The sequence below is a fragment of the Vipera berus genome (genome assembly GCF_964194415.1).
Source record: "Vipera berus genome assembly, chromosome: 2".
In the NCBI taxonomy this organism is placed as follows: Eukaryota; Metazoa; Chordata; class Lepidosauria; order Squamata; family Viperidae; genus Vipera; species Vipera berus.
Genome location: NC_138203.1, coordinates 124,823,819 through 124,895,907, shown reverse-complemented (window position 1 = coordinate 124,895,907; position 72,089 = coordinate 124,823,819). Strand labels below are relative to the sequence as shown.

General features: G+C 43.0%; 1 protein-coding gene and 1 pseudogene across 3 annotated transcripts; both read right to left on the bottom strand.

Moving 5' to 3' along the window:
- Positions 1-15,502: 15,502 nt before the first annotated feature.
- Positions 15,503-37,809, bottom strand: TBC1D25 (TBC1 domain family member 25). 2 transcript variants are annotated; one of them, XM_081320622.1, is made up of 6 exons: positions 37,627-37,809; positions 34,750-34,859; positions 31,035-31,189; positions 30,179-30,303; positions 23,286-23,474; positions 15,503-22,668 (listed from the first exon to the last, which is right to left on the bottom strand). In XM_081320622.1, the coding sequence occupies exons 1-6, from the start codon at positions 37,768-37,770 to the stop codon at positions 21,310-21,312; spliced, it is 2,082 nt and encodes a 693-aa protein (XP_081176748.1). In that variant the 5' UTR covers positions 37,771-37,809; the 3' UTR covers positions 15,503-21,309. The 2 variants fall into 2 exon arrangements, with proteins under 2 accessions (XP_081176748.1, XP_081176749.1); XM_081320623.1 differs by lacking the exon at positions 37,627-37,809 and adding an exon at positions 37,334-37,415.
- A 3,663-nt stretch (positions 37,810-41,472) lies between these two features.
- LOC308661368 (3-beta-hydroxysteroid-Delta(8),Delta(7)-isomerase-like) lies at positions 41,473-52,081 on the bottom strand (annotated as a pseudogene). Its single transcript has 4 exons — positions 51,766-52,081; positions 43,390-43,426; positions 42,055-42,183; positions 41,473-41,861 (listed from the first exon to the last, which is right to left on the bottom strand). The product of its transcript is annotated as a 3-beta-hydroxysteroid-Delta(8),Delta(7)-isomerase-like (transcript).
- Between the last annotated feature and the right edge of the window lie 20,008 nt (positions 52,082-72,089).

Genomic DNA, 72,089 nt, shown 5'->3' with positions numbered 1-72,089 from the left:
CAGCCTTTTACGTTATAAATTTTTATTTTTATTTTTTAAATTTTAATTCCATTTATATCCCGCCCTTCTCCGAAGACTCAGGGCAGCTTACAAGCTTAGCAGTAGCTGTCTTGCTGTCAATGCTGTCTTGCTCTTTTCCGTCTTCCATTCAAGCAACACTTCTGCAATTATAGTTAATTTGATTTCTTGCTTTTGTGTTGCTTATTAGATTTGGCAGTCAGCTGGTAAAACTGTTAACTGTTACTCGTTTCCCTTCAAAGGACAATCTCTTTGTCCCAGAAATAACTTCCCCACATTGATAAGACCTGTCAGACAGAAGCTTATTAAATAGGCAAGCCTATGCCCTTTCAGAAGCGACTGAACTACAACTCCCAACAGTACTAAGAGTTGTAGCTTGACAAATTTGGGGGAAGGCCTCAGGCTCTGTCATAAATACAAAGGATCAATATCCACAAACGATACTATGTTCTACTTTGAGCTACCTAATGATGAATTTTATCCTGTTGGTTTCTCTGGTCTATAATACTCTGGAATGCAAAAATATTATAAGGATATTGAACTTTGATATTGCCTGGAAGTTATTATTCCCTAATCCTAGGGGTGTTGAGGGTGAGCTGTGATGATGCAAAGTATTCTCTACATCATCTGGGACACTGTGTACAATGCTCTTTTCTAAGACTGAAGCCTCATTCTGTTTCTCTAGGCTCAACTCCTCTTTTGCCCCACCTGGTAGACAGTTAAAATTTGGCAAACCAAGACTCCATTCTTGTTGCAGCTGCTGCCCACAGGGCCTTTCCCATGAAACAAGAGTATGGAGATAACAAAATCGACCAACCACAGGCATGTTCTTACCCTGCAGGAGCTCCACTCCTACTTCCTCTCTTGCTGCTGCCACATATACAACCATTTCCTCACTTCAAATTCCAGGAGCTCCTGCCATCCACAGGAGATCTGGTCTCTCATTGTTCTGCTAAGGGCCTGGCGGGACACAGACCCTTTGGCTCTGCATGCATCAATGGCCTGATGCTGCTTCATCTTTCCTCACTGCCCTTACAGGAAATCCTGGTCTTGGAAGACACCGTGTGAGGAGCTTCCTTGAACAGATTAGGCCCAAGTGTGGTGTATGCAAAGCCATGGTCAAAATGGAGTTAGACTTACTTACCAAAGCTTTCCCTATGGCATATGGAAAGAGAGAAGAACTTTAGAATTCCTCTGAGCATAGGCAGAGTATATTTAATCCATTCAGGTAATGCAGACCACCCTTACATTCTGCTCCAAAGCTTTCAGGCCAACAGAAGATCCAGTACCTTTTCTTTGGCAAATGAAGCAAAAATTACATTCAAGAGGATAATTTGAAAGAGGGAAACTGGCCAAGCACATGAAAAAGATCCTGAGGTCTCCCCCCACCCCACCTTCCCAAATCATCCTGATTTACCAGCCCCAGGTGAACTGGAAAAGTGAGGCAGTTTGCTGTACTTAACACTCTTGAAAAGGCCACCACAGCCCCTTGAGAGACTAACATTGACTTTAATTAGCCCAAGCTCTCCTCACTTGCTCTCTTGGAATGATTAAGCTGCCAGTTGCCTATGAATTGGAACATTTCCAGGGAAAGCCTTTTAGAGCGACCAGAGACACAGCAGTAGGATTTCTGACTGATCCTTTCTCAAGCTGTTAGTTGAGTGCAGGTTCAGATCCACAAGGTTAGAGAGTACAGTTCCTTGTTGTGCTAATATCTGGCCAAACAAGGCTCGCTTCCCAAGCCACAGAAATCCTCTGTACACATCACACCAAGCCATGGTTCATTTCATCAAGATTTCTTGAATAAATCACCATTGCTTTGGTATATGGAACATATGAAACCATCATCCTGCCCTTAGTAGATAGGTGTGAATCCAGCAAAGCTCATAAAGTGAGTATATTCAGAACAGGTGTTAGAATAACAAATCTGGGAATTCCAGGAGCAACAGACCTATCCCAACACATCTGAAAACTGCCATGTTGAGGAAAACCAATATGCTTTGAGCTTTTCTTCCTGGGATGGATACAGTATGAAAGCATGGGCCAATGGGGGAGAATCTGTGCAGACAGTCAGCTGCTGTTGCCTCCAAAGCAGAAAAGATAGGCCTCAAATAAGCAGCTCTCTTCCGAAGTGGAAAATGCTAAAGTTGACGCTTGTGTCTGGAGCCCAGCCCTTCTCCTTTTTTGGAAGATGCCAGATGCTTGAGGACAAGGCCTGTGGCTGTTCATTGACGTGAGCAAAGAACTGCATATGGCACAGGCTTTGAGGCCCCCCTTTTTTCTCTGTGAAGTCAATCATACAATCTTCTGTACAAGGATGTGGCCTAAAAGCCTTGTCTTTAAACTGAAGTGGGGGGCTGAATTTAGGTGAAAGTCTGGAGTCAGTTAAAGCTCAAATAAAACTGAACAATGAGAATTGGGAGCTGAAGGAGGCAGGCCTGATTTTCTATATCCCAGTCTTTAGAAATAAATTAATAGTTTAGGATTGCTTGTCCAATTTTTTCTTTGGAAGTGCTGTTTAAGGTGAATTTTAAAGAAGAACTCTGAACTTCTCTTAAAAACATATAACAGACTCTGAAGGCTCCTAGTATGAAAAAGTATCTCCCTTTGGGGAAGAAACAAAAGGAGGGTTAGATATTGTAAGTTAATTCAGGGATCTTCATGCTCTGGAGAATTAAAGGAGAAATCTGAGATCCCAGTTGTGAAAGACAAATGGGATGGCTCTGGACCTTGTTTTATCCAATTATCTTGAATATTAAAATGAAAAGCAACTACATTTTTATGGACAGGTTATTTATTTATTTATTTATTTAATTGGATTTATATACCGCCCTTTTCCGAAGGACTCAGGGCGGTTTACAGGGTATTTAAAACAAAAATCAATACAAAAGTTAAAAAACAATTAAAAAGATTAAATCAAATCCCTAAAAAATAAAAACCCCAATTAAAATTCTCAGCCTAGGCCGGAAAGCTCAAAGAGCCAGGTCTTCAGGTTCCGGCGAAATGAACAAAGGTCGGGGGCAGTCCTAAGCTCCGCGGGCAGCTGGTTTCAGAGGGCAGGTGCACCCACAGAGAAGGCCCTCCCCCTGGGTGTTATCCGCCGGCAATCTTACTGGCGGTACCCTGAGAAGACCCTCCCTGTGGGAGCGCACTGGACGAAGGGAACTTGATGCTGGCAACAGGTGTTCCCTCAGATATCCCGGACCCAGGCCATTTAGGGCTTTATAGGTCATCACCAGCACCTTGAATCTCACCCGGAGGGCAACCGGAAGCCAATGCAGCTCGCGGAGTAGAGGTGTTACTTGGGAGTATCGGGAAACCCCCATCACAACTCGTGCGGCCGCATTCTGCACCAGCTGAAGCCTTCGAGTGGTCCTCAAGGGCAGCCCCATGTAGAGAGCGTTGCAGTAGTCTAAACGGGAGGTCACAAGCGCATGAGTGACTGTGCGTAGGGCATCTCGGTCCAGGTAGGGTCGCAACTGGCGCACCAGGCGAACCTGGGGAAAAGCCCCCCTGGTCACGGCTCCTATATGGTCTTCAAAATTGAGCCGTGAATCCAGGAAGACGCCCAAGTTGCGAGCCCTATCAACGGAGGGTAACACCTCATCCCCCATTGTTAAAGGTGGAATAGTCTGGTTAACCCGAGATGCCGATATGCACAGCCACTCAGTCTTGGCAGGATTGAGACGAAGCCTGTTTCTCCCCATCCAGACCTGGACCGCCTCCAGGCAACCGGACATCACGGCAAGGGCATCGCTGGGTTGGTTCAGGGTGGAGAAAAAGAGTTGGGTATCATCAGCGTACTGATGATACCCCACCCCGAAACCACGAATGATCTCACCCAGCGGCTTCATATAGATGTTGAATAGGAGGGGAGAGAGAACCGACCCCTGAGGGACTCCACAAACGAGAGGCCTCGGGGTGGATCTCTGCCCTCCCGTCAACACCGACTGCGAGCGGCCCAGGAGATAGGAGAACCACCGTAAAACGGTGCCTCCCACTCCCAACCCCCTGAGACATCACAGTAGGATACCATGGTCAATGGTATCAAAAGCCGGTGAGAGATCTAATAGGACTAGGACAGAGGAACAACCCCTGTCCTGAGCCCGCCAGAGATCATTCACTAGCGCAACCAATGCCGTCTCCGTGCTGTATCCGGGCCTGAAACCCGATTGGTACGGGTCCAGATAACCAGTTTCCTCCAGGAACAGAGGAAGCTGATGCGTCACCACACTCTCAACAACCTTCGCCAAAAAGCGAAGGTTGGAGACTGGACGATAGTTATTTAAAACAGCCGGGTGCAGGACAGGCTTTTTGAGGAGGGGTCTCACCACCACCTCCTTCAAGGCGGCGGGGAAGACACCCTCCTTCAAAGAAGCAGTTATTACTGCCTGGAACCAGCCTCGTGTCTCCTCCCGGGCTGCATAAACCAGCCAGGAGGGGCACGGGTCCAACAAACAGGTGGTGGAGCTCAGCCTCCCCATGATCCTGTCCACATCATCAGGGGAAACAGGATCGAACTCAGTCCAGATAACATGCTCAAGACTGTCCGATTCCTCCACGTCAGACTCCGCCCAGTCAGAGTCTAAGCCGGCCCGGATCTGAGCGATTTTGTCCGTCAGATGATGACTAAACTCCTCGGCCCGTCCCTGTAAGGGATCCTCCCTCACCTCCTGGTTAAGAAGGGAGCGAGTCACCCTAAACAGGGCGGCCGGGCGATTATCTGCGGACGCGATGAGGGCAGCGAAGTAATTAGCCTTCGCCATCCTCATCACCGCAAGATGAGACCTTATAAAGGCTCTTAGCTGCAATCGGTCAGATTCGGATCGGCTGGACTTCCAACCGCTCTCTAGACCCCGTCTCCGACGCTTCATCTCCCGGAGCTCCACAGAAAACCATGGAGCCCAGCGGGATCTGTGCCGGGTCAGGGGTCACAAGGGTACAACACAGTCAAGTGCCTTGGCGGCCGCCCTTTCCCAGGCATCGACTGGGCTGTGAGTAAGGGTGATGTGTATAGAACCAAGCGCCATCTGGAACCGTTCCGGGTCCATAACGCGCCTGGGGCGGAACCACCCCAGTAAGCTGCTTAGAATCATTTGGGCTGAAACAGTATAAACACATTTTACAAGCATTTGCAAACAAACCTGGCTATTTTGCTTGAAAACCTACATATATTTATGCTTACCTGAGAGAACATCCCATTGAACATAATAGTAATAGGGTTTCCTTTTACTTTTTCTTGTCTTTAAATGGCCTTTACTTCGAGAGGCAGGCAGGCAGGCAGACAGGGAAAAGGATAGGCCATCCTTGTACTAAAATGTGATTGTACCAAACCTTAATCTCCAGGGATTCTGAAAGCTGAGGTTGAAGAGGGAGCTGCAAGCAGCATTCAGGTGCCATGTCTCATGCATGTCATGAGGTTACTCTAGCTACAGAAAGAATCATGCCAATTCAATTAAACTTGCTTCCTGACCTATCCCCAGTCATATAGTTCCACTTAGAATGGTGGCTCAATGCCATTCAGCCAAGGGAAGATATCATTAGCTGAGGCATAAGGATCCTTGGCTCTGGGGGCAAAGCCCTCTCTGGACAGCTGGTTATCTTGCAAGGCACAAAGATCTCCTGCCCCATCTTCAGAGCTCCTTGCGTGCTCTGTACTGACTGAGACATCTAAGCTCTTTGGGCAATGCTAAAAGGGCAGGTTTGCAAAACAAAAACACCACTGGCTTTGTGTCATGTGCTTTTATACTGAGCAGTACTGACAAATCTTTATTAACACTCAAGCCCAAATGAACCCTAACCTGGCAATCCTAACAACTCAACAATATTCATAAGAAATAGATACAGTTGTAATGCAGTGTTGTATTAAGTCGCCCAAAGGAGGATTGGGTGATATAGAAATGCAAGAAATACATGAATCTCCACATTTGTAACTAGTTTCCCTGAAATGTCAATACATGACCCTTTGGCTCTGCATGGTATCAGGAAAAGTTAATTGGTGGTTCTTCTGCCTAATTCTAGTCTTCAGGGATTTGCTCTCTCCTTGGGGATGCCTGTTGGCTTCCCATATACCACTTGTCAGGGAGACACACGATTCATTTGCTTGTTGCTTTCTAAGTGGAGTAAAACCAATTCCTGCCTTTGTACTTTCTGTTATTTATTTATTTATTTATTTATTTATTTATTTATTTATTTATTTATTTATTTATTTATTTATTTATTTATTGGATTTATATACCGCCCCTCTCCCGAAGGACTCGGGGCGGTGTACAGGGAAATTAAAACACTATATACAACACATAATATACAAAAATTAAAATAAATTAAACCAAGTAGCCCTAAACAATAAAACACGTTCTAAAATTTAAAATCTAAAATCTAAAATCCCAGTCCCTCAGTCCAGGCCGGCAAGTTCAAATTGGATATGGAGGGAGTGTTCGATGATATCAAATCAGAAAATGTTTGAATTAGACACAGGCAGGATCCTATTCTATCTCAAGCAGTTACGTTTATCCTCACTCTTCCAGGAACTATTATTTTTAATTGCTGAGCATTCTTGACCATAAGTTCTCAGTACACAGCAAAAAAAGTCAAGGATAGGGAGGGAGATTAATTCTACTTCGACTTCTACTTTGCAGCTTCTATGTCCAGTGAGGCTTCAGGTACTTTTAGCTCTGTTGAACTTCTTATTGGTGTCTGGCAAATATTCAATTTACCAGCTGGGTCGGTTTTGTCTGCTTGGAACTTGACAAGCAACAGCATCAAAATTAGAAATAAAATGTAGGAAGGAGAAAACTCATCCCAATAGCTCAAGGGATCAACAAGAAAAAATGCGATAACCGTTTGATTTATTGATGGAAATTTCAGTTCTGTAGCTTCTTGTGTTTAACTGTCCTTTGAATTCTTTGCTTATTTGCTTTAAGTATTACAACATTAAGGTCAGAAATAGAAGAGTTCTATGCCCTTCTATATTTGGCAATACCTCTATTGGGATTGTGTTTTGTTTTTTTTTCAGTTTTAATGGTTGATTTGTGAAAAAGAAGGCACCAGTGTTTCTGTCTGTTTAGAAGTTTCATCTTCTTCAATTAAAAGCCTTAATCTGTAGCATACACTCTGCTTCAAGTTATTGTACTTAGTACTTGCTGAGAAGTGACTTTGCACATGTTCTGTTTTCAGTATATTATATGATTAACACATGGTTTTCATCATGAAGCTGAATCCTGGTTCAAATTCTGACTTTCTCCTTACAGTCAACATAAATTAGAGAATCAAGCTAAAAGTCAGAAATTTGAATTTTTGTACAATACTCAAGATAATATTGTCTTAATATAAAAAGAGAAAAGAAGGCATTCACAACTCCAGAGTACTGTATGTAGCATGCCTATATTTGCAATCTTAGATTGTTCTTTTCTCCTGAGAGTTTTACTCCATCTTGTGTTGAGTAAGGAAATAACAAATAATCAGAGAATGAAGTGCTCCAAGATATCCCTGTTAAATTTATGGCCATTGGAGTTGCAATGTCAGTACAACTTTTGAACTTGCTTATAATTCGTTGTAAAAGAAAATAATCCAAAGAAATCAAACTGAAGGTGAATTACTAAACAGTAAGGATCAGGGCTGTTGTATGTAGTCTTTTCATTTGAATAATGAGCCCTACAGATGACATGAAGAATGGTGTTGTGGATGAGGTGCTGGACTAGAAATTGTTGGACTGTGAGTTCTAATCCCACCTTAAATATGAAAGCCAGCTGAGAGACTTTGGGCCAGTCACTCTCTCTTAGTCCAAACATGGCTGTTGATGTTGGGAAAATGAGAAGTGAGCTCATACACTGAGTTGAATCATGCAAAATAAAGGAGGGATGTAAATCAATAAATATCAAAATTGTTGTTGCACTAATCCTGAGGAACTCTTTAAGCCTACCTTTTCTGACCTTCTAACTCCAGGTATGGATTGCGACACCCAGTATTCCCATATAATGCAGTATGTCATTGGGAAAACACTAACTGAAGGAGATTGTCTTTTCTTCTGTACATTTGCTATGAAATTCTGTCATACTCTCAGTTCTGAATCTTGTTTTGTCCTACTTCATTCTAGGATTTTTTAACTTTTTTCTTTAGAATGTTAAGCACCAAACATACTATACAGATTTTGTACAGGCTTGAATTGTGCCAAATGTTATCCAGGGCCTAAATACTTTTTCCTATCGTCTTCATTTAGGACTATACAGACTGATTAGTAGAAAGCCATTTGGGCTACACTGGCAAAAAAAAAATCAGGAGTTTGGGCCCACCTTTTCTGACTAACCCATTCTGTTAAAAGGCAGAAGCTTTCATGAATCTTTTAATAAAAGGTGTTAGTTGGAAAAGGTGCTACCAGACTCATCTTTTGTCACCAAAGACTGACAAAGTTCTCCAAGAAGAACACCAAATTCAGCCATCTGGGTATACTAAAAAATTACTTCATCATTATGGGAACATATATTTGCAATATGGACTTTCTGATGCTATTTGAAAAGGCCCCTTAATGGGAATGAATATTTGCTTCAAAAGGATCAGTAATAAATTGTAGTAATTACTACAATTATATTTTCCCTTTTGAATGCCTCACAAAAATCACCTCAAAATTCTGCACTAGAAGATTACAGGTATTGGAGTTCCTTAGCTTTAAATTAATGTGGAGGCTTGGTAATCTTCTCCATAACACACACACACACACACACACACACACACACACACAGAGAGAGAGAGAGAGAGAGAGAGAGAGAGAGAGAGAGAGAGAGAGAGAGAGAGAGAGAGAGAGACTCTGATCCAGAAATGTCTCTCCTTATTGTTGCAATACATTTTGTATTCAGATATAGCCCCTTAATTATCTTGTGACTACAGATTTATGTCCTCCTTTAAAATGAAGTGTTCCACCTCATTACTGGACTCAGAAGCATTCAGTATTTAGCAGAAATCGTCCTGATAATTGCTGAAGCTCGATTTGGTTAACACACACATTCATATGCTCTGACCAAAACAGTCACACAGCATAAGATGCAATGAGAAACTGTTAATTCTGCATCATCTGTCATTGGGATACAAATTGATAGTTTGTTGTATCATTTTAGGACTTTGCTACTCAAAATTTGCTGTTCCACAAGAATAAAGCTTGCTGGGTCAGAGCAGCCTTTATACAATTGTTGAGACAGAATCCAATGGTATATTTACATAAACAAAAATCGTTTTCATGCATCATGTAGAAAAGTCCCCTGCCCAAGAAACCTTTGAAAACAGACTGTTAAATATTCATAGAGTGATAACATACAGTTTTGAAGATAGAGGTCCATAATGTTGAATTTCACTGTTTCCCAGTGTATTTTGACAATAGCTAAAAATGTCAAGCAGAATATAAAACACTGTCACTTTCAAATATTCCAATCTCAAAACAGGTCTTTTTTTTAGTGTTCTGAGTTCAGTTTAAAAAGAAATTACTTTTAGTAATTTTGTCCAGAGATCAAAACAACACCTATATGTGACAAAACAAATTGCATTATTTGCAATGGCTGCAAGGAAGAAAGGAAAGCAGATGCTGGCAGATAGTGCAGTTAATATGAGAGGGAATGAACTGAACTGAAAAATAAAACCTGGCCCTTAGCACCGTATTATGTTTAGGTGGCTTTAAGTTTTTGTTTTAGCTTGTAATAAGATTGCTTTCTTCTAAACTTTTTCTAGACTTAGCCACTACCAAGCAACAACCTGAGATACGCTTACCAGGTAAATGCTGCTGTTTAAAAAAAATGATTTGTGAAAGTTCGTGCAGATAAGGTAAACTGATTGTGTTGTGATTTTGTATACAAATAGGCAAGCCCAGCTAATTCCCCCAATACCTACATATAATCAAACCTAGTTAGTGCTTAGGTGCAAGACCATCAAGAAATCTAAGGATAGTAAGCTAGACTTGGAAATTAAAACAATACAGGTGAAACTCGAAAAATTAGAATATCGTGCAAAAGTTCATTTATTTCAGTAATGCAACTTTAAAACTATATGAGATAGACTCATTACATGCAAAGCAAGATAGTTCAAGCCATGATTTGTCATAATTGTGATGATTATGGTGTACAGCTCATGAAAACCCCAAATCCACAATCTCAGAAAATTAGAATATTACATGCAATCAATAAAACAAGGAGTGTACATAGAACAATATTGGACCTCTGAAAAGTATAAGCATGCATATGTACTCAGTACTTGGTTTGGGCCCCTTTTGCAGCAATTACTGCCTCAATGTGGCGTGGCATGGAAGCTATCAGCCTGTGGCACTGCTGAGGTGTTATGGAAGACCAGGATGCTTCAATAGCAGCCTTCAGTTCTTCTGCATTGTTCGGTCTCATGTCTCTCATCTTTCTCTTGGCAATGCCCCATAGATTCTCTATGGGGTTCAGGTCAGGAGAGTTTGCTGGCCAATCGAGCACAGTAATCCCACGGTCATTGAACCAGGTTTTGGTACTTTTGGCAGTGTGGGCAGGTGCCAAGTCTTGCTGGAAAATGAAGTCAGCATCTCCATAAAGCTCGTCTGCGGAAGGAAGCATGAAGTGCTCCAAAATCTCCTGGTAGACGGCTGCATTGACCCTGGACTTAATGAAGCACAGTGGACCAACACCAGCAGATGACATGGCTCCCCAAATCAACCCAGACTGTGGAAACTTCATACTGGACTTCAAGCATCTTGCAGTGTGTGCCTCTCCATTCTTCCTCCAGACTCTGGATCCTTGGTTTCCAAATGAGATGCAAAAGTTGCTCTCATCAGAAAAGAGGACTTTGTGTTCTGAACCAGCCAACTACCGGCCTTGTAATAAGGCAAACCCCTGTTCAAGCAGTAGAGACTGGAGAGCGTCTGAGGTTGCAAAGCGTCTGCCAAGTTTAATTCACAAGCAAAACAACAGAACAAGAAACACAGGAACTTGAATCCTCAAGCGGAAGGGTTGCTTTCAGCAACCAGCCCCTCCCCAAACACTCCTTTTATTTAGAGTTCAGGGCGTGGTCTCCCTGTGCCTCCTCCCGAGGAGTCCCACAGCCTTTCTTTGTTTGTTCCTGCTCGACTGCCTCCTGCGTCGGGCGTCCTTGAACAGGGCCAGCTGTGGGTCATCATCCTCCGCACTATCGGGCTCACGCAGCTGAGAAGAGGGCCCCGGCTGAGGGCTCTGCGAAGCCTCCAAGCCATCATCAGCCGGTTCGTCTTCCACACCCTCCTCCTCCCCCTCATCTGAGTCATCCGATACATCTGAACCGGCTGCCGGACCCACCGGCTGGCCCTGAGTCATAACACTTTGGACCACTGAGCAACAGACCAGGTCTGTTTTTCTTTAGCCCAGGTAAGACGCTTCTGACGTTCTTTGTTGTTCAGGAGCGGCTTGACAAGAGGAATACGACATTTGAAGCCCATGTCCAGGATCCGTCTGTGTGTGGTGGCTCTTGATGCACTGACTCCAGCCTCAGTCCACTCCTTGTGAGTCCCCAATACTTTTGAATGGCCTTTTCCTTTCAAATCCTCTCCAGGCTGCGGTCATCCCTGCTGCTTGTGCACCTTTTGCTTCCACACTTTTCCCTTCCGCATAACTTTCTATTAATGCGCTTTGATACAGCACTTTGGGAACATCCAACTTCTTTTGCAATTATCTTTTAAGGCTTTCCCTCTTTATGGAGGGTGTCAATGATGGTTTTCTGCACAACTGTCAGGTCAGCAGTCTTCCCCATGATTGTAATTCCTACTGAGCCAGACTGAGAGACCATTTAAAGGCTCAGGAACCCTTTGCAGGTGTTATGGCTTAATTAGCTGATTAGAGTGGGACACTTTGAGCCTAGAATATTGCACCTTTTCACAATATTCTGATTTTCTGAGATTGTGGATTTGGGTTTTTCATGAGCTGTATGCCATAATCATCACAATTATGACAAATCACGGCTTGAACTATCTTGCTTTGCATGTAATGAGTCTATCTCATATATTAGTTTTCCCCTTTTAAGTTGCATTACTGAAATAAATGAACTTTTGCACGATATTCCAATTTTTTGAGTTTCACCTGTATATCAACAGGAAGCAATAGCAAAATCACTTGACATTATTGCTAAGAAAACTGCTGTTTCAGTAGTCAAAAGTTGAGTCTTGAGTCTTTACTTAAAGACCTGCACATGTAGGTGTAGTACTGTGCTTTACATACAAATGTTGCTAGTATGTTCAGGTAATGAAAACACAAATGACTTTGACATATCTGATTTGTAGAGATTTGATGTATATGAAAGCCTTTGTGTCCATATACAGTACACTTGTCCTTTGCATTTGAGGGGTTTTTCTTTCTTTGTTTTTTGAGCTTTTGAAGATGTTATCTGTAAAGGTTCTTCAGTCCTGTTAAGTTTACAGAGATCATTTTAAAATGCCCCAACTGCAAAAATGATATTGCTTTGGGACAGCCAGATCTAATCTTTTTCTTCTGTGCTACGTGGAGTTTAATTTATCATGACCGAACTCTCAGCCTGTGCAATTGTTTCTTTTGTCCTTGTGAGCTCCAGCATGTTTTGCTTCCCAACTGCGGCAATACTCTATACAGGTGGCCCTCGACTTACAACCACAAGTGCGCCCAAAATTTCTGTTGCTAAGCAATTGTTGAGTTTTGCCTCTGTTACAACTTTTCTTGATACAGTTGTTATGTGAATCACGGCAATTGTTAACTTAGTAGTAACATGGCTGTTAAGTGATTCTGGTTGACCTTGCTTGTCAGGAGGTTTTAAAAAGTGATCACATAAGCCCAGGACACTACAACTGTCATAAATATGAACCAGTTGCCAAGAGTCCAAATTTTCATTAAATAATCATGGAATGCTGCAACAGTTATATGAAAAACAGTCACTTTTTTCAGTGCCATTGTAACTTCAAACAGTCACTAAATGAATGGTGTAAGTCAAGGACTACATGTATGTTATTTCCATAGCTCTACGATGCCATCAAGATATATTCATTAATACAAAAATTAAAAATCAGGTTGAAGGCTAAATTGATTTTCTACTTTTTGAGAACAAAAAAATAGCAAAGAATAAAGCTGTAATGGTTGTTGTTAGTTGCTAAGTCATGTCCGACCCATCGTGACCCCATGGACGTTCCTCCAGGCCTTCCTGTCATCTACCATCTTCTGAAGTCCATTTAAGTTCACGCCTACTGCTTCAGTGCCTCCATCCAGCCATCTCATTCTCTGTTGTCCCTTTCTTCTCTTGCCCTCAACCTTTCCCAACATTAGGCTATTCTCCAGTGAGTCCTTCCTTCTCATTAGGTGGCCAAAGGATTTGAGTTTTAGCTTCAGGATCTGGCCTTCTAAAAGAGCAGTCAGGGTTGATCTCCTCTAGGACTGACCAGTTTGATCGCCTTGCAGTCCAAGGGCCTCACAGGAGTCTTCTCCAGCACCATAGTTCAAAGGCCTCAATTCTTTGGCGCTCAGCCTTTTTTATGGTCCAGCTTTCACTGCCATACATTGCAACTGGGAAGACCATAGCCTCGACTATACGCACTTTTGTTGACAGGGTGATGTCTCTGCTTTTTAGTGTGCTGTCTAGATTTGCCATGGCTTTCCTCCCCAGGAGCGTCTTTTAATTTCTTGGCTGCAGTCCCCATCTGCGGTGATCTTGGAGCCCAGGAAAATAAAATCTGTCACTACCTCCATTTCTTCCCCATGCTTTAATGGTACAGCATTCTTAAAAATGTTCAGTTACTGTTCCATTCTTTAACAGATTTTTGTTGTTTTTTTTTTAAATCATCCACTGATAATTCCCCCCCCTGTAAGTTGTATGTCTGGCATCTTGATTACCATCCCATCTACCCTTCTTGTGCTGATATTGTTACATTTCTTTCAAATTGGTTTGCTAGAATTTTCTACTGGCATCTTTTTCAGTGCTATCCCAAAATACTGTGGGCAACATTCTAGAGCAGGGGTAGGCAACCTTGGCTCTTTAATGACTCGTGGACTTCAACTCCCAGAATTCCTGAGTTGAAGTCCACGAGCCATAAAAGAGCTAAGGTTGCCTACCCGTTCTAGAGGTTTTGGGCACCATTTTCTTTCTTCTTACCTAACCTGTACAGAGATGTTTTCTATATTGCTTTAAAGCAGAGCGTATCATATGCAGGATCAGGTTTCTTAAAACTCTGTATGACAAATGTTCATCTATGTCAACCAATAACTCTTCAATTGCTAAAATCAATGAATTGGGATTGCCATAGGATTCTACCGTATTTTCCGACGTATAAGACGACTGGGCGTATAAGACGACCCCCTACATTTCCTGTTAAATTATAGGGTTTGGGCTATATTCGCCGTATAAGACTACCCCTCTTCTAACGCACACCAAATAAAAATTAAAAAACATCAGATTTGATTTTAATATGGTAATTTTAATTCAAATGCTTATGACATGCAGGTACTTAGTAGGAAAACTGTCACTTATAAACATAAGGCTGTTTGTCATCAAACATGTAAACATAAAACAGTGCAAGTGGATTAAACTTTTCCTAATTCACTCTAAAGCTTTCCCTGCGCAGACCAAATGGAAGATCCGCTCCAGGTTTTCCAGCCAGCCCGCCCAGTTCCTGAGTCAAATGTGTCCTTAGAGCTAAGCAGCTGCTCTGGCTGCTGCATTCCCCACCTGCCTTTCAAGTTGGGATAGACTGCAGCTGCTCTTCAACTTTAGAAGGAAAGACGCCCAGACCCCAGCCTGTAAAAAATCACAGACTGCAGTTTCTTCTCCAATTGGTCCCGCTTTCCCTGCGCAGACCAAATGGGAGATCCGCTCCAGGTTTTCCAGCCAGCCCTGTCCCTAAAGTTTCAGCACCCGGCGTATAAGACGACCCCTGACTTTTGAGAAGATTTTCATGGGTTAAAAAGTTGTCTTATATGCCAGAAAATACGGTATTTTAAAGACTAAAGTATTCTCCATTAAAATATTAAGTATTTGTTTTGGCCATATTTTGCTTTTGTTAGCTACTCTTCCTCCTTTGTCTTGAAGCCACTATATTAATGCAAGATAAGGATTCTTTGTCTCATGCTGGAAAAATGAACGAGTACCATCAGAAGAAGAACTAATAAAGAAGATACTGGAATGTGCAGAAATGGAGAGATTAACTATGAGATTAAAAGATAAAGAAGAATCAGAATATTATGAAAGCTGGAACTTATTTTATAAATGGTTAGAAAAGCAAACCAAAAAATGAAATTTGTATAAGTATTAATGTATTATGAACTCAGCTCACACGTTGTTTGGAAAATTAACATATGTATGTAAAGAATAAGAAAATAAAATAAAATATGAAAAAAAGGATTCTTTGTCTCTCCTCCAGTTCTCAACAACTTAATCAATAGACACTAAGCTGACATTAGAATCTGATAACAAAGGAAATGTAAATTACCTTAACAAAGCACAAAGCTGGGCTGGTCCACTCCTATAATTCACAAACCAAGGCAACAAGGAACAGTTTTTTATTCAGTCTTTCAAACCTTTATCATATTGGTTTTAAGCAAGAGAGACAAAAATGTCTTGAGGCCCAGCAGGAAAAATGGCCATCTGAATTTAATGGTAATACATTAAGAGGAGATAAAATTGGAAAATAGTTACATAAGTACATGAGCCAAAAAGAAAAAGTTTATATGAGAAAGATACTGTCAAGCATGCAACAGTATAAATTCCTTGTCCTGAGGAGGCGGAATGAGGGCTGAAACAGAAAATTAATTCTAAATATCATACAGCCTTTGTCTGGTCACTTCTTTTTTTGATTTCTTCTTCAGACCTGCTGGTGATGACCAATCAATTCCTGATCCACTGAAGCTTAGAAATTATCCCAGTGGAATGAACCTAAACGACTAGGTTATCAAGAATATAGGTTAAAGGTTTCCAATTTCTCGGCCCATCACAACAAATTTAAACCTTAATATGACTAACAATCCAGAACTATAGGCAGCCAAAATATCTTGATGCTGAGGTAGGAACTCCACGTACCACCTTTCTATGCATTTATAGAGGATATTGGGAATGTTCTTGTGCAAACCTCAAACAAATGAACTGAAGAGTTCCTTTTGTATTACAGTTCATTTCACAGGTGTCTTAGGGGAACTTCCCAAAACTGTAGGTACAATGGGTCTCGATGGCACTGAAGCACCTCTGAGCGGGCAACTTTATATACTTTTAGTTACACAGGTTATTCAGCCCTCTTCTATCTTTTTACTGGAAACCTAATTTTCAAAAGGGTTTTCTTCAGTTTTAAACAAGCTCACCATCTTTTTAAGACTCTGTGTAACACTACAAAGATACGAGACCAAATATACGAGCACCAGGATTCTGGCACCACAACTTTCCTTTAAAGCCTTAGTGCTCTTCACAAGTCCGTTACAAAATGTAAAGCATCACAACAAAAAGAAATGAAAAACCCTTTTATAAATAAATAGCACAAAAAAAAGAATACAATGGCAAGATAAAAATATATAAATATAGCACAGAATAATAACAAGCTTTAATAAATTAAAAGTCTTCTCTCAGGTCTGGGAATAGAAACGGAGGAAGGAAATCCAACAGAATTTGGCCAGCAGCTTTCAAGTACCATAGGAGGCTCCAAAGATGGAGTCATATAAATATTATAGCATTTGTACACAGAGATTGGTTGATAAATAATATCAATTGTAACATAGTTCTCAAAGTTATCAAGGGGGGAGTATTTGGACCCCTGTAATAAATCCCCAGCAGGACTAACCTTTTGGTGTACATCAAAGAAGCAGAAATAAGGCATACAAGTATTATCACCACTATTTCTGCTATTAAAGAATCATGACAAAACCTTATGCAAACCTCACCAAAACCAGAGCACAAAAGAATTTATGTTCATTTCACTCAAACCACCAGGCTGTTTCAATGAATTTTAATGACTAGATCAGATCCATCTCCATGTGGTAGCTGCCCGATAGTCAGATTCTCTGTCTGAGAAAGACAGGAGAATCTGAATTAAAACATTATTGTTGGTGATAACAGTAGAGAGGGAAGAAAATCCAGAGCAGCAGGCAAGGGATTATAAGGCAAGGATAGTTCAGGGACACCTCAACAATACAGAGAGAGTCTGTTAAGATATCTTCTCCTCCCACTGATAAAACCAATTATTTTTGCAATATAGTATTAGTCAATTCCATTATCCAACGCATAAACTTTGGGTGGTCACTCAAGTCAAGCAATTAATTAAAAGGGGCTGAAAATTATACAATTACAGCATCACTGCCAACTGCATGGAGATGTGTTCGGTTCCCAACCTTTCATGAACATGAAGGATTTGCATGTTTTTGAAATACAGGAAAGATTTCTTTAGTCAGAGCAGTATGGTGAATTCTCATTTCATAGACTCCCATTTAAAGACTTAGGATGCAAGAGACTAAATTTCAGTTGAATATCTCTCTGAAGATATGTCTGTTGCATCTGAAGTAATCTGAAGAAGGAACTTAAATTCAGGTTAGTTTTACTTATCTTACAGAGTTCGCCTCATAAGAGATGAATCACAATTTAGTATGTAATTTGTGATTTGACATCTGAGATAAAATGGACACCTTTACCTCCCAATCAGTCAGTCCATTATACCAAGGTTCAAAACAAGTGTACACATACAGACTATTATTATGATTGAGTCTTACCTCTGTATTCAAACTTGGTGGCAGGTCCAAATTTAATCCTAAAATAAGTTTTCTGAGCATAGGAAAAGGCAGAGGTCAGGCCCGTCCTGTCCTCATAAGAAAGGGAAACATTTTAAAAGCTATCCAGATTGTATACCAGTTGTCCGGAAGTTAAACAAATAACCAAGAGAACCTGGCTGAGACACAGTGACTCCAATAGCACCACGGAGGAAGCAAATCACCAAGGGGAGTCTGTGATCCACCCTCCACAAGTCAGAATAAAATATGTTGCGTGCAATCTACTTACTGTTGAAAATTAGACACTTAAAACTAATGCAACAGATACGGTTCCATTAGTAACTATTTTGTACTGACAGCTCTGTTAGAAATTTCAGCTGATTAAAAAGGGATAAGCTAGAAAGAAAAGGGGTTGCCTCCTGAAAAAAATGCCACAGCTTAAACACAGCAATGTTAGCCCTTTACCTACAAATCAAGAATCAAAAGTGAGGAGGTTGGCTTGGGCCAAATAAACTAAACTGAAGTGCTTCAGAATTTGTGTTGATTAAAATACATGCCCAAGCCAAATTAAAACAAAAAAATTAATTGCACACAATGGAAGTCTATGAAATAGCTATTGTTGCTCCATGTCATCTTACTGCCTCAGATCTTTTGAGGAAATCCATGAGTTTTGTCTACCTCAAGGTACTCTATTCATATTCTATCCAATTCAGTATCACCAGCAGTATATGAAATGTTCAGTTAGGGAGGCAGTAAAATGTACCCACCTCACTAGTATTTTGAAATATGCAGGTAAATATGGCTAGAGACTTCATATCTGGTCTCAAGTCAGCCTGGACCATCTAAGGACTAGCATAATGTTATAATATCACTTGACCGCTCTTATATTCTCAGATGTTATGTGAGAAGGTTAACATATGGCTTCAAATTCCAGCCTCAACTAATTATAGTTCATTACATGCATGCTTTCATGTAAACCTATGGTAATACAACTCTTACTTTTTTCTAATGACAAATCATGTTGGAAAATAGCAACTGATTCTTAGGCAGGAATCTTTTCTAGAAGAAACAAAATTTTTCATGGAGAAGCACTGTTATAAACTAGATAGGAAGCTTGCTTAGGCAACATGGAGCACAGAAAAAATTAGAGATGGTCTTGATATTTTGGCATTCCCACAGTCTGCCTGGTTGCCCTCCAACAACAGTAGCTATTGTTACACAAGTTGGAATACCATCAGCATGAATCAGAATGTAGGGCAATTTATATCATGAGATTTGAACTAGCAGTCTGAGTAATTCTGAGGTTTCAAGATCACTAAAACCAATGCAAGGGAGACATTTGGTTGGAAACAGATATAGAACCCTATAGAAAAATAGGATATGATAAGTGTCATGTGATGGTCCCAGATCGTATTATTACACAAAAGGGGAAAGTGTTGAGAAATAATTAGGAATGCTAATTGTAATCCATAAAACCGGATTCGCTTTTGACCTCCAAATGTTGTGTTCATGACTCATATTGTTCTCCCAGGAAACAGCTGAGTAAATTAAGACTATGATTTCCTTAAAAGCAAGACAGGTTGTTTTCTACATTGTGGGAGGATGCACCTCATTAATATCAAAGATCTTAAGGCACCATTTACAACCATGAGTTGGTAGTAGCACACTTTAACTATCAGTATGGGAAACTCAAGTGCCCTTTCCTTAGCCTCTCCAAAAGGCTTGAAGTTTAAATCTTTTGATTAAATATCATCATCCCTGCAAATAATCCAACTTCACAAATGCTACCAATCCAAACAGATAAAGAATACTTCGCAATAGGATTGAAGTCTTCCAGATGTTACAAAGTCTCATTCACTCTAGCTAAGAAAACTAATGGAAAGGGATTGTGGATGTGACAGGTTGACTGTCCCTACTTTATAGACGTTTCACTGTTGCTTCATAGGTTAGATTAAATTAAGTTACAGCTCTTTTTAGTGGCCATTTAATTAAAATGGATTTTTTTTTAAAAAAACCTGCATGCTAGCTTTACCCAATCTATAAACAAAGGCTGAGACTAAGGGAAAAAAGTCAATAGCCATGTGCTTGTATATCCAACATTACTAAGGGAAGACATTTCTTCCTCCCTGTGTCTCAAAATAAAACATTAACAGATGCAGAAGATGACTAACTTAAAAGAACTTAAAAGAAATATGGATTCAAACTGCCTGATGATGTTACATGTAGAAAATTGACTTCAAGGAACACACTGGGTTGATACCAAGATTTTTGCCTTTCTGCACAACTGATTAAAGCCGAATGGGAATTAAGTTTTCTAGGCAAGATGACTTTGGACCTAGACAGAAGGATGCAACCAACCTAGCTCAGATTTGACATCATTCAGCACTCTCTTCAATCTCTGATCCCCTCTCTCCTCTAGTTTAACCACAGCAAAAGGCAAAAGCAGGGATCTATTTTTATCTTAATCCTAAAATAGCCACTGAGGAGATTCAAAGATTCAAAAGTCTCTGGCAGGAAATCAAATTGCATGCAGTATTATGTGTTCCTCCTTGGTGTCAGCTTAACAAATAATACTAGAAATGACTTCTGTCCAGCTGCATGATACAGAATTTCCTGCTACATAGTTTAGAGCTATCATATGACAATCTGCCACATTGAGCAGGGATCTGGATTTGTATAGGAAGGGCCAGCTAAACCACCTACAAATGGACCTCACCTATTCAGACATGGTTATATGTGCAGAGAGTCAGTCTTGGATGATATGTTATTGGGAAGACAACTAATTAAAAGGCACGTGCAAGTACAGCATAAAGTACTGCACACCTCCAATTTATTCTGTAAGGGCACTTTGGCATCAGGTCTCCATTTACTCTCACGGCCCAACCTCTCTTCAAACTGTTGACTCTCCTTTGGTTTTTAACACATCCAGTGTGTTTTGTTTTTACATGGACATTAGGGTTTTTTTTAATGATCAGAAGCTACAAGTGGAACAGAAGCCCCAGAGGAAATAAAATGCTTTAAAAAAAGCTAAACCTGGGCCAAAAAAACCCTGAAATAAGAATATGAGGCAATTTTTTAAGCTGAAACATCTTTGCAGAACTTGATAAGCTCTAACTGCCAGAAAATAAAAATATACCACGATGGAACATTAAAAATGTTTTGGCAAGGCTATGTGGAAGAAAAAATCCTGGTTCCAGAAGGATCAGAAATCAGGCTGGGTCTCTTAGCAACCAACATCTTAAGAAATGAAGTGGGCAGTAGACAGAGGGAGAAATATTTGGGAAATATTGATTAAGGAGGGGAAATGGGAAGAAGAACCTGGCTGCTCCAGGGTAAATCTTCTTAGAAAGACTATTTAGCACTTGGAATGGAAGGGGGTACCAAAATGGATGGGAAATTTGCCCAAAGATTTAGTTAAAAACAGAGTACATTAGATACAGAAGGTGTATTGAGTGGCAATCCAATCTAGTTGCTCCAGACCATCTTCCAAAAGGATTGCTGAACGATTGAGTCTAAATTGGATTACTTCACTGAACACTCTTCCACATCGATGCTTGCACCATAATGATCGCAGGGAACCTGTCCCTACATCAAGACGAAGGGGGAATCATGAAACCGCAGGAGATTCGGCTGCTGCCTCATCTCCCTCTTCAGAATCCCAGACTTCTGACTGTAAGTAGTTAGCAAACAGGGCCTTGGCACGGTGAAGGATCTTGTTAAGGTTGTGCCGGCGGACCAAGCGATCAAAATGCATGGCTAACTCATTGTAGTCCATGTTGTTTTTGATTATATGGTCTCGATGCTCCAAAAGAATGGCAAGACATAGGAAGAGTACAAAGGGGTTGCCTTTGCCAAATTCTTGCGGAGGAGGGAGGCTGGCTAGGGCAGGAGGAGTAGAAGGTCCATGGGAGGGAGAAGAAGGGGTATTAACTACTGAGTCTCCCTTCTCTTCCTCTGACTGACTTTCCTCGTTGCCATTAGTTGAGGAGGAGACAGAATCTCGAGAGGGTGGTGTCAAGGCCCGAAGAGATGGAGCAGAGAAGGATTTAGCCATGTTAGTTGTCTGAATCAATGGATCCTGCTCACTGGTGCAATCTTCCTTCTCATCCACTGAGTGCTGAGATCTGGGAGACGGGTCATCCTCCAAACAGTCTTCATTATGAGCAATGTAATACTTGAATTCCCCAAAACTAGACTGCTTTACTAATACCTTCTCTTCAGCAACTGCCCCCTGGCATGGCCGATCCCCAGCTGCCTCAAAACTACAAGCGGGGCGTAGCATGTGTCTCCTTCGGACAGACTGGCTGCTGTCTCCGGGCCTGGCTGGAGGGCCCACCAATTCCACTTCCTTCTCTGGAGGATCAGGAGGAAAGGAACTCCATGTGATCTCCAGCATGCGCAAGGCATCCTCAAATGCAAACTCCCGTTTCAGCTCCAACAACAGCCAACGGTAGCAAAAGAAGAGGTCATCCGCACCCCGAGACAGGAGGTAGGAGTAGAAATCTGGATCTGAATGGCGGAGGAGAAGCTTGAGATGGGTAAATTTAACTGACATGACTTCACCGTCTACTTGAAAGTTACCTTCCAGGCGTTTCATGATGCCACAGAAGCAGATGAAGGCATGTGCTTCACTGTCCATTACAGCCAGGATGGGAGAAGCAATGTCACTCATACCCTGACAGTAGGAAATCTGTGGGTGGGTCACAGCATAGGTGGTCAGCAGATCATGCAGGGCTGTCAGGTGAGGATTATCATCTGAACCAGCATAGTAGGGATGAGTGCGATCTGTTCGCAGAACATCCTTCAGCACGTTACTACGGATGAAATCCAGGTCTTCAGGGTTGGTCCGTGCTTCCCATTCCCCCTTCAATTGTTCATACTCACGTGTCTTCTGCTTCATGTAATCCATACGCTCCTGTCCAGTCAAGCCATCAGGATAGACATTTAGCAAATATCTCCAAACAACCTGCAAAGATAGGGTAGATTCAGCTTTAAAACCAACTTTCTTCATCAATAGTGACTAGCTGATGGATCAGCTACAGGAATTAATCTTTCCCCTGTAACAGTGATGGTGAACCTTTTAGAGACTGAGTGCCCAAACTGCAACCCAAAACCCACTTATGTATCGTCGGGTGCCGGGTGGGTGTGGCCCATTGGCTGGGCATGGCTGCAGTGGTAACGGCAGACTGGGTGGGACTAAAAAGTTCAATCAATCAATTCCAACTTTGTGAGATCTTTTTTTTCCCCGCGAGTTGAAATTGATTGATTGAACCTTTTTTTTTTTTGCACACGGTGGCTGAGGCCTAAAGCAAAAACGCTTTATAAAACCCAGCTGGAGGCCCAGGACTGGGGCGATGGCACGCGTGCCCACAGAGAGGGCTCTGCGTGCCACTGTGGCACGCGTGGCACAGGTTCACCACCATGGCCCTATAAGAAGGAGCGGACAACTACTACCAGCACTTAGGAAGGCCAAGATTAGTGCTTCAAAGTGAAAGCAAAAGAATAGAAGGTTTTCCTCTTCCTCATTATATCTCGCATCAATCTCTCAAGACAGAATCTCGGTCCCCAAATGTCCGTTCTCACCTTGCGCAATGAAGGCTCAACTCCACCGTGAAAGATTCGGAGGCGCAGTTCTGCTGGTCTTGACAACTGGCCTTCATGATTCAAATACGTATGGAATTCTGAGTCACTCAAAGGAGGTTTGAAAGGTTTGACATCCTCCCCATAGGACCAGCTGAGTGCCTGCTGGACCTTTGACAATGTCCGTCCCACCTGACAAAAAGCCAAAAAAGCAAGCTGAGGTCAACAACAAACACTCAATGACTTAAAGCTGGAAGGGAAAAAAAACCAAGCCACCCATCACAAATAGTTCTGTGTTGTAATATGCAAGATTTCAGTTAACTGCTCCTTAAAAAATGGAAGGCTGAAAGAGAGTAATTAGTGTCAGGCACAAGAAATCAGAAGCCACACAATGAGCTGATCAGAGTAATATCTTGTTGTTACTGGATACTTCCTTATCGATAGGCCTCAGTTTGTTACGAGTTGGAAGGAAAGTTTCCAATTCCATCTTTTTGAGTACGGGTTCCCCACAGGCCTGTGCTCTGAGTCTGTTATTGTTCACTTTGATGACCCATGACTGCCGTGCCAAGTCTGCTCCGAATCGTATTGTGAAGTATGCGGATGATACGGCAGTGGTGGGTCTTATCTGGGATAAGAAAGATTCTTATATAGGGAGAACGTGAAGGCTTTGGTGGAGTGGTGCAATAAAAATAACCTGGTTTTGAATGTTAATAAAACAAAGGAGATCATTAAGCCGGCATAGTCATACTCCACTTTGTATCACGGCTGCAGCTGTGGAGGTGGTTAACAGTATTAAGGGGGTGCAGATAACTAACAATCTGACTCGGTCTCTTCATACGTTATCCTTAGTGAAGCGTGCAAATCAGTGTTTGCATTTCTTTCATTGGATGAGGACAGCACATTTTTCTCCTTCTTCCCTGGCCACTTTTTACAGAGGCACAATGGAGAGCGTTTTAACAAACTGCATCGCTGTCTGGTTTGGTGGCAGCAGTGCCTCAGACAGAACATCCATACAGAGAGGGGTAAGGACAGCTGAGAAGATCATAGGAAGCTTGCCTCCCGTTATTCAGGATGCTGCTTACAAGCGCTTCTATGTGCTTAGAGCTCAGAGCATTGTTAGAGACCCCACACACACCCATTTCATGGAATGTTTCTGTTGCTCCCGCCTGGGAGAAGATTCTGAAGTATTTCTAGCAGGACTACTAGATTTTGTAACAGCTTTGCTCCTTCTGCCATCCGTCTTGTAAATTCACAAGATTCTTTCCCCCCCCCGCCATGTATATGTACACGTTCAAACTAGACTGTGATGTTTCTCTGTCACATATGTGTGTGTATGTCGGTTTATGCATAATGGTATTTTCCCGAGAGCTGAATGCAATGAAATTTCATTTTAATGTATGCTGATTAGTGTACATTTAAAGTGACAATAAAATTTCTCTTCTCTTTTCTCTTCTCTTCTTGCTCGCTTATAGATAGGAATCTTGCCAGACTAAAGCACATGCTGCACAACTACTAGAGAAATACTGCAAAGTTTCAGGGAGGATCTCTCTTCAGCTTCTTCCTCTCCACAAGGGACTCAGAGCTAGTCCTCAACTCAGCACCAGATTTTACCACATTTAAATTTTAATCGGCCAGCCCTTTCTCCCAAGAGTTCTCTGGTAAAAGATACTTATGACAGACTGCCATTCAGTCAGATCAATGACCTGACTACTGGCAACCTGCATAAATATCTTTTACAATCTGTTCATCTGGAGTTTTAACCTTTTTGCTAAGAACTTCTCCCTTTAGCCAAGTTACGGAAAAAAGTAAAAAAAAGAGCCTTGGTGGAGCAGTGGGCTAATGCCTCCTTAAGTAACACCAGCTGCCTGCAATTAGTGCAGGTTCTCATCCCACCAGGCTCAAGGTTGACTCAGCCTTCCATCCTTCCGAGGTAGGTAAAATGAGGACCCAGATTGTTGGGGGCAATTAAGCTGACTTTGTAATAATGCCGCTTGGGGTGTGTGTGAAAGCCCTAATAAGCAGGCATATACATAGAATGAAGGCTACTGCTAAGCTTGTAAGCCGCCCTGAGTCTTCGGAGAAGGGCGGGATATAAATGGAATTAAAATAAAAAAAAAGATGCTTTAGATTTTTCTTTCCAATACGTGAGAGGCAAAATTTAGTAAACCTTGTGGCAATCCCCCCCCCAAAAAAGAGGGTCCTGAATGCATTTCAGAGAGGATGACTAAAAGCAAATCATCTGGGCCTCTGCACAGATGTCGATATGATATTGAGCCTGCTTTCTGCCTCCTCTTCCTTTCTCTTTCTCTCTTTCCACTGTAGACCCATTTTATACAGTACAGAGGATAAGTGTAAACTGAGGAAGCTTTGGGGAAGCTGAGCGTGGCTCTTGCCAATCAAGCAAAATCTTCTTCCTCTTACATCTGACCTAGTTGGCAAATTAGAAATTCCTAGTGACTAAGCAAACCCTCCTAAGGACCAGTGCTGAAATTATAAAGATGCAGTTCAATTTTCACCTGGGTCCCGCTACATAAATAGGATTATATGAAAAGCTAAAAAAAGGTGAATTCTTTCTATTCAAGCCTCCAAACATGACATCAATTTATAGGATACTTGAGAGGGCACTGCTGTGCCATACCAATAACTTAGTTCTTGTCACCTCGAAAAGCGTGACACACAGTTAGAATCAATAGCCTGCTAAGACAGTAGTCTTTGGAAATAAATGGGCCCTTATAATCTCCCATAGTATCTGCCTTGCTGGCTTAATCTGACAGGGTTGGCATGCTCTGGGTCCAACAATTAAACAATGCCATTTTTCAGGACCTTTTGTAGCAATTCCTGCCATCTGAATGAGGCTCCCCATGAGATTCGAGTGGTCCCCAACCTTACTGACATTTAAAGGGCCCTAAAGATGTGGCTCTTTTCCCAGGCCTTTGGTAAGAATGATGCCCCCTTCCCTTGTTTCCATATAGATTTGTTTTCTCTGCCATCCTTGTTTGTTTTCCTGTAGAGCTTCTCGTTACTTGCTTTTAAATGTTTATAAGTTTATAAACTACCCAGAGGTAACATAATAACTATTACTACTACAATTATTGTTATGTAATAGTAGCATGAGTATTACTACTATAATGGTACAAAATAATTTGTAAATCACCTTGAGTAGCATAATAAAGTATGTTATTATTACTACTGCTATTATATACTATGCTATAATGGGTACAGTGAAATTGGAGGATAATGGTACACAGGTAGTCAAGTTACGAGTGTAATAGAGCAGGGCTTTTCAACCGGTGGTACGCGTACCACTAGAGGTAAGCGAGCACCTGGCTGGTGGTACTCGTAGGAGCGGTTGAACAGCACTGTAAAAAAAAAACGAGTAAAAAGCGTTTTTTTACTAACCTGCTTTCAGCTGCATTCCGTTTCTCCATTCGCTTCTCAGCCGCGTTTTTGTGGGACAAAAAAAGTTCCATGAGACTTTCTAACTTCTCGCAAGATGTCGCGAGAAGTTAGAAAGTCTCATGGATTTTTTTTTCTTTTTTGTTGATAGTCCCACAAACACATGGCAAAGGCAGAGAAGCGGAGAAACGGAATGCAGCTGAAAGCAGGTTAGTAAAAAAAAAGGCTTGGGGGTGGTGAGGGCATCTGGGCGGGGCTGGTGGCTGGCAGAACCTGGCTAGGCTTGTTCCGTCCAGACATCTTTTGCGCTCGCCGAAAGAAGGGAGCCCCGCCTTTCCTCCCGAACACTCGAGCGGGGTTTCTACGGGGTCTCCACTAAAGGGAGGTCCATGCCTGCAGCCACGAGGACGCCACTGGGATTCCCCACCCCACAGCGTGATGCCGGATCGTCCCACACCCTCCGCAGAGCTCCCAGTAGTCTGAGGGCTCCCTGGCGGCGACCCCAGCCGGTGAGGAGAACAGGGGAAAGGTGGCAAGTCTGGAAACAGCCCTGGCTGCTCCGGAGGGCTCCCGGCGTTCCGCTGGCCTCCCAGTGGCTGCTCCCGGTGGTGAAGAGAGCAGGAGGGGGGTGGCGAGCTTGCAACCGGCCCCAACCGCTCTGGAGGGCTCCCAGCGTTCCGCTCCCCTCCTGCTCTCTTCGCCGCCTGGCGGGAGGGGGCTGCTGGTGGTGGTGGGTGTTGGATCAGGCGCAATGGCGGCCGGGGGGGGGACGTTTGTCCAGAAGCAGCACCTCTTCCTTTGCATGCCGATGCTGCTTAGCTTGAGCAACCCGCCCAGGAGGGTGTCAGGCAGGTTAGGAAATCCAGGCAGTTTGGTTTGTTTTGGTTCCCAAAGCCCCCTTTCTTGTTCTGGCAACGGAATGGGACAGTTTTGGGTGGGTTAAATGTATGGGCTGAACGCACAAGTTTCAACTTTGTGCCAACATTAAAAAGAAAAGGAAGAGGGAGGGAGGGAGAGAAGAAAGGGACAAAGAGGGAAGGGAGGGAGGGAAGGAAGGAAAGAAGGGACAAAGGGGAGGGAGGGAAAATGAGAGGGAGAGAGGGACAATGGAAAGGAGGAAGGGACAAAGAGGGAGGGAAGGAAGAAAGGAAGAAAAGAAGGGACAATGGGAGAGAGGGAGGGAAGGCACCCAGCCTAGTCCCACCCCCCTCCACCAGAGACCCACGGATTTCCCCCCCCAACAGGAACCCTGCAACCTGAGTGATGAGCTGGCCACGCCCCCCCCAGCCACTGACTTTGCTTGTCAAAAAGTTGCAAAAGGTGATCACATGACCCTGGGACAGTGAACGTCATAAGTATGAATCAGTTGCCAAGCATGCGAATGTAAATCACATGACCCTGGGGATGCTGCAACAGTCAAAACTGTGAAAAATGGTCATCAGTCACTTTTTTCAGTGCCGTTGTAACTTCGAACAGTCACTGAGCGAATTGTTGTAACTCGAGGACTACCTGTACTTTATCATTTTTTTTTCCTTTTTTTTTTTTGGTCAAGTTTTTGACACCTTGCTGGGTGACTGGTGGTACTTGGATGTTGCCTTACCCTAAAAGTGGTACAATGGGTGAAAAGGTTGAAAAGCCCTGTACTAGAGCCTGCCCTTTCCACTTGTAACCTGAAAACTCATAGAGTGAATCTTGTTCCTTTAGTGAGATCACTCTCTTGCTCGTTAAAACGCACGCAGCTCGCTAAGTAAACATGAGGTATCTCAGGGTGGGGAAGACCATGGAGGGCCTAGTGCTGGAACAGGCCCCTAAGACCTCCCTGACCCACTAAGATACCGCATGCTTCCCCCTCCCTTCTCTCTGCCACGGTTCCTGCTGCCGCCCGGATTTGAGGCTGGGGAACGGTACAGCGCACCCTGTCTGGCCTGATCTGGGCTCTGGAGGACTTTCCCAGGCCCGATCAGGCTACCCGGGAGAGCGGTGTGTGTGTGTGTGTGTGTGTGTGTGTCACAAAAGCGTTCCCCAGCCTCAGATCTGGACCGCAGCAGCCTGAAAAGACTTCCGGAGCCTGGATCGGGCTGCTGGAGTGTGTGTGTGTGAAAGCCTACCCCGGCCTCAGATCCAGGGCGCAGCAGCCTGGAAAAGGCCTCCGGAAACCGGATCAGGCCGCAGGGGGGATGCAGAAGGGTACCCTGGCCGCAAATCTGGGTGGTAGAGGCATGGAAAAGGCCTCCGGAGCCTGGATCGGGCCATGGGGGGGATGGAAGCTTCCAAGGGCCTGATCCATGACTCGAAGGCGTTTTCCTAGCTGTTTGCGCCGGGAACGGAGGTTGGGATGGGGGGTGGAATTCTGCATGCCTCTGGAGGCTGGATCCAGCTCTTGGAGAACTGCTCCAAGCTCCTGCTGCCCAGAACGGAGTTTCCAAGGCAGAAGGGAGTTGAGGGCAGGAGCAGGAGACAGGCACATTTTGCATAGAGAATGAAAGTCTCTGAGGTCCATGATTTGGCACAACTTCAAACACTCACGCGAGGTCACGGACTCCAGAAATTTCCATTCTCGGTGCAAAAAGCACTTCCAAGCCGACTCTCCTCTCCTTCAAAAGGAAAGAAACGGCAGTAGAGAGGATTTTTGTAAAGTAAGTAAGTCCGTTGCAGCAGGAAGGGAGGGGGAAGCAGTTGTGGAGGAGTGTGTGGGGGAAAATAGGGTGAATGTTGCAGTGCCACTCAAGTCACTTGTAAGGGCGAATGACTGCAGTGGTGCTGTAATATTCGTTAACTTTGGGACTTGCTTGTAAACACTAGGGGGCGCTCATCAGGTAACTTCAACCGAGCGTTAACTGAACGTTCGTAACTCGGGGGATTACCTGTATTTGATGGTTTGGGGATAACTGATGGTTTTTCTCCTCTATTGCTTTCTGTCCTAGAATCTAAATGTTTATTTATGACATTGATACACTTCCTCAATCTAACTGTACTTTACGTAGTTAATATATTAACATGGGATAATGCAATAATAGAAAAGTAGAAAACAATATTTTCATAGAATAAAGCCCATTCTGATGGCTTCTGAATCCATTCTGAAAGGCCCTCTGGAAAAGCTAGCTCCTTTACAACTCTCCAATCAATCCTCACTTTGGAGCATAAGCTGTTCCATAGGACAAAGAGCGCTATAGAAAGAATGCTGTTGCCAGGCCTCCTCGTACTGCATCTCCTAGTAAATGGGGATCCTGGGAAGCCTTTCTCTGACTGTTCAGAGCAAATAGGTAGATTTTACCAGAGAGAGGCGATCTCTTAGATATCCAGGCCCCAAGCCACTGAGGACTTTAAAGAAAGCAACCAGCATCTTGAGCACAGCAACACCCTGCTTCCACAACAAGAGTGTAATAGAGCAATATAGAAACTGATTCATAGGAATGCAGGCCACTGCATTTTGCATTATTAGATCTTGCAAATACCACCCAATGAAAATATGTTAGCAACTCCACTCCCTGAAGGCCCACCTGGGAAATGATGGACTGGGTGAAGGGCAGGGCTGCAGCTGCCAAAGACCTCTTCTCCACTAGCAGCTGGTCGGTACTTATAACATCCTTAGGGCTGATAATATCCCAATCTTCTAGCAGGGGGCCTGAAAGAGTATGATATCGTGAGCACATTCCTCAAACCAGTTCTGCCAATCCCTTTCCCCTCTCCCCCTTCTCCCTTTCACAGGGACAAAGGTGTCTACCAAAAAGGCTGCAAACTAGAGTTCATATACCTCGTTACAAGAAAAATTTAAAACAAAGTTAGTGCAACTATTATGATTTATTAAATCATGAATTCACTTACTCTGCTTCTTTTGAGAAAAATAATATAGGGAGGGCCTTTTCAAGCTTATATTTCAGTCTAAGCCAGCAGAGGTGTCACCCAGAATTCTGAATTTGTCTTTGGGGATTGGAATACACAGTGTTCTAAGCCGTTTTAATTTTTGCATACCACGAACTGGAAAGAGATGCTGGTAAAGTACACCATACAAAAAGGGGCCCGATAACAGATAGCTTTCAGGTGAGTCAAGCAATGGGTGGGATGTACCAAAACACACATGCACAGATTTACCTGTTCAACCCTACTGCTGTTTCTCCATCCATGACTATGCCTAACAATGCTGTATCTGTCAATGCTGTGACTCATACCTTCTCTTCTATAACAGCTATCAGCCACCATCCCCACAAGAACAATATAAATAGAGAAGCTAAAGATAAGGAACTCTGTTGATGGAACATGCCCTCTGCAATAAAGTGTATAGAATGGGAACAAGGTATGAGGGAATAGAACCTTTATGATTTGCTCTTTCGTTAATGACAAGTAAAAATTACTCACTGTCTTCCAAGGGCTTGATGTCTATCTTTAGTTGTAAAAAAGGCTTAGAGGCTCCGGCAAAGGCCATCCCCAGATCCCAGTCTGACATCAATGACAAGTACACTTCTTGGTTTAGCTTATCTCGGCTTAGATAGCTGATGGTAAAATTCTTCTTCCTGATGCAGGCAAAGGGTTTAGAGTTCTTTTCATTGAAGCTGAATGTCTCTTGCTCAGCATGGCATATATTTATGTAGAAAACAAGCTGAGAAATCACGCAACATATACTAAGCAAACTCCCATTGGTGGACTGTGAAATAAGGTCTGGTTTTAAGTGGGGCTTCCGAACAGGTTTAGAGCCAGACCAAATCCTCATTAGAGGATAATACAACTAGACAACATTGCAAGGGTTGCAGGAGATCATCCAAAAAAAGAGAAAGGGCTGATATTTTTTTTCTCCTCCCAATTATATGCAGTTTTTCTGGAGGTAAAATATTGGGGAGAGGTAACCTTTAGGAGGCAAACTATAACACCATCCCATGATTAAAAATAATCAGACCTGAAAAATATTCACCATTTAGGAGGTTGACTAGAGAATTTATTTATTTATTTATTTATTTATTAGTTTTTATAAACCGCCCTTCTCCCGAGGGACTCGGGGCGGTGTACAGAGGAAGGAATGTATACAGATTGAACAATAAAAATAATAAGAAACACTAATGAAAACAAACTGGGACCCCAATTAACGCTATCATGCCAGGCCGGACTGCTGGAACAGGAAAGTTTTTAAGTCGCGACGGAAGGTACGGAGGTCAGGGGCCATCCGGATTTCGGTTGGTAAGCTGTTCCAGAGGGCTGGCGCACCCACTGAGAATGCCCTCCCCCTGGGGGCCACCAGCCGACATTCCTTGAGCGGTGGCACCCTGAGGAGGCCCTCTCTGTGGGAGCGCACAGGACGGTGGGGTGCTGACATTGGCAGAAGGTGCTCCCGTAGGTAGTCCGGACCCATGCCATGTAGGGCTTTGTATGTCATTGTTAGCACCTTGAACTTCACACGGAAGGCAACCGGAAGCCAATGCAGCGCACGGAGGAGAGGTGTGATATGGGAGTATCGGGAGGCTCCCAAGAGTGTCCGTGCCGCCGCACTTTGCACCAGTTGAAGCTTCCGAGTGGATCTCAAGGGCAGCCCCATGTAGAGAGCGTTACAATAGTCTAGGCGAGAGGTCACAAGGGCATGGGTGACTGTACGTAAGGAATCCAGGTCCAGATAAGGCCGTAGTTGGCGAACTAGTCGAACCCGGGAGAAGGCCCCCTTGGTCACAGCTCCTATTGTAAGGTTGATAATGAATTAGGCGAGAATGCCTCTCAGGGTCATCACCACCAGCAGCAATTTTGAAAACAAAAGCATTGCAATACCAATTCCAGTCACGCCATTTGGGATCCTGAGAAGCTACAACTGATTTTTGGGAGGGGTTCCGTACAGTTGCAAGAAAAAGTATGTGAACCCTTTGGGATTACGTGGAGTTTTGCATGAATTGGCCATAAAATGCGCTCTAAACGTCATGTAAGTCACAACAATAGAAAAACACAGTCTGTTTAAAATAATACTACACAAACATTAGCTGTTGTCATGTTTTAATTGAACATAACATGTAAACATTCACAGTGCAGGGTGGAAAAAGTATGTGAACCCCTAGCCTAATGACTTCTCCAAGAGCTAATTGGAACCAGGAGTGAGCCAACCTTGACTCCAATCAGTGTGATGATATTGGATGTGTTGCTGACAGCTGTCCTGCCCTTTAAAAACACACACCTGTTTTGGGTTTACTGGTCTCAAGAAGCACTGTCTGATGTGAACCATGCCTCGCAGAAAAGAGCTCTCAGAAGACCTACGATCAAGAATTGTTGACTTGCATGAAGCTGGAAAGGGTTACAAAAGTATCTCCAAAAGCCTTGATGTTCATGTGTCCATGGTAAGACAGACTGTCTACAAATGGAGAAAGTTTAGCACTGTTGCTACTCTCCCTAGGCATGGTCGTCCTGTAAAAATGACTGCAAAAGCACAGCGCATAATGCTTAATGAGGTAAAGAAGAATCCTAGAGAGTCAGCTAAAGACCTACAGAAATCTCTGGCACATGCTAACATTTTTGTTGACACATCTACAATAAGGAAAACATTAAACAAGAATGGAGTACATGGGAGGACACCACGGAGGAAGCCATTGCTGTCCAAAAAAAAATATCGCAGCACGTTTGAGGTTTGCAAAAGAGCACCTGGATGTTCCACAGCACTACTGGCAAAATATACTGTGGACAGATGAAACCAAAATTGAGTTGTTTGGGAAAAACACACAACACTATGTGTGGAGAAAAAAGGCACAGCACACCAACATCAAAACCTCATCCCCACTGTAAAACATGGCGGAGGGAGCATCATGGTTTGGGGCTGCTTTGCTGCCTCAGGGCCTGGACGGATTGTTGTCATTGATGGGAAAATGAATTCCAGTGTTTATCAGGACATTTTGCAGGAAAACGTACGACCATCTGTCCGCCAACTGAAGCTCCACAGAGGATGGGTGATGCAACAGGACAATGACCCAAAGCATACAAGTAATTCAACAATACAATGGCTTCAACAGAACAGAATACGCCTTCTGGAGTGGCCCAGTCAGAGTCCTGACCTCAACCCGATTGAAATGCTGTGGCATGACCTTAAGAGAGCGATTCACACCAGACATCCCAAGAATATTGCTACACTGAAAGAGTTTTGTGAAGAGGAGTGGTCCAAAATTACTCCAGATCGTTGTGTAGGTCTGATCTGCAACTACAGGAAACGTTTGGTTGAGGTTATTGCTGCCAAAGGAGGGTCAACCAGTTATTAAGTCCAAAGGTTCACATACTTTTTCCACCCTGCACTGTGAATGTTTCCATCTTATGTTCAATTAAAACATGACAACAGCTAATGTTTGTGTAGCATTATTTTAAGCAGACTGTGTTTTTCTATTGTTGTGACTTACATGACGTTTAGAGCGCATTTTATGGCCAATTCATGCAAAACTCCACGTAATCCCAAAGGGTTCACATACTTTTTCTTGCAACTGTAGATTTTGCAGGCTACCCAACTGATATAAACAAAAAAACAAAACAAAAAAAAGGAACAGTACTGTTTTCCTTCACTATACTTATCATCATATGAGAAGTTAGCAGTAAATTGCTGTCTAAAACAAAAGTGTTTTTGTTTATTCAGACATGTCAAAACATCTATCCTCTCATTTTCTTGGGCACCCTGCATACAACATTAGCAGTCTCCCTCTTGGTATGTGACATTCTTTTTTGAATGTGAGATTAGCTTCATTGCTAATGTAATATATGATGTCACAATGAGGGAAAGGATGCAAAGTGTCTTTGCTCACAATTCATGTTCTGAGTTCTCACTCCCTTTCCAATGTCTCAAAACAAAAAGCCCTAGCTTATAGTTCCGTCAATGATGTGCTGCAAAATTTGCTTTCATTAATTGGATCCTATCACAACGGGAGCTGAAAAACAGGGTCACTTATTTCTATCCTCCCTGCACTTGCTTTTCAGAACTGACATGACAAAAATGATACCATCTGTATTTCAACTTTTCTGTTCAATAGAAACGACAGCCATTTGTGTGAAAGGATATGGGGTCTCTTGCTTGAGCAGGGAGTTGGACTAGAAGACCTTAACTCTGTTAATTCTATATTCTAACACTCACCCATTGAGGTCAAAAGCTCTGATGAGAATGTGTTGCAATACATCCAGTGAAGTGATCTGTGGGTCCACAGCAAAGGTCCGGAACTCAGGTTGCAAGAAGCCTTCACATTTCTGCAGAAATTGCACATAAGTAAGATTTTAAAAACAGTGCTAACTGGATAATCTGCATAATCTGTACATATTAGTCTCAGCATTTCCTGGGGAAAAACAAAGAAAGTTTATTACTGTTTCATTATAAGATTTTATGACCACACTCGATTCAATCCATTTTTCAGATCTGCATTAAAATATATTGTTACTATTTCATTTTCTCTCTCTACTTATAAGCATGCCTTCTTAAGAAGAATCACTATGAGAAAATGAAGGGAAAATAAATTAGAAACAGCTTGTTGCTATTGACTCTCTCTAAATCAACTTTGAGTGATAAGTGGACAAATTTGTGTACATTTACCAAATCAACAGATTAAACATCTATTATTAACTACACTGGGAAAGAAGTCTACAAACTGACTCCGTAAACTTAGATGAAATGAAATAATGAAAGTCCACTATAAATATTGAGGGCCAGGATCAAAAAATGCACAAGTGTAGATAACTATTATTTAAGCTTCTGTTCTTTATATGTATTTAAAAGTGTTGCAAAAACAAAAATGAAGAACTAAATATAGGACAAAATGGCTTTTGACTTCATATTAAGGTAAAGGTAAAGGTTCCCCCGCACATGCGTGCTAGTAGTTTCCGACTCTAGGGGCCGGTGCTCATCTCCGTTTCAAAGCCGAAGAGCCAGCGCTTGTCCAAGGACGTCTCCGTGGTCATGTGGCTGGCATGACTGGACGCCAAAGGCGCACGGAACGCTGTTACCTTCCCACCGTAGTGGTCCCTATTTTTCTACTTGCATTTTTACGTGCTTTCGAACTGCTAGGTTGGCAGAAGCTGGGACGAGTAACAGGCGCTCACTCTGTTACGCGGCACTCGGGATTCGGGACTTCATATTACAAGAATGTAATTGCCATGTTTTAATGGAATCTCAAATATGGTCCAAGTTATTACAGGTAATTCTTGACTTATGATCACAACTGAGCCCAAAATTTCTGTTGTTAAGTGAGACATTTGTTAAGTGAATTTTGCCCCATTTTATGACCTTTCTTGCCTCAATTGTTAAGTGAATCACAGTAGTTGATGAGTTAGTAACTCAGTTGTTAAGTGAATCTGGCTTTCCCATTGACTTTGCTTGTCAGAAGGTTGCAAATATTATCTTGGGACAGAGCCACAGTCATAAATACGAACCAGTTGCCAAACATCTGAATCTTGATCACATATAATGGGAATGCTAGAAAGAACATAACTGTGAAGAAGTCATACTTTTTTCAGTGCCATTGTAACTTTGAATGGTCAATAGGTGAACTGTTATAAGGACTATCTATATATTTATTGAAATTTTGATTCAAATACCTGATTCTGACATGAATCAGAACAATAGTGTCCAATTCAAAAACCAAGAGCTCAGATCCCAACAACTCAATGGACATATTTCTAAACTAGGATGGTTGTAGTTGCCAGTAAATATTTTTATATAGTTCTGTATAACATATAAGTTCCTTACAATATGGAAGAATCTACTGGAATGGGCAGCTATATTAAATCTAATAAAGCACAATAAGAAAATATACTTATTTCTATATTGTTATTGTTGTTTTGTTATTATTATATTTAAAATCAGAATGCCAGAATAATAACCTAATATTAAACAAAGTATCAGTTATATTTAGAAAAGCTGCAGTTAATACAAGCCACAGCCTAGCATGATGTCTGAACAGTCAGTGACTTCAACACATTTTATGAAACAATAAAGAATTTGAATTTGCTTTCCTGAACAAAAGAGCAATGTCTCAGCCACCCGCAATAAGATATATAATTTTGCAAGGTTACCTTGGAAATAAACAGATTCCCATGCCAACTACATGACCAATTTCACAGCCAAATTGCTCCATACAATTAATTCCACTATTCAAGTGCTGCTGAAGAATCATTTTGGAACCTCAGCTCTACTTACCTCTGGTATACAATCCTTCAATAATTCCTTACCCAATTATTGTCCATCCACATTTCAGCAGCACGGTTACTGGTGGGACAATATTGGAAGAAGGATAGTTTGCCCACTATAGAAGAATGGGTGTTTAAAGTTTCGAATCTTGCAGAAATGTCTAAGATTTCTGCTTATTTGAAAGATCATTCACAGGAAAGATATATTTCAGTTTGGAGGAGATGGATAAATTATATTCAGAACAAGTATGGGACTAAAAAGTTCCATTTAGCTTATGAGTAGATTTTAGTGGGATATTGTTATTGGTACGCTGTTTGTAGTTATATTAAAGGGGAGTTAAAGCACATTATGAATTTGGTTAATTGTATATTATGCATAATTTTTATTTAGAATATGATTATTGTAACTATAATCCTGTATTTAGCTCTGGGAAGTGGGGGGGGGGAAGTGGGTGGGTTTGGGGTGGGAGGGATTTGGGGATATATTGTAAAATTTTGTTTTTGTAAAACTCTTTAATTAAAAAATAATAATAATTCCTTACCCAATTATTGTCCATCCACATTTCATCCTGCCAAAGATTCAGCTCCAACCATCTTGTGGGCTACCCTCCAAGCCCCCAAATTTCCCAGACATCATCCTAATAAGTCTCAGCAATCTGAAGAGCCCAGGTTAGGGAAGGACGCCCTGTGACATCATTATGAGGAGAAATGGTTTGGCGGACTAGACTCGAGCCTCCATGGGAAACACCTGGGACGCACCTCCACCTGTGGCTTCTCCCTTCCTCCCCAGCCAGAACCCGGCCACTTCTGGCCTCTTCGCCTCCGGGTTCCTCACCTTGACCCGAACGCGAACCACTTCGTGTTCTTCTTCTTCTTCTTGGGGCTGCAGCCGCGGTCCCGGTCCGGCGCCGGCCCCACCCCCTCCGGGAGTCGGCAGCGGGGATGCCTCTGCTCCCCCCGGGGCCGCCACCGCCGCCATCCCGACCCCTCCACCTTCGCTCTGCGGCGGAGGCACCGCGCGCCGGGGCACTGACGGCCCCCGCCCCCGTGACGTCACCCACCCCGAGGGCGCCTCTCGTGCCGTCAGCCAATCAGCTCGCGGGTGTTCTCGCGCAAGGGGGAGAGCGGGGTGGGTAGGTGGGTGGGTGGGTGGGTTCTATTCCCATTGGCCCCGCCCATGACTTCCGCTTTCGCCGGCTGTCCCCGCTTCTGCGCTTGACTTCGTCAACTTTTATCTCTTAAAGGCGAAGAGCGGAAGCGCCGGATCGTGCGTCTTGAAAGGAAAGTTTCCGGCAGCTGGTGGGTTAAGCGGCAGGGCTTTGTAGGCTACAGTAAAAGGGCCGGGAAAATCACGAGCAGGAGTGTCTTTTAAAAATAAAACAAAAACAAAAGCAACCACTTCCGACTTCGACGAAAATAAGCGGCAGAACAACGAAAGACGAAGCGAACGAAACGCTAATCGGGCGTTTGTCTACTCCAGGGGTAGGCAACCTCGGCTCTTTTATGACTCATGGACTTCAACTCCCAGAATTCCTGAGTCAGCTATGCTGACTCAGGAATTCTGGGAATTGGAGTCCATGAGTCATAAAAGAGCCGAGGTTGCCTACCCCTGGTCTACTCCATGGAGATTCTCAGTCATCCAGGTCGTGGTTTGTCCCAAAGGTGCTTTTTTTTTTTGAAGAGGCTACTGGACTTTTTCTTTAAAGACGTTTCGCTTCTCCTACAAGAAGCTTCCAGTCAGAGCTGAAGAAGCTTCTTGTAGGAGAAGAGAAACGTCTTCAAAGAAAAGCAAAAAAGAAAAAGTCCAATTGCCTCTTGAAAAAGCAGCTTTGGGATAATCGGGCGTTTCAGTAACATTAATACCCAATATCAATACACAATACACAATATCAAGAAGAGATATTCCGTTTGGCGTCATGGTTTCTGTAAGGTATATTGCCATAATATGGGGGAAAGTGGGGAAAAACCGAAAATTTGGATTGTCCGATCTGGGTGGCAGACAGTCGCCAAAAAAAGTGTAGAAAACTCTTGTTGCTACCTAGCGGAAGTCCTGGTTTTTGCAGGTCAGATTTGAAACTAATCAGGGAGAGAAGCAACCTGGAATAAGGAGAAACTTCCTAACAGTGAGAACAATTAATCAGTGGAACGGCTTGCTTTCAAAAAATTGTGGGTGCTTCATCACTGGAGGTTTTTAAGAAAAGACCGGACAGCCACCTATCTGAAATGGTACTAGATAGAAGATCTCCAAGGTCCCTTCCAGCTATGTTTTGATTGATTGATTAATTGATTGATACCAGCTGTCGGGGGAGAGGATTACCGCTCAGGTTTCTCGGAGGCACCTAACCGGCCATTGGGAAAACGCTTGCTTACGAGGCGAGGCGTTAGCGATCTACGTGGACGCTAATTACACACCGCGGTCGTTTTATGCCATTATCATCCGGGTCATGACAAAGTTCCGTGCCAGCGACTGTCGACTGGATTGGGCGGAGTAGCCAATTCAAAGCCAGGGATAGAAAAGGCGAGAATGCTGGAAGGTTTATTGTTAGTTTGGGTTATGACGTATGGCGGAAGCATGCAGCATTGTACGAAACTTTAGTAACTAAAGGGAAACGCTCCTTTTAACCAAGCATGGTTCTTAAGGCAAACCAGGGTGACGGGGAGGGAAGAGAGACAGTTTGTTTTCAGGGCATCACAATCATACGGTAATGAGATATTTACTAAGCTAAGCCTCCCCCCCACACACACACACTGATGTCACTATGCCGAGATTATGATGTCCTCACGAGCAGCAGCCATGATACTGCATTCGTTTTTCCCCGCTACAAGACTTTGCTTAAATCAAAGAGGTGGGGAACTATGGCGCCTTCATGACTTGTGGACCTCAACTTCCAGCATGGCTGGCCCAGGGATTCTGGGAGTTGAAGTCCACAAGTCATAAAGGAGCCATAGTTCCCCACCCCTGCCCTAACTGGTCATAACTTGGCTTTTGAGAGGCATTCTCCAGCCTGGTGCCTTCCAAGCCTTTGAGATCATGCATGCCTGTGTATCCTTGGAATTGAAGGGTCCACAAATCTGGATGGGGAAGAATGGCAAACAGGTTGTTTACAAATGATAAACAACATGCCTGGCCTTCAGTACAGCACATTTATCTATATCTAAGAAAAATGGGCCAAACCACAGTAGTACAAATTTGCAGAATTGTTTAAACAGTAACCAAAAGTGTGTTTGAACTGGATACCGCACATACAGCAATCTTTCCCAGCCATTCTCTATTACTGACATAGAGTATTGAAACTTTGTGGAATAGCAAAACTATGACACATTTTAATCATTTTAGCGGTGGGGATTTAGTAAGTCAAAATAAGAGTGGCATGCAAAATTAAAAATGGGAAAAAGCACATGCACACACTCCAAGAAAATTGACCTGTATATACTTGTCAATCTTGGTTGCTTTGGTGGCTTTTTTTTGGGGGGGACCTTCTGCAAGAAAATGAAATCCCTCACTTCACTGCACTTTTTTTTAATGTGTTATCAAGGAGAGGCAATTACTCAAAGCCACTGCTCAATCACAATTGGAGCCTGTTCCTCCCTATCCAGCCTCCAGTCACTGGGTCAGCTTTAAAACAGCATCCCCTACCTAGCTAGTATTAATGATACTGCACCATGTGCTGTAGTAGAATGACCTTACGCAGCAATTTTGTGTGGATGTTAACGGAAGGAGGGAGAAATCTGAGGCATCTCACATGTAAATTAGCTGATATGGCCAGGTGTCTCCTGAGAAGTATGCTTGTTGTACCAAGTTATTCAGATATACATACCAAGATACTCAGATATACATAAAAATAACTGGGCTCATTCATTCATTTTCCAAAAGGAACAATTTAGAAAGCATGAAATTTTTCATTTTTTAATTCTTATTGGCCTTATCACATTTTCGATGTTCTTTTTCAGAAGCAGGATGGAGACAATTGTAAAAATTAAAGGCTTTTGCTTAAGCTTTGTTGTTTTGTACATATATATTACATTTTCAGAAAGGGGATACACTTCACAGGCTCTTGATTATTACAATAACCTCTATTCTCCCTATGTTACAGACTCAGATTCTATAAATTAGTCTAATACTTTCAGTGTCTACACAGTTGCCTTCTGTTCTAACAGCGCAAACAAGCGTAACACAAGACAACCCTGGAATATTATAGTCACTACAGGACAAACCCTAAATTTAGTAATTTAGACAGCTCAAATCCAGCAAAAAAGAGATTTCCTAATTGGTCTATATTGTGCCCAATATATTGATGCTCCTCTTTCACAAGAAATTATGAAAGTTCTTGATGATAAAACTTTACAGTTAAAATCACCCACTAGTATTATAGTCTGATTACATTTCAAACAACTCAGAGGAAACAAAATATTCTTTACAATTTACAGAGAAAATTTCCATCACAATTGTTTTCTCTAAAGCCTCACCCAACCCATACAACACGGAGATTGTTTATTAAAATGTCACACTTCAGTTTACAAATAAGAGAGTTTAGTGCTGTACAGAGGACATTCAAGGGAATGGAGTTTCGGATACAGTGATACTGTAAATTGGGACATTAGAAAATAGTTGCCCCTAAAGCAGCAGATCTGTCTACTTATATACAAATCTTTACAGTAGTGTTTTTTTTTCTGCAGATACACAATCCCAAAACAGTTGAAAAAATAACTGAAGAAAAAAGAAAGGAAAAGGAAGCTATCAATAAAATGAGTGGTGATATCAGAAAATATCTAAAGAAGTGCATAGGAACAGGAGGAATACAAGATCAACCTCTGAATGACTGGAAAAACCATCTAATATGACCACCTGTGCAAAACATCAGTGTTTCTTGACTTTGTTGGCATCCATTACTCTCTGGCAAGCACTGAGGTGCTTCCAGGCATCCCAGAGGAGAAGAGAGGGAATGATAATCCACAGACCATTCATAAAGACAAAGTAAAACCAGAAGTAGGTAGGGTGCCACATCTCACTATGGCGAAAGCCATCACGGTATTCAGTGTAGAAGTACAGAACATCACCATGTAGAAGACCTACGGTTAGAGATAGACAAGATGGCCGATAAAAGTAGGAAGAAAAGATCAAAAGTGGACAAGCCAGAAGAGAAATGCAGTCAGGCGTATGGAACATTAACCAAAAATAAAAATATTAAATTAATTGCTTTTGAAAGATTGCATTAACATTTATATATCCTGACATACCTCCCTCCCTGTCTTGCATACTTACCTAGTGACACCACTAGCTGCAACACGTATCGATGGGACTGGCGTGACAGAAATGCGACTGCAGTCCAAAGACTGAGGGGACCCCAAAAACACATTCATGGTTTCCACGCAAACTATGAAATTATCTGATCTTCAGATACAAAAATGAAATGAATGTCACCTTGAGGTCCCAAAACATCCCAACTTTCTTACAGTTCACTACATTCAAACTAGATAGATGACCAATTTAGGAAAATGTTTCATTTTATTTGATGAAGTAGAAAATGGAATGCACCTTATTTATTTTTTTATTTTATTTTAATCCCATTTATATCCCGCCCTTCTCCGAAGACTCAGGGCGGCTTACAATCTAAGCACAAATCAAATGTGCTTAGCAATAGCCTTCATTCTATGTATATGCCTGCTTATTAGGGCTTTCGTCCCCCCCCCAGCGGCATTATTACAGCTTATTGCCCCCAACAATCTGGGTCCTCATTTTACCTACCTCGGAAGGATGGAAGGCTGAGTCAACCTTGAGCCTGGTGGGATGCGAATCTGCAATAATTGGAGGCAGCTGGTGTTACTTAAGGAGGCATTAGCCCACTGCTCCACCAAGGCACTTTAAGGCCATGAATAAATGCTTACAAACTGTACTCTTGCAGAACTAAACTAATTAAATGGTGTAATCCTGGTTTCCTTGATTCATGAAAATGCGCAAAGGTAATAAACCCATCTCAGGCCAAACTGCAGAATTTGATGCAAGTGAGGAGAGTGAACTGGTGCAAGTTCTTTCTATTGAAGCCTTGCCCATTGTATTTTCCCAAGCAAAATTACTATGGTTGAGGGGAATAGAGAAAAGAATGAATGAAAAATAAATGGGAAAAAGTAGAATTTACCCATGCCTTGCAGAAACAGTCATGCTCACCAACCAGATTTTCCACTGAGCTGGGGGAAACCCCACTGATAATACTCATCTGAAAAGTTCATAAATATGAGACTAGAAAACAAATGTCGTTCCCCGATATGCTCTTTTAAGGCATGAATAGAATTCAATGGGAGTTTTTTTCCTAAAATAATTTAGAAGTATAAAAGATTAGGATGGTTAAAAAGAAATGCAGGAATTCTTTTAACTTTGTTTTACTTGCCCTATTAAAAATTGTCTTGGAAACAGAAAATATATTAAGAGAACTCATGCAAAACTTTTGAACATCTCAACTATATTTATGTTTGTATTATGTCAAATCATCCTTTCCCTATCCCTGCATGCAGACCAGATACTTGTGTTCAGAGTTCCTTAATGCTGGATCTTTGCAGAAATATCCAGACCTTTGCCTGTCATTTCAAAGTTAACACTTACATCATAAATCTGCTGTCAGCTTTGCCGTATTCCTTCCCTGGAAGATATAAAGAAAAATTAGTAGAAAAAGAAATTCATGGCTGCTGCAGTAGGGAGAGTTTGTGAATTTCCCTGTATTTTTCTTAAATATTAATTATAACAGGGTTGTGCACCACTTTAGATAAAAGGCAAATAGATGCTTGGAACACCCAGAGGTGCAGAAGTGATACCTGTCTCCAACTCCCTAAACCAAACACATCTGTTCTGAAATTTCCAAGTACTTCCTATTCTAGCAGGCAACATATAATGAATGTGAGATTATACAGGCCACATGAATGCTATCATGCCAATAAAACTTTCTTTTTTTTTTAAATTTATTAAATTTATTATTTAAAAACATTGGACACAGTACCAGCGAGCTGACAAACCTTTTTGTCTACAATGTTTAAATATATATATATACATGTATATATGTACATCAAAAATACACTTAAATACACTTAGATTACAAATCGGTGAAATACCACAATATTTAAAACAGTGAGCTAGTCTGTAAAACCTAATAGAGACCTTTCTTTTTATCCATCCAAAGATACAATTTGTTCCAAATTCTATAATAGTCTGATTGATCTTTATTCTTTAATTCCAAAGTTAATTTGTCCATTTCAGCGCAATCCCAAATTTTCCTAATAACCTCTTTTTCTCCTGGGATCTCATTCTTTTTCCATTTTTGCGCAAATGATATTCTAGCTGCTGTGATAATATGGATCATTAAGTATAGCACATCTTTAGGATATTTCTCTTTCGTGATTCCCAACAAGAAAAGTTCTGGACTAAACTCAAGATCTTGTTTCAATATTTGGGAGATGCTGTTGTGTACATTTTTGCTAAGCGGGCTGGGGGAAGATGCCATCGGTAAAACATTTTAAATAAATTTTCTTTATACGATGAGGCCAGTGTTATCCTTTTATTTCTATCCCAAATTGTTTGCCAAGTATCTAAGTCGATGTTATGTCCTAAATTGTTAGCCCAGGTCAACATGGGGTCTTTCACTTGCTCTTCAAACAGCTTATATCCCAAAAGTAATTTATAAAAATTCCTTATTTGTTTAGATTCCGGTCCCAATAATATTTTGTCCAATGCTGTTTCAGAGGTATATATCCCCCATTCATTTTTATCCTTCCTAAATCTCGATTGGATTTGTAAGTAGGCCCACCAATCGAGTTTTATACCTTGTAATTCTAGTTCATTCCTAAGTTTCAATTCCCCCTCCTCATTCAGAATATCCTTGTATGAGATTATGTTACCCAAATCAAACAGATTTGGGTAAACTATCGCTTCAAGGGTGGATAGCCAGACCGGTATTTTGGTGTAATTGTGAGATCTAATTTTTTTCCAAGTATTAAGTAGCGCTTGCCTGATCCTATGTCTTTGAAAATGCGAGAAAAGACCTTGTTTCTCCGTCCATAGGAAAGCATGCCAGCCATATTGCAAATCGTGACCCTCTAAAGTTAATAGTCTTCTATTTCTCAAGATTACCCATTCTCTAATCCAGCTCAGGGCCGCGGCATGGTAGTATAATTCCCAGTCTGGCAATCCAAAACCCCCATTTTCCTTCGTGTCCTGTAAATATTTCAATTTAATTCTTGGTTTTTTCCCCTGCCAAATAAAATTTAGTGATAATTTATCCAAATTTCGAAAAAATTTAGAGTCGAGTTGAATTGGGATATTCTGAAACAGAAACAGGATTTTAGGCAGAATATTCATCTTAATGACAGCGATTCTTCCCAATAATGAGAGTTTTAGGTTTCCCCATCTTTCCAGATCACCTTTTATTTGGTTCACTACATTATCATAATTATCCTTTTTGAGTGAAGTGCATCTAGCCGTAATGTTAATCCCTAGATATTTTATTTTCTTGACTATTTCTATATCCATGATTCCGGCCAGATTACCTTTTTGTTTATTGGTCATATTTTTAACAATCATCTTGGTCTTATTTCTATTTATTCGCAGTCCGGCAACCTCACCATATTTAGATAATTCTTCCAATAGCTTTGGTCCCGTCTGACATGGATCCTCCATAATAAAAACCAGATCGTCCGCGAAAGCTTGCAATTTAAAGGTTTCCTTTTTAATGGTTAATCCTTTTGTCTTTGGGTCGTTTCTTATAGGGGGGGGGCGGAGCCAACTGTCAGAGCGGGCGGCTGTGTGAACGGAGCTCTCTCCACGCACAACCTCTCACCCAGTGTTCGCGGGGGCTTTTCGGAGCTTCAGGAGGTCCTGTAGGGACATCCGAAGTTGCAGGCAGCCCGGAGAACCTTCATGAGCGGCGGTTCGTGTTGAAGATCCGGAGAAAGTCTGATGCGAGCGAACCGGGGAGAAGGAGGCCAGTAATGGCCGACATGAAGATCTGACAGAGGGACGGAGCTAGCACGTAAGCAGCGGGACAACGGTAGAGCGGAGCTGACGGAGAGTATATCCGAATATTTAATAGGAAGCGCTTGAGAAAGAGGTACTGGTTCGAAGTGGGAGCCTCACGGAGAGGGAATAAGCGGCGATAGAAGTCTTGAGGGAGGCGTTTGGCAAAAACAGCAAGGGAAAGAAGGCCGAAGACTATATGACTGTATTCTAGCTGGAGATAAGCTACAACAGGTCAAAGTCTGAGCTTTGGAGCCTTAGAGACTGAACTCTGGATTGTCGGGCGTGGAAAGCGATCAGCTTGGTCTAGTCTGGTCTATCCTGGTAAATTTTGAATTTGTGAACTTTTGAAACTTTTGAAATTCTACTCTACTTGTCACGGGCGGCCATTTGATATAGCAATTTAGTAACTGGAGGTTTGTTTAGTGGGACACCTACTGGTCTTTGACAGCAGAGGAAGACGGAAAAGGTGCCAATTTCTGCGCCGGAAACGGGGGAAAAAAAAAAAGAAGAAGAACGTGACTTTGAATATATTCATACTATAGAATTCTATTATATAAATTGCTTAGTTGGTAATAAGTATCTGGTGGTAACTGTTTTATATATCTTTTGTCATAGAGTTAAAAGGTTTATATAAGACTCAGGGTATTACACATTGATAAAACGCGTGTTATAATTGGGGAAACATGACAAGTATCTCGGGAGCAACTAAGCCTAGCGCTGGCAAAAAGGCGGCAGCACAGGGACAGGGGATGGCCTCAAGTCCCTCCAATCAGAAATCTATAGAGGATATGCTGCAAAGGGAAAGATCTAACTCGAATTCCTTTAAAGATTTACATGCCCTTTTGCAAAACCTACACGAGGCAATGGCCAAAAACCACGAGGAGATGAAGAGAGAAATAGGCCAAATAAGAAACAACACTGGTGAATTAAAGGGGAAAATCCAAGCGATAGATGATAAATTTGAAGGGATTCAACAACAATTAGTCAAAAATGAACAAAGACTTCAAGATATGGAAGCTAGAATGGAAAAAGAGGAAAAGAGAGTAGATGATTTAAATGAAACACTCCTTCAGGCTAATAAGGAGTTAGAAACAACAGTCATTTTTCTGGAAGCAGAAAAGGCTGCTCATTATCTACGCTTCCAAAACGTTCAAGAAAAAAGAGGGGAAGATCTGTTGGTCATGATGGCAGAACTGATGGCAAAGGCACTCGGTGTAGGGAAGGAGGAAATGCTGGCGGAAATTGATGAAACATACAGGGTTCAAACTAATTATGCGAGAAGGCACAACCTCCCAAAAGAAGTACATGTAAGGTTAGTTAAAAAATCAATTCGGGATGAGCTTCTGCATAGATCTAGAGAGGAACCATTAGAATTTCGGGGCCAACCAATCACCATTCTTAAACAGATACCTAAAAGGATGAGGGATCTGAGACGCGGCTATCAATTCTTAACATCTAAATTAATAAGAGAAAATGTAAACTTTAGATGGCTAACTCCAGAGGGTATTCTAGTTACGTGGCAGGATAGAAGGCATAGACTGGACACGATAGAGAAGGCAGAAGATTTTTTACAAACGCCACTTCCATAGCCAAGAGGAAGTAGATTTAGAAGATCAAGATGGAAGGGAGGTAAGAGAAAGAGATACAATACGTGTGGCAATGGATGGGAAGATCTTAGCTACAGAGGATAGAAGGAACAAATCCGGTGAGTTAACAGAGAAACATGGAACTAGAGACAAGGAAGAGAGAGAGCCCCGAATCACGAGATCCACAAAAACCAGAAATAAGTAAGATGAAGGGAGGTGAGTGTAGTATTATGTCTGTGAATATTAATGGATTGAATTCGCCAGTGAAAAGGCGGAAATTTTTTAATAGGCTTATTCACCAACAATTGGATATCGTGGCAATACAAGAAGTCCATATAAAGGAACAACAAAAATATTTGTTAGTACAACCAAGAATAGGGAACCTATTCGTTTCCTTAGACCGACACAAGAAAAAGAGAGGAGTGGCACTATATGTAAACCCAAAATTGACTGCAAAACAAATTTATAACGATAAAGAGGGTAGAATACTGATAGTCGAGGTTGTAATAAATCACAGGAAGGTCATGATGGTAGAGATATATGCCCCAAACCATAACCAAGAACAATTTTTCAAAACACTTCACAATAAGATATGTAGCATTGATTATGAGGAGATTTGTTTAATAGGAGATTTTAATGCTATCCTAGATATAAATTTGGATTATATGGGAAAGACGCTTAGGAAAAAGAAGAGAAGAACTCTACCGAGATCTTTTCTCAACTTGGCTGAGGAACTAAATATCCAAGATGTCTGGAGGGAAAGAAATCGTAAGGCTAGACAATATACATATTACTCCAACCGACATAACTCATGGTCTAGAATAGACATGGTATGGATGACGAAAGAAATTAGTTCAGAAATAGACGAGGTACATATAGCGACAGGTACTTGGGCAGATCACAATCCTATTAAACTTAACTGGAAAGGTTCCAAAAAATACCCAGATGGACGCTACAAAGAGCAATTTTAAAAGAAGACGAATTCAAATCTAAGATGGAGAGAGAACTAAGTTTTTTCTTTAAGGAAAATAAAGCTATAGACACCTCAGTACAAAACAATTGGGATACAGCTAAGGCAATGATGAGAGGGGTAGCGAGGGCATACATGGTATACAAAAATAAGGGGAAAAGACAACAACGGGAAAGATTAGAAGAGGAATATAAGAGCTTAGAAGTTACACTCCAACAAGATCCACAAAAAGAGAATATCAAGCAATCTATGGATCTGATTAAACACAAACTTAACATTCTAGACAAAGAGAAATTAGCACAACAATTGAGAAACACGAAACAAATTTTTTTTGAAAATGCAAATAAACCGGGCCGGTGGCTCGCATATAAATTGGGAAAACAAAAGGGGAAAAACTGGATTCACGAACTACGAGATGAGGAAGGGAGAATATTCCACCAGGAGGAAAAAAATAAAATTATAGCCCAGGAATTTTATGAACGTTTATACAAAGAAGATAGTCAGGCAAGTGTGGAGAAAATGGAGGAATATTTTCAAAGAGCCAAACTACCCAAGGTCACAGAAGATACCAGAAATATGTTAAACGAGGAAATTCGACTATCTGAGGTGATAAAAGCTATTAATGCACAAAAGAATAATAAAGCATCGGGACCCGACGGTCTTCCATCAGAAATTTATAAAGAATTACAAAATATCCTAGCTCAACCCCTAGTGGAGGTATTTAACGCAGTATTAGAAGGCGCAAGAACGCCTAAATCTTGGCTAGAGGCAAACATAACCCTTATCCCAAAAGATAACACGGACCATACATTAATCCAAAATTATAGACCCATATCACTTCTTAACTCGGACTACAAGATATTTACATCAATTATAGCGGAACGATTGAAACGATTTCTGAATGATTTCATACACGCAGATCAGAATGGTTTTCTCGCTAAGAGACACACTAAGCACAACATTAGAATAATATTAGATACATTGGAGTACTATGAATTACATAGCGAACAACAGATGGCATTACTTTTCTTAGACGCCCAAAAGGCATTTGACAATGTTAAATGGTCTTTTTTGTGCCAACAGCTTAGCTTTATGAATATGGGTGAAAAATTTATAAATATAATTAGGGCAATTTATGACAATCAGGAAGCAAAAATAATTATTAATGGGGAAGCATCTAGCAAGTTTCAAATTCAAAAGGGAACACGGCAAGGCTGCCCCTTATCACCATTGCTGTTTATATTGACTCTTGAAGTATTAACGAGAACTATAAGAAACGAGCCAATAAAACTTTCTAAATTCACAAGGACTTACTTTAGCCTAAAATCATGCTTTTTGGTAACAAATGCAAATATTAAGAAACATACATTTTCACTTCTTGAGGTTTCGATAATACTAGAAGGAATCAAATGCTCTTAAATTCAGATGTAGTTGTCGAATTTGAAGGTTTCAGTGTGTTGTATGTGTACCCCATTCATTATGGCTTATTCAGGGAACCATGGCATAGCCAGATGTGCAAAGTGAATTATTGTGACTAATATAAAACGTAATTTTTCTAATCTGATTTCTGCTTGCCTTGTTACAATTTCAAAGGATAGCATTATAGATATATGTTTTTATCTAGACTTTTGAAAGGATTAAGTGATTTGATACTGCAGATTCTGTACTGCTGGCTCAAATTCCCAGGAGCTGTTATGGGTAAGAGCAATGGGACAGGATGCTGGGATTTATAGTTGAGAAAGATTTGGAAGCTTGAAAATCTTTCAGCTGACATACTATTATCCCTTCTGCAAAAATTGCAGCTTTCTAGGTATACATATATTAATATAATATATAAACCAACTTGAATTTTAAAAAAATCTAATAAGAATTGGAAGTACAGATCCAAAATGAGCTGAGCCATATGGCAAACATCTTCCAACCACTGAGGGAAATACAGAGGGTTACATCTGCAAAATATTGGTATCCTTTTACATACTCCAGTTGTAGATGAGTTTTTTTCTCCCAAGGCTCACTTGAATGCTCTCCACCCAGCCAACCTGCAGGGTAGAGTCTAAAACCTTTCAATAAAACAGAGGTGATTCCAAAGCACAGGAGGGCACACATATGTCACTTGTGCAGTGCCTTATGTCAAATGCATTTTCTCAGCAACATGGTGCAGCTGCACAGAGCAGCCAGGCAACTACAGGGAAAAATGCATTGCTCTAAAGTTGTCCCTTTTCACATTCCATTGTACCCCACAGCCCTAGCATGTAACCTTTAACACAGGTTCCCTAAGGATAATTACTGTATATGTGGAAATCTATTTATGGCCATGATTTCAGTTTTCACATCATATCAAGTTCCTATATATGGGACTTTCCTAATGAACTATTAAGAATCAATAGCTCTACAAGCACAAAAAAAGGATAGAGCTCTATATGGTGAGCATAGCAGAAGCATTAAACTACCGTATTCCAGTGTTATAACAGCTGAATCCAGTTTTATCTGCACATTTTATATTTTCCTCTCTTATTGCACAATTGCAATAGGTGCCTTTCAAAGATACAGTCAAAAGGCTACCTGCAGATATGAAAAAAGAATCAATAAGGAGAATTTGGAAATCTTTCTGGAGTGATGGCAGGATAGTGCTATCTCAAAAATAACCACAGGTATACAGGTAGTCCTCATTTAATGTTCACTTGTTCACTGGCTGTTTGAACTTACAACAGTGCTGAAGAACTTACAACTGTCCTTGTAGTTGTGGCCATCACAGCAGCCCTATGATCAGGTTAATGTGGGTGACATACTTGCAACTGGCTTACAATTATATCATAGCATCCTACTATCATGTGACTGCCATTTGCAAACTTCATTGCTGGCTTCCAACAAATGTTAATAGGGAAGCCACCAGGAGGTTGCAAATGGTGATCATGTGACTGAGGGATGCTACAGCCATTCAGGATTCATCAAAAGATGGCAACTGGGACTGCAGGAACTGTTCTTATAAGTCAGGGGTCTTCAAACGTGGCCCTTTTATGACTTGTGGACCAGCTCCCAGAATTCCTCAGCCAGCATGCCTGAGGAATTCTGGGAGTTGAAGTCCACAAGTCATAAAAGGGTCACATCTGAATACCGCTGTTGTAAGTTCTTGTGATCATGTGACAATGACTTATGGCCATATCAGTTACACTGAATTTGCTGGTCCAAGTTACTGTTGGTAAGCAAAGACTGTCTATACAAGTGTCACTATCACATATTTGTGTTCTGAAGTCTGACTCAAGTACACAATAGAAGGATTGACTGACGTGTCATTTGCTCCATTTATGCCTCCTGCGGATCCTCCTGCCCACCCTCCACTTTCTCCCATGTTAACCTGCTGCATCAATTTTTTCCCCGAAAATCAAAAGACAGAAACCAGATAGACACACATCTTACAGATCTGCGAGAGAAAGGATGGATCCCCTGGGATTTCCGTATAGTAAAGGACAAACCAGCCTTCAATGACATCATGAATAAAAGCACAGATGGTAAACCAGCAAATGATCAAGGTGCGCCAAGTTCCAAAAGGGCCCCATGTCTTGCTTCGCCAACCTGCTACAAACCAAGTCAACAGCAAGATAATTCCTGAAGTAGAGAATAAGAATGTCAAGAGCTGCCATAAGGGTCGGTCATTTGGGATGTAATTTTGGAGTTCCAGATTTCGAGGCCAGTATGGGTGGTGGACAACAAAGGGTTTTGCTTCCAAAACCATAGTGGGTCGAGAAAGTGTGAGTTGATCCAGTGACAAAGGCAAGGGCTTCTTCTGGTAGGAAATGACCCACCTGCATTAAATACAGAGAACTAGTTAAGCACAACTATTATCAGATTCTTTCAGTTTGACAGCTGACAAAATAGAAACAGAACTTATTGTAAAATCTGAACATACAAATGCACATAGATACATATATATTAAAACGAAAGTTCGAACACCGGGATAAGGGAAAAACCAAAGCAGTTTTAATAAAATTGAGCTTTCATTGGCTAACTGCCAACGTTGTGAGGATAGAATTTCTGGAGAGGTGAAACTACATTTATATCATTGGCGCTTTTGCGCTCCACTCATGGAGCGCGTCACTGGTCTGTTTCCATCGGCCGTATTCTCTCGAACTGCTTCAGACCTGTTCTCATGGAGTGCGATTGTCTCTGGGTGCTCGCTGTCAGTGGGGAATCGCTGTCTGTTCTTCTGGTCATCATCGATGCCCTTGTCATTGAGCATGTCCTCACGCCAAACGTCACTGGGGATTGCTGCTCCCCCTTGTTGCTTTTTGTGATGCAGTGTTGCTGTGTGACCGTGCGATCTTGATCTTGGCTCGATGGTATACTCCGTGAGTGTTCACGTGTCTGCGCCGTTCTTCTTCCCAACTCCTAAGGGCTTGGTATGCAGGGAGGAAATCTATATGACAGTTCATTGAGAAACGGTCCAAAAACCAGGCCTCTTTGAGTAGTTGGCCGCCTTTGGTGTTATCCTAGGCAATCGCCTCAGCCCCCGCCAAATCAAAGGTATGGTTGTGTGTAGCCATGTGCGCCCACACCTGCGAATGCTGTTCCTGTCTTTTAACTGCAAGCTCGTGTTATTTCGTTTTAATTTCAATATGCCTGGGATTCGTATTTTTAACTTAATTAAGGCACACATACATATATATGCATGCATACACACACAAACACACACACACACACACACACAGACATATATATATATAAATATACATATACACATATATAAGATACATATATACATATATACATTTATAATATATATAGCTATACACGGGTTTTTCCTCATAGAACGCATGGAACAGCGTTCCGGCACCTTTTTTTGAACAGAAGAACCGGTTCCTTCTAAGCTACCAGCAATAGTACAGGTATGCCTGCAGAATGCTTCTGTGGACCCCCAGCAGCCCGATCTGGGCTCCGGAGGTCTTTTCCAGGCTTCTGGAGCCAAGATCAGGTCACTGAGAGGCTGCACAATTGTTCCACAGCCACGCATCCGGGCTCTGGAGGTAATTTCCAGGCCTCCGGAGCGCAGATCTGGCAGCTGGGGGGCTGCAAAATGTTTCCTCTCTTTTCCCCTTGGTATTTACTGTCTTGTATTTAATAATAATAATAATAATAATAATAATAATAATAATAATAATAATAATAATAATAATAATAATAATAATAATAATAATAATAATAGTTGGAAGGGAGTTTGGAGGTCATCTAGTCCAACCCCCTGCTCAGGCAGGTAACCCTATACCATTTCAGACAAATTAATGTTGTTGTTTAGCTGCGAAGTCGTGTCCGACACATCGCGACCCCATGGACAACATTCCTCCAGGCCTTCCTGTCCTCTACCATCTTCTGGAGTCCATTTAAGCTCATGCCTACTGCTTCAGGAGGAGTTTGATTCTGTGACTCCGGAGGAAGTGGACAGGATTATGGGGAGACTGAGCTCCACCACATGTTTATTGGACCCGTGCCCTTCCTGGCTGGTTTATGCAGCCCGGGAGAGGACACGCAGCTGGTTCCAGGCAGTTATATCAGCTTCTTTGAGTGAGGGTAGCTTCCCTGCCGTCTTGAAAGAGGCGGTGGTGAGGCCCCTCCTCAAGAAGCCTGCCTTGGACCCAGCTGTATTGAACAACTTTCGTCCGGTCTCCAACCTTCGCTTTCTTGCGAAGGTTGTTGAGAGTGTGGTGGCGCATCAGCTCCCTTTGGTCCTGGATGAAGCGGATTATCTAGACCCGTACCAATCGGGTTTCAGGCCCGGGCACAGCACGGAGACGGCATTGGTCGCGCTGGTGAATGATCTCTGGAGGGCTCGGGACAGGGGTCATTCCTCTGTTCTAGTCCTATTAGACCTCTCAGCGGCTTTCGATACCATCGACCATGGTATCCTGCTGCGGCGTCTCAGGGGATTGGGAGTGGGAGGCACGGTTTTACAGTGGTTCCCCTCCTATCTCCAGGGACGCTCGCAGTCGGTGTTGACAGGAGGGCAGAGGTCGACCGCGAGGTCTCTCGTTTGCGGAGTCCCTCAGGGGTCGGTCCTCTCGCCTCTCCTGTTCAACATCTACATGAAACCGCTGGGTGAGATCATTCGTGGTTTTGGAGTAGGGTACCATCAGTATGCTGATGACACCCAGCTTTTCATCTCAACTCCAAACAGCATCAGTGATGCCCTCGACGTGATGTCCCGCTGCCTGAAAGCGGTCCGGGAATGGATGGGGAGGAACAGGCTTCAACTCAACCCGGACAAGACTGAATGGCTGTACGTACCGGCAAGCCAGGATACTCAGATCATTCCATCCCTTAACATCGGGGATGAGTTATTACCCCCTGTTGATAGGGCCCGCAACCTGGGTGTCCTCCTAGACTCGCAGCTATCCCTGGAAGATCACATAGGAGCTGTGACCAAGGGGGCCTTCTCCCGGGTTCGACTAATGCGCCAACTACGACCTTATCTGGACCTGGATGCCTTACGTACAGTCACCCATGCACTTGTGACCTCTCGCCTAGACTATTGTAACGCTCTCTACATGGGGCTGCCCTTGAGAGCCACTCGGAAGCTTCAACTGGTGCAAAGTGCAGCTGCACGGACACTTTTGGGGGCCTCCCGATACTCCCATATCACACCTCTCCTCCGTGAGCTGCACTGGCTTCCGGTTGCCTTCCGAGTGAAATTCAAGGTGCTAACAATGACATACAAAGCCCTACATGGCATGGGTCCGGACTACCTACGGGAGCACCTTCTGCCAACGTCAACACCCCTCCGTCCTGTGCGCTCCCACAGAGAGGGCCTCCTCAGGGTGCCACCGCTCAAGGAATGTCGGCTGGTGGCCCCCAGGGGGAGGGCATTCTCAGTGGGTGCGCCAGCCCTCTGGAACTGCTTGCCTACCGAAATCCGGATGGCCCCCGACCTCCGCACCTTCCGGCGCGATTTAAAAACTTACCTGTTCCAGCAGTCCGGCCTGGCCTGATAGCTCTTGGGGTCTCAGTTGTTTTTACTATTGTTTTTTCACTATTGTTCAATCTGTATACCTACCTTACTCTGTACACCGCCCCGAGTCCCTTGGGAGAAGGGCGGTATATAAGAACAAATAAATAAATAAATAAATAAATAAATAATCGCCCATCTACTCAAGGAATTATAACTCAGGGTTCACGTAGCCATGGTTTATTGAATAAACTACCATGGCTGGGTGCACAATAAACTTACCACCCGCTTTCATTCACACAACGCACTAAAGCACAAATTTTCTTCAACACGTATAAACATTCTGTCTAAATAAACCCTGGTTTAGTATTTGTGCCTCCAACAAGCGTGATAAAAACTGCAGTTATTCAGATCGTGGGTTAGTGTATTGCATGTTTTCTGAGCGCTTCCGATCGGGCTGTACTACCTGCCAACAAAAGGTGATGTTGTGTCCAGTCGGTCGGGCGAGTGAACACGCTGATACGGACTGCTGTTAACTTGTTTATTCAGGTACACGTGGCCGAACTGGCCTTACCTGCCCCGTCGCTGGTATTTATATGCCTGGCGTGGCCGGCGCTGACCAACCCGCAGGCTCAGGTTTCCCGCGCTACCCCTGGTCACCCAACCCGGTGTCCAGGAATTTCCGCCGCGCGGCTGGGCCAATCAGGTGGCCGGACAGGTGTGTACCTTACACCCCTTTCCCCCCAATTGGAGCTCTTATTGTCTTACGTAATCTTTTAGGTATGCTGGGGCCTTGTGCACCCTGGTAGGGTATCTCCCCATTGGCCTGGCTGGTTCAGCACCCCCCTTCCTGGGTTGGTCCAGACGTCCCTGACTGGTCCCTTCCCTGGTCCAGCCCCGTTGGCAGTAAGGATCCTGTGTGCTCCCCTTCCCCCATATTGGTGTTGGCCTCAGGTGTCCCCGGCTCGGTTGTGGCGTCCCTGGGTGCCCCCATTCCAGACGCTCTGGACGTGAGTCCTGTGTTGGCCTGATGTGGGGTGAATGGGAGTGTGGCTGTTCCCCCGTGTGAGGTGGTGGGTAGCTGCTGGGTCTGCTTATGTGAGGTGATTTCTGGGGCCCTTTTCCTTAGTTGGTCTATGTGTCTCCTGACCTGGCGTTCCCCTTCCCCCTCAATGATGTATGAAAGTGGACCTAGCTTGTCCACCACTACCCCCGGCAACCACTTGTCCCCTTGACTGTAGTTCCTGGCCCACACTAAGTCCCCAATGTTCAGAGTCCGGGCTGTGCATTCTTGTTCCATCTCTGCTGTTGTCCTGTCGGGATGGAGCCTGTCAAGTTTGGTCGTGAGCTTCTTGCCCCACCTCATTTCTGCCGGACTCTTTCCAGTTGCTGTGCACGGGGTGGTGTGTTGTGCCAGTAGGAACTGAGCCAGTCTCTGGGGCCAATCACCAGTGATGATTCGACGTAGTGTGTCTTTTGTGGTCCTTACGTTCCTTTCTGCTAAGCCGTTGCTGGATGGGTGGAAGGGAGCCGACGTCGCGTGCCTAATCCAATTGGCCTTGAGGAAGTCCTGAAATTCATTGGATGTGAATTGGGGCCCATTGTCAGACACAATCACGTCAGGTAACCCATGGGTGGCAAAGAGTCTCCTCAGAACCTGTATGGTTTTTGCTGATGTTGTGTGTTTGACCGGCACTACCTCTAGCCACCGGGAGTAGCTGTCTACCACTATTAGGAATGTTTTGCCCTGAAATGGCCCAGCGTAGTCGATATGTATGCGTGATCATGGGTTGTGTGTGGCCTCCCACCTATGGACCGGTGCATGGGCTTGTTCTGGTCTAGATCGCTGGCACAGGTAGCATCCTGCTACCCTTTCCTCAATGGCCTTGTCTAGCCCTGGCCACCAAGGTGACTCCTGGCTAGGGCTTTCATGCGTACTATCCCCTGGTGCCCCTCATGTAAGTCACTGATAACTCTCTCCCTTAGCTCTTCTGGGATTATTACCCTGTTCCCCCACAATAGGCACCCGCGGTGAGTCGATATTTCATCCCTTCTCCTCAGGTAAGCCTGAAACTGTGGTTCCTGGCTCCCGTGGTTCCACCCCCCTAGGACCCATGTCGTCACTCTGCTAAGCACTGGGTCCTTACTGGTGGCTGTGGCGATGTTTTTGGCCGTCACTGGGCATTCTGGTAGCTCTTCTATTGTTAGGATCTGGCTCGCTGGGGCTGGGTCAGTGTCAGTGTCTGGTAGCGGTAATCTGCTTAGTGCATCCGCGTGGCCCATGTCCTTCCCGGGTCTGTATTGTAAGGAGAATGTGTATGCTGACAGGAATATGGACCACCTCAGCATCCTTGGTGACATTATTTGCGGGGTTTGTTTGTCCGTGGTGAATAACCCTAATAGTGGTTTGTGGTCAGTGAGTATTGTGAATTCCCTACCGTATAAATAATCGTAGAATTTCCTTACCCCTGCCACTATTGCCAGTGCCTCCCGATCTATTTGGGCATAGTTGCGCTCAGCCTTGGTTAGTGTTCTGGAATAATATGCTATGGGCCTTTGATGCCCGTTGCCATCCCAATGGCTGATCACTGCTCCTACTCCATATGGTGAAGCATCGCATGCTAAACAGATTGGCTTCCCTTCAATGAAGTGTGTCACCGTAGGTCTGCTGGTTAGTATGTCCTTAAGGGTTTGGAAACTTTTTTTGTGTTGTTCCTGCCAGTGCCATGGTGTTTTGCTGTCCAATAGTCTGTGTAGTGGTTCAGCTATGGCAGCCTTAAGGGGAATGAATGTGTGATAGAAATTTATCAGGCCTAAGAATGCCTGTAGTTCAGCCTTGTTTTTGGGTTCTGGGGCTGCCTTGATTGCTTTTATCTTCCCCTCTGTGGGATGTATGCCCTGTGCATCTATCCTGTATCCCAAAAACTCAGTGGAAGCTACTCCAATGGAGCACTTCCCCTTCTTTAATTTGAGCCCAGCCTTCCTGAACCTTTCTAGGACCCTTTCTAACCTTTCAGCTAATGCCCCCTCATTTTTCCCTGCGATTAGCACGTCATCAAAATAGGGGCACACCCCAGGTATACCCATCACTTCTTGGAAGATACCTGGGGCTGTAGCTATCCCAAACTGCAGCCTGTTGACTCGGAACACCCCCTTGTGGGTAACAATCGTCTGAGCATCTGCCGCTTTCCTGGTGACTGTGAGTTGCAAATACGCCTGCGCCAAATCGAGTTTAGCGAAGATGGCGCCGTCCTGGATGGTAGCGAGTACTTGCTTCACCGTCGGAACCGGGTAAGCATGCTGCTTTAATCCGCGGTTTAGCGTGGCTTTATAGTCCGCGCAAATTCTCATGTCCCCGTTGGGTTTAAGGGGGGTGACGATAGGCGTTTCCCAGGGCCCCCCGTCTACTGGTTCTAGCACCCCCTGGCCTACTAGCTTGTCTAATTCGGTTTCTATTTTTTGCTTGAGTGCGAATGGCACTCGCCTGGCCTTAATTCGGATGGGCTGTACTGTGGGGTCTAGTTTAAAACTGATTGGTGGCCCCTTGTACTTCCCTAAGGTGCCATCGAAAACGTCCGCGTATCTGTCGCAGACGGCCTGCAGGGTTTGTGTTTGGATGGAATTTATTCCCCCGACCCATATGCCTAGCGGCTCAAACCAGTTGAGGCCGATTAGGCTGGTCATCCGGCCCTCGGTAACTAGCAGTTCGAGGGGTCCCTTGAACCCCTTGAAACTGACGTCTATCGTGATAGACCCGTGGACTTTGATGGGTGATTTTTGGAAATCTGCCAGTTGTACATGTGATTGTTTGATGGGGACCCGGCGACCACTATTGGCCTCGATGCGAGCCAATGTCTCTCTGGAGATTATAGACACTGCTGCTCCCGAATCTACCTCCATTTTGCAGGGGGTGTCCTGTAACCGGACCTCGACTTGTAGTTTGGGCCTAAACACTTGGTTGATGGCCCCTGCCCTCCCCTGGTCCTGTGTGTGTGTCCGTGGCCTAAGGGGCCCTTTGCCACCGATCCGGGGGGTTACCTTACCTGCGGCCCAGGCGTCGATGTCATTCAGGTTCTCTTGCGGCTTGCTTCTGCAGATGCTCTGAATGTGGCCAGTTTTTCCACAATTCCTGCATATGGCATTCCTGAACCGGCAACTTGTGCAGGGATGGTTGCCGCCGCAGCTTCTGCATTTGGGTTCCGAGTCCCTGTGCCTGTTCGGTCCTTCCCTCGGTGGTCTTGCTTGTGGGGGAGGTGGTCTCCTGTTCCGATCGGTGTCGTCCGCTCGCTGGGTTCTCACTGTAGCTTTACCGAACCGTCGGGTGACTTTGTTGATGTCTGTCTCCCAAGGGTAGTCCTCCACCCCACCGTCCACAAGGCACTCTTGGTGGATGGATCCGGTCGCGCCATTGCTATTGTGGGGGGGGTCGCGTTGCCCAGTGCTCTCGTAGGTGAGCAGTTCATCAAGGACTTCTTGTAAATTCCCCGTGGGCTTGGATATGATTCTGTTTTGGAGTTGTTCGTCGCGTAAGCCCAAAACCACTCGGTCTCGAATGCGCACCTCCAAGTTATCATACTTGCAGTGGAGTGTGGCTTCTCTCACTGTGGCCATGAACTGTGTTATTGATTCCCCCGGTTTCTGGTTCCGTTTTTTGAAAATTCTCCTCCAGAATAGTTTGGATTTTTTCGGGGTAAAATGTTCGCGCAGTTTTCCTAGGAGTTCGGCGTAAGAGACGCTGGCTACTGCTGCTGGCTGGCATAATCCCACGGCGACTCGGTAGACCGGCATCCCGCTAATCGTTAGCAACGCGGCGGCTTTCTTCCGATCGTCCGTGATTCCGTTCACCAGCATGTACCCCTCGACCTGTCCCACATATTCCTCCCAGTCCTCTGGGTATTGGGGGTCAAATTCCCGGATTGAGTCGACTTGCGCCATTTTCTTCTGCTGGGTTCGGGGTTTTCGCTACTGACGTCTCTTTGAATTTCCCACTCCGCGTCTGCTCGTCTCGCGCTTCTGTCTCTGCCGCTGCCGATCCCACCTTCGTCGCCACTGTTGTGTCCAGTCGGTCGGGCGAGTGAACACGCTGAGACGGACTGCTGTTAACTTGTTTATTCAGGTACACGTGGCCGAACTGGCCTTACCTGCCCCGTCGCTGGTATTTATATGCCCAGCGTGCCCGGCGCTGACCAACCCGCAGGCTCAGGTTTCCCGTGCTGCCCCTGGTCACCCAACCCGGTGTCCAGGAATTCCCGCCGCGCGGCCGAGCCAATCAGGTGGCCAGACAGGTGTGTACCTTACAGGTGATGCGCTGGAGACTGGAAGGGTCCCTTTATTGCACAGCGCTGCAGCTGCAGTACATGTGGAGGAGGGGGGAGGGTGGGGCGGCAGGAAATTGCAGGCCAAGAGGGTTAGAGAGGCTGGGACCAAAGTCACCTTAAAGGTGACAAAATCAAAAAGATAGTCAGGCCCTGTGATCCATGGGGTTCAGCACTTTGAATTGCTCCTGGAAAGAGACTGGAAGCCAATGCAGCTCATACAACATAAGTGTTACATGGGCAAATCTAGATGCCCCTATTACTGTTTGTGCTACTGCATTCTGGACCATTTGAAGTTTCCAGGTGGTCTTCAAGGGCAGCCCCATGTACAGTATATTGCAGTAATCTAGATGGGCGGTGATCAAGACATAAATGACCATAAACATGGCCTCCCTGTCCAGGAAAGGGTGCAATTGGCATACCAGACAAGTCTGTGCAAAGCTCTCCCCCACACACACAACTGCCAAACGCTCCTCAAGCAGAAGCAGTCAGTCCAGGAAGACCCCCAAAGTGCATGCCAGCTCAGTCCAGGGAAGTGCCACTCCATCCAGAGTCATCTGGCGATGCAGGGCCAAAAACCCATAGCCACTCCATCTTACCAGGGTTAGTTAAAGCCGATGCCTCCCCACAGAGCCTCCAGGTAGACAGTCAGCACTGCCACCACATCATTTATCTGACTAAGGGTGGAAATAAATAATTGGGTATCATAGGCATACCGATACCAAACCCCATGCCAATGGATAACCTCCTCTACTGGTTTCATGCAGATGTTAAAAAGGAGCAGCAAGAGCTTGAGTCCGAAAGCACCCTAATTACAAGGGCCTCGGGTTTGACCTCTCCTCTCTTACCAACTGGAAGGAGACTTGGAAGAAAGAGAAGCACCATTTACAGTGCCTCCCACTCTCAGCCCTGGAAGCCAGTCCAGGAGGATATCACAGTTGGTGGTTACTGAAAGCTCCTGAAAGATCTAAGAGGGCCAAAATGGTTGCACCACCTCCATCTTAAGCCCTTCAAGTCATTGACAAGTGTGTGTGACCAATGCTGTGCCTGAATGAAATTAAGGGAATGCTGAAGAGGGTAGTTTGGGGATTTGTATAGGGCCTACAGTGATATGTGAAAGTAGAACTGAAATGTTACAAATGTTAGTGACCAAGGTTAAAAAAATGGTGAAAAGGAAATCAAAGATCCTGTGAAAATGTTTTTTAAAAATGACAAGGCTGAAGGCTCATTGTATTAAGATAAAGGTTTAAAAATGGGATGCTTATGGAATGGTGTAATTTGATGTTCATATATTTGTACCTGATGATTAGGGGAAAGGAAGCATCAGTAATTTCAGAAAAAACAGAGGGATTAGTTTTTTGATCTAAAAACAAATAGAACAGGGGCTGGACCAAATTCTGAATTGGTATAAGACATGATGATAAACAAAATACGTTGGAAGCATATATTCCAATACCACTTTATTCCAGGGCTGGGGGAAACCAGTTTTTTATTATTATTATTTTTCAGCAGGCCATTTAGAAGTAAGTGAATGTGAAACAATCTGCTGTAGTCTGGTTCAGAAGAAGTATATGATAAAATGACTTCAATTATGGAAACCTTTGCATAAATATGGAGGTCTTTCTCCTGTTGGGTTAGAAGGCTTTCCGCAAGTCAAACGGAATGGCCGCCATTGTTCCAGAATTGCTGGAGCATCCTTCTTTCTTCGTCGCCTCTCCGGGGCGTCCTAGACCCATTTAGGGTCCCCTGACAGGACAAAATTAGCCAGAGGGGTGCGGAGAATCTGCAAGCCCATGACCGGTCGCTACGTGCAAAACCGGAAGTCCTGTAGTCTGATTACATTTTAAACAACTCAGAGGAAACAAAATATTGTATACAATTTACAGAGAAAATTTCCATCACAATTGTTTTCTCTAAAGCCTCACCCAACCCATACAACGCGGAGAATGTTTATTAAAATGTCACACCTCAGTTTACAAATAAGAGAGTTTAGTGCTGTACAGAGGGCATTCAAGGGAATGGAGCTTCGGATACAGTGATAAATTGGGACATTAGAAAATAGTTGCCCCTAAAGCAGCAGATCTGTCTGCTTATATACAAATCTTTACAGTAGTGTGTGTGTTTTTGTTTTGTTTTTTTGGTGCAGATACACAATCCCAAAGCAGTTGAAAAAAATAACTGAAGAAAAAAAAGAGGAAAATGAAGCTATCAATAAAATGAATGGTGATATCAAAGTATTTACCGTACTATTCTGCATAGTTCAGGTACGGACATCTGATAGCTTCCTCTTTGCTCTACCTCAAAGTATTTATAATTCTTGAGGGACAGCTGTCAGATACTATTTCCCAGTTTAAGCCATTCACTGACTAATTAATTCTACATGGGAACAAAAAGAATTTTCAAGGCAAGTAGCTGAATCACTTTATATGGAGAAAAGGACGTTGTAAGCCCCTCAAACGCTACCTTCTACTTGATCTGAGAATAAGATTGAATGTTTCCCGCATAGTCTCTATACTTCAATTTTATGAATGCTAGATGTGGGGCCCTCCTGGCAGGCTTACGTGATCATAGCTGCAGGAATCAAGAGAAACAAAGCTATATGGTCTACAGCAGGCTCAGTTCAATACTGACTAGTATTAGCTGAATCACTTAATGTTTGGTTCTGATAGACGAGGACTCAGAGTGATTTTTGCAATGAACGAGTTTATTGAATACACATAAGTCAACTGACAACTGTCAAATGTTGCAACCTTTTATAGTGGAACTGTTTGAACTGTAACCAATCAACGGCGTTTATTTTCCCGCTTCTTGCTTATTGCAACCAATGAATGCACCTGAATCTCCCGCTCTAAACCCAGCTATATTGCAATCTGCAAATTCACTTGTTAGCAACTATTTACATACACAACACCCCTTACCCCCCAGTTGTTGTTATTTATGTACAAAATCCTTTAAATATTTTGGTGGCCTATGGATTCTAGAAGGGTATCTATTGCCCTGGCTGCTAGGGACACCTTTACCTGATTGTCTGCTTGGCTGATTGTCTCTGTTGGACCTGGGCTCTTGGTTACCAGACTCTGATGCTTCCCTATTACTGTTTTGTGGATTTGTTTGTGTTTGAGGATCAGCGGTCGCTGGCCTACTCCGCAGGGGTATTTCCCAATTGAACTGACTAAATTGTTGTTGTTGGTTACCAGGGGATGAGTTATTATGCAATTCTGCTACCCCACTATCTGGCATGTTGTTATCACTGAACCAGGATGTACTGTTCCCCCCAAATATACTTTGATCCCCTTCTTCAGGTACGCATCCACTAGTTCTCTTCCTCAACTGATCTATGTGTCTCTTGCTGATCCTATTCCCTTCCCCCTCAATAGTGTACGACAGGGGACCTAAAATTTCAGTAACCACCCCTGGGATCCATTTGTCCCCTTGTGCATAGTTCCTGGCCCAGATTAAATCCCCCACTTTAAATGTTCTATTAGGAATGTCCAGTTCAGCACTTGGTAGAAGTCTGTCAGGGTGTAATCTGTCCAATTTGGTGGTTAGTCTCCTTCCCCACCTCATTTCAGCTGGACTTTTGCCGGTAGCAGTACATGGGGTCGTATGTTGGGTCAGCAAGAATTCGGCCAGTCTTTGATGCCAGTCACCTCGGATGATTCTTTTTAAAGCGTCTTTCGTGGTCCTCACATTTCGTTCAGCCAAACCGTTGGTGGATGGGTGGAAGGGTGCTGATGTCTTGTGCTTAATCGAGTTGGCCTTGAGGAAATCCTGGAATTCAACAGAGGTGAATTGTGGCCCGTTATCTGACACTATTACATCCGGTAACCCATGAGTGGCAAAGAGGCCCCTTAATACCTGTATTGTTCTACCTGAAGTCACTGAACTGACTGGTACTACCTCTAGCCATCTAGAGAAGCTGTCTACAACCACCAGAAATGTTAACCCTTGGAAGGGTCCAGCAAAGTCGATATGAATCCTGGACCAAGGATTTCTAGCTAACTCCCACTTATGCGTACGGATGTGTTGTTGTTCTGGCCTAGAGCGTTGGCACAGATGGCAATTGGCAACACATTCCTCAATGTCGTTGTCCAGTCCTGGCCACCACAAGTGGCTGCTAGCCAACGCCTTCATACGTACTATTCCTGGGTGTCCTTCATGTAATTCTAATAAAATGGCTGGTCTGTGGATTTCAGGAATAACCACACGGTTCCCCCACAGTAAACATCCCAAATGAACTGACAGTTCATCTTTCCTTCTGAAATAGGGAATGTACTTGGCATCCGGATTGGCATTTGGCCACCCACTCAGGACCCAGGCCATTATTCTCTTTAAAGTTGGGTCATTGTTTGTTGTCACAGCTATATCTTTAGCGGTTAAAGGCCAGTCAGGGATGTCCTGTAGGGACATTATTTGTCCCACAGGGGCAGGGTCATCCTCAGTGATGTTCAATGGAAGCCTGCTAAGGGCGTCAGCATGTCCCATGTCCTTGCCCGGTCTGTATTGGAGAGAAAATGAATATGCTGAGAGGAAAATGGACCACCTCAGCATTCGGGGTGACATGATTTGGGGAGTCTGTTTATCCGTGGTAAACAGTCCCAACAGGGGTTTGTGGTCAGTCAGTATGGTAAAGTTCCTACCATAAAGGTAGTCATGGAACTTTTTTACTCCTGCCACAATTGCTAATGCTTCCCTGTCTATCTGAGCATAATTCCTCTCGGCTTTGGTTAGTGTCCGGGAATAATACGCGATTGGTCTTTGTATCCCTTGGTTGTCTAAATGGCTGATCACAGCCCCTACACCATAAGGTGAAGCATCGCACGCTAGGTAAATAGGTTTATTTTCTATAAAGTGGGTTACAGTTGATTGGCTGGAAAGAATGTCCTTTAACGTTTGAAAACTAACTCTATGTTTGTTCAGCCACTGCCAAGGAGCCTTTTTATCTAAGAGTCTGTGGAGGGGTTCTGCAATGGCAGCCTTGTGAGGCACAAACGTATGGTAGAAATTGACTAAACCAAGGAAGGCTTGTAGTTCAGCCTTGTTCCTTGGTTCAGGAGCCCATTTAATTGCTTTAATTTTGTCAGGGGTAGGATGGATTCCATTCTTGTCTATCCTGAATCCCAAAAAATCAGTGGACTTAACCCCAATGGAACATTTTTCCTTTTTTAGTTTCAGTCCAGCCCTCCTAAATCTGCCCAATACCTGTTCCAGCCGCTCTACTAACATTTCCTCATTTTTTCCAGCTATCAAGACATCATCGAAGTAAGGGCATACACCAGGTATGCCCTTTAAGGTCCTCTCCATCACTTCTTGAAAGATGCCTGGAGCTGCTGCAATACCGAATTGCAGTCTGTGGACCCGGAACGCCCCCTTGTGGGTAACGATCGTCTGTGCTTCTGCAGCCTCTTCAGAAACAGTCAATTGTAAGTACGCATGCGCCAAGTCTAGCTTGGCAAACATGGCGCCGTCCTGGATCGTCGCGAGGACCTGCTTCACCGTCGGGACCGGGTAAGCATGTTTTTTCATTCCAATGTTCAGGGTGGCCTTGTAGTCAGCGCAGATTCTCACATCCCCATTGGGTTTGAGGGGTGTGACAATCGGCGTTTCCCACAGACCACCCTCAACAGGTTCTAATACTCCTTGGCCTACAAGCCTGTCGAGCTCGGCCTCGATTTTTTCCTTCAGGGCGAAAGGCACCCTTCGGGCCTTAAGCCTGATAGGTTTTACTGAGGGGTCTAGATTAAATTTAATCGGGGGCCCTTTGTATTTACCGAGAGACCCATCGAATACGTCTGCAAATTCATTGCAGACTGATTCGAGGGTCTTATTTTTAATTACTGAATTTATTCCCCCGACCCAAATGCCCAGGGCTGGGAACCAGTTAAGGCCAATTAGACTAGTCCTATGCCCCTCAGTAACTATTAAATCTAAGACCCCCTTAAATCTCTTAAATTTAACACTAAGACTGATCTTCCCTTTTATTTCTATTGGGCTTTTTTGAAAATCAGTTAATTGAATTTTTGTTGAACTAAGTGGAATTTTCCTTCCACTTATTTGTTCAATCCTCTCATGGGTTTCACTGGAAATTATTGACACTGAAGCCCCTGAGTCTATTTCCATTCTGCAAGGAACCCCTTGCAGATGGACAATGATTTTTAATTTTCCTTCTGGAAAATTGCTGTTTTTCCCATTCCTCCTGCGATTTACACGCGCCACCTCCCCTAGATTCGGAATTTTAACCCGGGGTCTAGGGGTCTCTTTGCCACTAAAGTAAGGGGTTACCTTACCTTCGGGCCACACATCGACTTCGTGAAGGCGGTTGTCGCGAGCACGGCTCCTACAGATGGCCTGGATGTGGCCGGTTTTTCCGCACGCCCTGCACTTTGCAGTACGAAATCGGCAAGATGCGCGGGGATGGTTGCCTCCGCAGCTGCCACACCGGTTTTGGTTGTCGTTGTCTCGCGGTCTGGTTGCGGTGTCCCTCCATGGTCGTTGTGCCCCTGTCGCTTGTCTTTGCGGAGTTGCGGGTTGTTGTCGGCGGTTAGGTTCCGGCCCCTCACTTCTGGGTGGTCTTGGCGCCAATTTTCCAAATCGCCTGGAGACTTCGGCAATATCTTCTTCCCACTGCTGATCCACCTCCCCGCAGTCCACATAGCCCTCTTGGTTGATCTCGGACGACGCTGCCATGCTACTGCGGGGGGGGTCGCGATACCCGGTAGACTCATACGTTAAAAGTTCATCAATCACCTCCTGCAGATCGCCGGTGGGTTTGGCGATTATTCTGTTTTGTAGCTGCTCATCACGCAAGCCCAGTACTACTCGGTCCCGAATTCTTATTTCTAAGTTATCGTATTTACAACGTACTGCGGCTTCCCTGACGGCAGCGACAAATTTTTGTATGGATTCTCCCAGTCTCTGGTTTCTTTTCTCAAAAATGCGCCGCCAGAAGAGTTCGGATCTCCTGGGTGTAAAATGGACCTTTAGCTTGGCTAGGAGGTCAGCATATGGCACGCTTGAGACTGGCTGCGGTTGACACAGTCCGACAGCGATTCGGTAAACCGGTGTGCCACAAATGGTCAATAATGCTGCCGCCTTTTTTCGGTCGTCAGTGATTCTGTTCACTAGCAGGAACCCTTCAACTTGTCCGATGTATTCTTCCCAATCCTCGGGGAAGTTTGGGTCGAATTCCTTCAATGACCCTATTTGCGCCATTCGGAGAATTTTCTATTTCGCCGCGGCCGCTCGGTTGACTGTGACACGCTTTCGAATTTGCCGCCTTTGCGCAACAATTCGCCAATTCTCTGGTCTTCTGTCTATCCCACCTTCGTCGCCAATTGTTTGGTTCTGATAGACGAGGACTCAGAGTGATTTTTGCAATGAACGAGTTTATTGAATACACATAAGTCAACTGACAACTGTCAAATGTTGCAACCTTTTATAGTGGAACTGTTTGAACTGTAACCAATCAACGGCGTTTATTTTCCCGCTTCTTGCTTATTGCAACCAATGAATGCACCTGAATCTCCCGCTCTAAACCCAGCTATATTGCAATCTGCAAATTCACTTGTTAGCAACTATTTACATACACAACACTTAATGTTAATTTTAAGCTCATAGCTTAAGTGCTATGAATATTTAAAGAAAATAACCACCATTTAACAAATTTAACAAATTATCAAAAATGGAGAGAAACTACAGAAGTGCAGAGGAACAGGAGGAATACAAGATCAACCTTTGAATAGCTGGAAGAACCATCCAATATGACCTCCTGTGCAAAACATCAATGTTTCTTGACTTTGTTGGCATCCATTACTCGCTGGCAAGCACTGAGGTGCTTCCAGGCATCCCAGAGGAGAAGAGAGGGAATGATAAACCACAGAGCATTCAGAAAGACAAAGTAAAACCAGAAGTAGGTAGGGTGCCACATCTCACTATGGCGAAAGCCATCACGGTATTCAGTGTAGAAGTACAGAACGTCACCATGTAGTTGACCTATTGTTAGAGATGGACAACATGGCCGATAAAAGTAGGAAGAAAAGATCAAAAGGGGACAAGCCAAAAGAGAAATGCAGTCAGATGTATGGAACATTAACCAAGAATCAAAATATTAAATTAATTGCTTTTGAAAGATTGCGTTAACATTTATATATCCTGACATACCTCCCTCCCTGTCTTGCATACATACCTAGTGACACCACTAGCTGCAGCACGTATCGATGGGACTGACGTGAAAGAAATGCGACTGCAGTCCAAAGACTGAGGGGACCCCAAAAACAGGCAGTGAGGGTTTCCACGCAAACTATGACATTATCTGATCTGCAGATACAAAAATGAAATGAATGTCACCTTGAGGTCCCAAAACATCCCAATTTTCTTACAGTTCACTACATCCAAACTGGAGGGGGAGAAAGGAGATAATACGGTAGGTAGATAGATAGATAGATAGATAGATAGATAGATAGATAGATAGATAGATAGATAGATAGAAGATAGAAAGATAGAAAGATAGAAAGGCAGTCAATCAGGAGTAAACAGAGGAAGGCAAAGGGGGACCTCGGAAGGAGGCAGAGAGAAGCCACACCCTGAACTGTTTAAAAGGGGAATGTGTGGGAGGGCTGGTTTGCTGAAGGCAACCATTTGAATAGCTCCTGTTTCATGGTTCGTGTTTGCTCTCTTTGCTCTCTTTGCTGTTTTATGTTAATAAATTTGGCAGGCTTAGTTCCAGCCTCTTGCCTTCTTGTAAAGGGGTTGTCCCTGCCTTTTCTGCAGGGCCGGTAGCAGGCTGGTACAGAACACCCCCTGTGGAGAGAAGAAGTGAAATTCTATCCTAACCCTAACACTCTAAAAACAGTGGCGACTATCACATGTAAATACTTGAAAAGCAGCATGGCGGCTGAGTTGGTCCATTATTCAATAACATACAAATATCTTTAGTACAGATCTCAAACTATTACATTAAATATTTCCTCTCTTTTCCCCTTGGTATTTACTGTCTCATATTTAATAATAACAATAACAATAATAACAATAAAATTGGAAGGGAGCTTGGAGGTCATCCAGTCCAACCCCCTGCTCAGGCAGGAAACCCTATACCATTTCAGACAAATTACTATCAATTCTTAATTCTTGTTAATTAAATTAATTAATTAAATTAATTAATTAAATAAACTAAATTATTATTAAATTAATACAATTCTTATATCAATAAAAATAACTTTCTTACATTTATCAATAATTTTTGTTTATACATATCCTAGTTGTTTTAACATTGAATCTTTTTAGACAATGTCCTGATTGGTTTAAGCCGCCCTGAGTCTTCGGAGAAGGGCAGGATATAAATGGAATTAAAATAAAAATAAAAATAAATAAATATTTAAATTTAACATTTACTATTTATAATTTCCAAGTTTTAAATAATCCCAATTCCCTTTTATCACAATTCATCACAAAATCTAATGTTCAGGATACATGTCTTATCTATTTGAATTCTCACCATCTTACATCAACCAATTAATAATATTCTTGTTTTCTGGCAATTTCCAAATATCTTAAATTTAGTAACCAAAGTTTCTATTATTCCAACATTTAATACTTTCTCTCTTCTTCTCTTAATATCTACTATCTCATATTTAAACTAGTAATTTTTTATTACCCCTAAATAAGAATATTTATTACATTCATCGATAAATTTAGCTTATATATATCTTAATTACCTTTACATTTAACCTTTATAAGCAAATCAGTGTTCAAATTTAACTGTTAATATTTCTACTTCCAAGTTTTAAAAGACCAAAGTTTTCTTTATCTCAACTCATAACAATATCTAGTATTCAAAATACACATCTTATCTATTTGAGTACATTCTATTTTAATTCTCACTAGTAAGTCAAAACCCCAATTTTCTTCAGTCTTATTCTAGCTTTCTTTCTTTGCCAAATCGTCTTCCATATCCATGCTTTTGAATCATCAAATAAATCTCCCTGTGTTGTTATGTGCATTGTTTGACATAGAAAGAACAATCCGGTTGCCATTTTTTTGAGAGGACTAACAAATCGTCTCTCTATTTTTCCACCTCGACGTGATTGTCCTGAACTGTTTATCTTCTCTTCAATCTGTTCTTCTTGAACCTCACGTTTCTTCTGATTTGTGTAGAAAATCTTTTCCCTTTTCCATATTTTTAGTCCCTTTTCTGGATTTTCCATTGACTGTATTTGTTGATCAGTTAAGTCTTCTGTCATAATATTTGATTGTTCCACTTTTTCTGTTATATTCTGTGTAGTTAATTTTTTAATTGTAGTCAAAGTTTGAGTTCGTATCACTGGGCTGACATCTTGTTCTTTTTTGTAACCTCTTATTTCATCAGTAGCTGTTAGAATAGTTTGATGAATTGCTTTCAACATAAAGAGAATCTGTTCCTGATCTTCATCTATATTTTCTTAGTAGTGTACAGTATTTGGTTAAAATCTTTATAATCAGAGAATGCAGGAAAAATAATTTTTGTCACTGAGTGTGGAACACAGCTGGGATTCATGGCTAATGTCTCAATGTTAAGATTAGCTAAGATTTAAGAGAGGTAGATCTCACCAAGTCTCATCCACGCTACTTTATGATTGCCTGGTGGTGTGATTTCGGCTGTCTGCAGCCTAGTGACGAGCCATATTGCTATGGCTGGTCTTTTGTCTGCCGGTTTCGAGGGCTGCCCCAGATTGAGTGGAAGGGCTACCGCCCACCTGCAATCAAGCGGGGATCCCCTGCTTGCTGGTCACCCCTATAGGGTGACATTCGACCCTTGCCAGAATCCCCCAGCGATGCAAAACTGGACGCGGAAGACGGAACTTGCCTTCCAGATGTCCATGGCAGCCGCGTCGGCAAATCAGAACTCCTGATTCCAACTGGATTTTTATCTTTCTAAACTTTGAGGACTAAAAGATTACTTATTGTTACTGAAGATTTGGGTTTTTACTTAAAAAAAAAGTAAAATTGGAAAAAGGATTATAAAAATTTTGGACTTTAAAAAAAACCCTAAATGGTATGGGCGACATTGTGTGGCTAAACCTGATATTACAACTTGTTATTGTCTAAAAGAGACTTGGCTTGAAGCCCAGACTATAGATAAGAAATTTGCAACCTTGGCAGATATCAGCTGTGAGAAGCCCAGCTGTCTGTGTTCTATACTCAGTGACAAAATTATTTTCATTCTCTGATTGTAAAGATTTTAATTTAACACACCACTAAGAAAACATAAAGATCAGGAACAGATTCTCTTTACGTTGAAAGCAATTTATGAAACTATTCTTACAGCTTCTGATGAAATAAGAAGCTACAGAAAGAACAAGATGTCAGCCTAGATATACAAACCCAAACTTTGATTACAACTAAAATATCAACTACACAAAATATAATAGAAGTGGAACAATCAAATACTATGATAGAAGATTCAACTGATCAACAAACACAGTTGATGGAAAACCCAGAAAAGGGACATTGAAAAT

Bases quoted from the DNA above. Each gene is read 5' to 3' on its own strand.
- TBC1D25 (XM_081320622.1), bottom strand. From the start codon at position 37,770: ATGGCGGCGGTGGCGGCCCCGGGGGGAGCAGAGGCATCCCCGCTGCCG. The intron at 31,190-34,749 runs GTGAGTGTTAGA...TGCCTGCATCAG, and splicing joins AGAGCTTTTGACCTCAATGG to GAAGAAGAATTTTACCATCA. The intron at 30,304-31,034 runs GTGAGTAATTTT...ATACTCTTTCAG, and splicing joins CATCAAGCCCTTGGAAGACA to GCCCCCTGCTAGAAGATTGG.